The 71,865-nt window shown below is 39.7% G+C and overlaps 3 protein-coding genes across 8 annotated transcripts; 1 reads left to right on the plus strand and 2 right to left on the minus strand.

Annotated features, from left to right (window-relative positions):
* Positions 1-5,275: 5,275 nt before the first annotated feature.
* Positions 5,276-11,768, minus strand: LOC148854451 (protein Asterix-like). 2 transcript variants are annotated; one of them, XM_088941667.1, is made up of 3 exons: positions 11,366-11,768; positions 9,875-9,975; positions 5,276-5,588 (listed from the first exon to the last, which is right to left on the minus strand). In XM_088941667.1, exons 1-3 carry the CDS (start codon positions 11,516-11,518, stop codon positions 5,525-5,527), a joined length of 318 nt encoding a protein of 105 aa, XP_088797793.1. In that variant the 5' UTR covers positions 11,519-11,768; the 3' UTR covers positions 5,276-5,524. The 2 variants fall into 2 exon arrangements, with proteins under 2 accessions (XP_088797793.1, XP_088797794.1); XM_088941668.1 differs by having other exon boundaries at positions 5,276-7,950; positions 11,366-11,679.
* Positions 11,769-26,118: 14,350 nt separating this feature from the next.
* LOC148854452 (Tetratricopeptide repeat (TPR)-like superfamily protein) lies at positions 26,119-31,466 on the plus strand. 2 transcript variants are annotated; one of them, XM_088985605.1, is made up of 7 exons: positions 26,119-26,942; positions 28,096-28,318; positions 28,442-28,924; positions 29,607-29,813; positions 29,911-30,048; positions 30,145-30,333; positions 31,113-31,466. In XM_088985605.1, exons 1-6 carry the CDS (start codon positions 26,350-26,352, stop codon positions 30,328-30,330), a joined length of 1,830 nt encoding a protein of 609 aa, XP_088841731.1. In that variant the 5' UTR covers positions 26,119-26,349; the 3' UTR covers positions 30,331-30,333; positions 31,113-31,466. The 2 variants fall into 2 exon arrangements, with proteins under 2 accessions (XP_088841731.1, XP_088841732.1); XM_088985606.1 differs by lacking the exon at positions 31,113-31,466 and adding an exon at positions 30,575-30,796.
* A 16,013-nt stretch (positions 31,467-47,479) lies between these two features.
* On the minus strand, positions 47,480-60,166 carry LOC148854453 (uncharacterized). Of its 4 annotated transcripts, none has more exons than XM_088941828.1 (10): positions 59,996-60,166; positions 57,034-57,113; positions 56,694-56,870; positions 53,601-56,404; positions 53,356-53,501; positions 50,938-53,016; positions 50,736-50,784; positions 50,384-50,631; positions 49,630-49,761; positions 47,480-47,744 (listed from the first exon to the last, which is right to left on the minus strand). In XM_088941828.1, the coding sequence occupies exons 4-10, from the start codon at positions 56,274-56,276 to the stop codon at positions 47,510-47,512; spliced, it is 5,565 nt and encodes a 1,854-aa protein (XP_088797954.1). In that variant the 5' UTR covers positions 56,277-56,404; positions 56,694-56,870; positions 57,034-57,113; positions 59,996-60,166; the 3' UTR covers positions 47,480-47,509. The 4 variants fall into 4 exon arrangements, with proteins under 4 accessions (XP_088797954.1, XP_088797952.1, XP_088797953.1 ...); XM_088941826.1 differs by adding an exon at positions 57,570-57,638 and having other exon boundaries at positions 56,694-57,113; positions 59,996-60,160; XM_088941827.1 differs by having other exon boundaries at positions 49,630-49,737; positions 56,694-57,113.
* Between the last annotated feature and the right edge of the window lie 11,699 nt (positions 60,167-71,865).

Genomic DNA, 71,865 nt, shown 5'->3' on the forward strand with positions numbered 1-71,865 from the left:
ATTCTTTCATTTTTTCTGATGCCGAACTCTTTTTTGCAGGTGTGATGGACTCAGAGAGGACTCGCAGTGGGCACCTGTTCCAAGGCATGAAGAGGAGGAAGCGGGTCGCCAAGCAAACTCATGCCGAACTGCCCCAGGATGCAGAGCCTCATGTACCAGACTACACGTCGGAGGGTCCGCCCAGGGAGCCCGAGGTGGTTCCTTCAATGCAAGAAGCGGCAGGGGCCCCTTATGTTGAGACTACTCACACGAGTGCCCCCACCTACTCTAGGTCCGCTCATACACTTCTAGTCGCAGTGTAGGTATTTTGATTTCCTAAGATTACTGCTTCAGTGACGTAGGTGAGGTTAAAGGGGGTCTCTCCCATGGCAGTTTTTTCTGTAGTTTGGTGAGCCCATAGAACACTTGGTAGCTCGTCCGCCCACAACCCTTTAGCTCGGTCTAGTCGTGCTTTCAGTTCGTAGAGGATGGCTCTGTTCATTACTTCTGTCTGACCGTTTGCCTGCGGGTGTGCGACCGATGTGAAGTTTTGACGAATTCCCATATTTTGGCACCATTCTTGGAACTTGATATCCTCGAATTGTTTGCCGTTGTTGGAGATCAATACCCGAGGTAGCCCAAAGCGACATACTATGTTCTTCCAAAAGAAGTTCTGTATGTTTTGGGTTGTAACTGTTGTCAGAGGTTCAACTTCTATCCATTTTGTGAAGTAATCTACTGCCACCACCAGGAATTTTCTCCCACCTGTTGCTGGCGGGAATGGCCCCAGGAGGTCGATGCCCCATTGCGCAAAGGGCCATGGGCTGGTGAGGTATTTGAGGTCGAAAGCAGGCTGATGGTGGCAGTTCGACGACTTCATCGGCGCCTTCGTTGAGCGGGCCTGCTACTGGCACTGCTGGCCTCTGTGTTGCCGAGCTCGAAGGGCCCGGAATGTTGGTCTGCTGCTAGGGCACTGAACCGGTTCTCCGTGAGTGGGAACTCAGGCTTGGAGCGCCGAAGTGCTGACTTTGTGGGCGAGGTTCCCGACCCACCTGCGAGCTGCGAGGCGGGGGTAATTTTTCTTTGCTTTCGGCCTGGGGATGAGGCCTGGCTATTAGGGGGGTTCTGGAGTTGGGAAGCTTCTCCTCGGTGAGGGCGTCCACCTTGAAGGGAGGCCTTAGCTGGCTTCGGAATAGGGTGCCGAGGTGGAAGCAGTGACTGGTTCAGGGGTAGCTGAGGGAACTGCTACTGATAATGGTGTTGGGAGAGGTGGTGTAGTACCTGGTGCTGCTGGAATTGTTGCATTTGGGCTTGCATTGCCTGCATGCATTGCATTAGGTCGTCCAGCTGGTTCTGGCGGGTCGCCAGTGGGACAGTAGTTGGTTCAGCGAAGGTTGTTTCGATAGGGAGTGGAAGAGGGACGTTCAAGGCAGGAAAGGTAGGAAGGTTCAGGGGCGCCACTGCTGGTGGCGCATTCAAGCTGGGGATCCCATCCACTGAAATAGGGATGGTGAACTGCCCAATGCACACCATGGGAACTTGGAGTTGTTCCTCGATGGTGTTCGTTTCTGTGCCACGTCCAATATTGTTGGAAGAAGCCATGGGTGTTGGAGTTTTTGGAAGAAGAGGGGGTTAAGAGAGTTTTAGAGGGAGGTTTTTAGAAGCGATTCCCACAAACGACGCCAATTGATGGTTCGCAACCCGATCGATCCTAGCTGTCAACGATCTTGTCTCTGACTGGAGAAACGGGGAGCCTGAAACGGAGAAGATGAGGGAACTCCAAGGGGAACCTGGTGAGATAACTCCGAAGCTCAAGTTAGTATTCTCTCAAAGGAAAAATAAAGACCAGATGGCGCAAAGTTCACATACCTTGTTGTTGGGGGTAGGGGGCCTTTTATAACCACTTCGCGCACTCACTCCGAGGCTTCTGTCAGGTCGGATATGATCACTTTCGTGCTTCCGCCAGTTCGGATGTTATCCCTTCTGCTGGGACAGAACCGCCACTGCTCCTTGTCGGAGCCGTCTCTGTAACTGGGGATGGCGGTGGCAGGTGGCCGTTTGAAGTGCGGCTGTCAAGCGTCAGATACCGAGTCAGTCAAGTGTGCCGCCCCTGGACACGAACTTTCTCGGTGTCAGGCATGGTACGGTTTGTTCAGTTTGGTGTCCTAGAGGCGAAGTGCTAGAGTGGTGAGCGAGATGAAGTCTTGAGTTCGGAGGTGTCCCGAACTACCATAGGGTAGGCCAGTTCGGAGGTGTATGTCCCGAACTGCCATAGGGCAAGCCAATTCGGAGATGTGTGTCCCAAACTGTCATAGGGCAAGCCAGTTCGGGCTACTGCCCTTCAGGTTTGGCTCGGGGCCTAAGGGAGAGTTCGGGCTCCTAATTGAGAGTTCGAGCTCCTAGTAGGGAGTTCGGACTACTGGTAAGGAGTTCGGACCGCTGGTTCCTCCCTTTGGTGCTCACGTCTCAGACGTATTGTTGTGTCGAGCTGTTGCCTTTGCCACGTGTTGCATAATGACGAGGTCAGGCCAAATCTTCCTTCATCAATTAGCAAATTGAGTGAATGTATCATTCGGGGTTTCGCTCATTTGTGATTGTTAGTGGGGATATCTAATGGGCCTTTTGCTGAGTTAAAGCATAGGTCAATTTTGTATCCCTCTTCTTTCCCCTATTAGTAAATCTCACCTGATCTTGCTGTCCATAAAATAAGGCTTTTACATCGGGATCTCTCTTATCATGTCTTCCTTTCTCACTTGATCTTGCCGTAGAATGTTATTCCCCAGTGCTCTGAACAAAATCTTTCAGATTTTTAAAAGACCCAGATCCGTTCTCACCTTGAGTTCCAAACCCCCTCTAATCTCCGAGTAGCTTGGAAATTTGCATACTTTTTTCCCTATTTTTTAATTATTTTATCAATACATCATTTTTTTCTTTAATATCTTCCTTGGGAAAATTCCATTTTCATCTGAGTTCTTCAGACCCAAGCTCGCCTTCTGAATACTACATGTAGCTGTCGTTAAGGCAACTCGATTTTCTACCCACACTTACCACTTGATATTGCAGCCACACTGCACTTGTATGTTATTATTATGGATGGGAGAAGTTCCCAATGCATGGCTGTAGTGTTTTGTAGGTAGGTGTGGGTAGAATTCTTGTGGATAGGAGATCTGGAGTCTCGTTAAAGAACTGGCCAGCAAAATAAAGCCAGCACGAGGCCCATCCCTATTCAAAGGGGACTGCATTGAAGGGCTGATTGCTTTGTGTATTGGTGGATAAAATAAGCATAATCAACCTAACATGCCATTCAGCTAATAAGGAATCCAACCTACTTAATGACTTGCTTGATTCAACCACTTTGGTCATTATCAAATGTCCTCATTGAGCACTTGGGGACAGATTAACTTCCGGCACTGAGCAATGTTCCACTTCATTGATCCTTTTAAAAACAGTTCCTCCAGCTTCTCAAGCATCATTCAGAAAATCGTATGGGATAACTTCTCCAGGTCATTCTGATCTTTCTACTGGCGCCAACCCATTTGGGATAGACACCATCTACATCTGTCCTCCATTATTTTTCTTCTCTAAGTGCAGGGACAATGCGCAGCAGTAGAAAAGGAATTCTGATCCGCTGGCCACATCCACACGGACTCGTAGAAAAGCTCCATTTGGGGGTATGACATGGCCTTTGTGGGGAATGGCATGGCTAGCACGTGGCTTGCCCATGCGACCATGTCTATTCTTCCTTCTCTGTAATGCTTAGCTTCATGCACATTCTTCACCTGCACTGCAGTCTAGATTTGTTGGATGAAGCCGATGCTTGATGGTTTGTCTTAATGGGATTCATTATTTGGTGGAATCTCTCAATGTTCTTGTTCAGTTGAGGCCAATCTCTTTGTTATCGTTTTCTTTTAATTTCACCAGCTCTTTATATAGTTTATTATTGCCTTGTGTATGCTGGTAAGACAGGCTTGGAATATAAATCTTCCCCAGCCAATCTCATCCTGGTTCATTGTATTGGTTTTGTTGTTCGAACTGATCCCACAAACTTTAATACCAATGGGTTTCATCGGGTAAATTATAGATAGGTACCCTATATTTGGGGGTAGTGACAGATAGGTGAATTCACATATGCACCCCCACAATGCCCCACAGCACATCCCCACCTTGTATTGGGAACATCTCCCAATAGCAAGTACTGGAGATGATGAGACATCACTGGGAGATGTTCCCAATACAAGGTGGGGATGTGCTGTGGGGCATTGTGGGACACCCCCTTGTGGGGCACACGTGAACTCCCGATAGGTACCCTAAGCTTTGAATTGCAATACTTGAGTACTTTGAACTTTCAAAAATAGACACTTGGGTCCATCTGTTAGTATTCTGTCAATTAAACATTATATATTGCCAAAAATACCCCTCATGTATTTGTGAGATCATTCTCCAGTAACCAAATGTCTCCCCATGATGGAATTCTCTGGTGATGATTTTACTCCGTAGAATGATCGAAAAAATTCATGAGAAGAGCATTTTTTAGATTATGTAATGTTTTACTGACAGAGTACTAATGGATAGACCCAAATGTCTATTTTTGAGAGTTCACAGTACTCAAGTGTTGCAATTAAAAATTTAGGATACCTATCTGTCACTACCCCCAAAGTACAGGGTACAGTACCTATCTATAATTTACCCTTTTTATTTTGAGGGTTTCACTTAATGTCTTGTTTCTACCATACAATTGGTACAGATCATAGTTTATCCAACCAACTAGTAGATCTAGCGGCTGGTCAATTGATCATTGAGTAATGAGTACCAATTTGGTAAGTTCTATTAGTCGCCCATGGTGGGTACAGCTCTGAAGAAGAAAGGTCTCTCAGTATCCGGTACACTGTTTGTTTCTCGGTCAGCATAAGTTCCAGGTCAGGGCTTTCTGCCTAACATACTAAGCAGTTAGCAGTAACGATGCCAAACTTGCTGTGTGAAGTCTGTCCATGATCGTAGTCTTTACAAGTTTGGGATGCCATCCTACTCCAGTGAAGGTTTTGCATCCAAAAAGAGAGATTGGATGGTAGATGTTTAAGAGAGACACTCTTCTTGAATTAATTGAAAGAAAGTATTAGGAGTTAGCACACGTAACTTAGAAAAGCCTATTAATGCTTCCAAACAGGCTTAAGTTTGTTGCTACTTTCAAAACATGATTTAGGAGGTATCAGGTATCTTCCAAAAATGCAAGTGCATGCTAAGACCAAATTCTTCATACCTTGTGCTTCCTTGCAAAGTTTAGCTGCCATGCTCAAAATTGACCTCTCAGAAAGCTAAATAAAACAGATGAATGTTCATAAGGTATATACATATCAACAGATTGGGTAATTCAATTACCCAAAAATCCAACATGGTATGTACACTTTTACTTCTGTCAACGTTCAAAATGTACAATTTGTTGTTGATCCAAAGAAGCTGGTTATAGACTCAATATACTACTTAGAAGAATGTGGTCCTTGTTGACACTGATACAATTTGCTCAAAACATCACTGACCCAAGGAAATTTTAACCTTGTTTGGTAGGTCGAGTAGGTCCTAAGTAGTTTGTCACCAGCCCCATAATAGCAAACCTAGCAGAGTTCAATATTTACAAACAAAAATCAGCATGAACCTTAACAAGTAATAAGCACCAACCAACCAATAAAAATATGTTGCATAATGCAATCATGTTGTTGAACATTTAACCTTACAAGATAAAATGCTTACAAAAGAAAATTTTGAGATTCAAAAACTTTTTCAAGGGAACTTGCATGTGTGACAAGAGAATAATTTGAATATTGCCATTAACAAAATGAAACTGTTACTTTGCATGACAATAGGAAAATTTTGTTAAAAATGGAGAATTTTGAGGTTGCATACAAGCAGGGACACACATGTCTAGATTTTCCATGTGAAGCAAGAGTGCAATTACATCATTGGTGTCATTTGCAACTGAAATTTAAGTTGGCACCTAATACAAAATGTAGAACTTTGGTGAATTCTACTTTGTTTTCTCTGATAAACTATAAACCTAAAAAAGTGAGCCATATAACATTTCACACATGCAGTCAGTACTCAATAGCACCCCAAGTTTAATGGATCTCACCTATGAACCGTTGTATGCCATATGTAAGCATTTAAACTATTATTTATTTATTTATTTTTTATCAGCAACACAAAATCGATTCATTAGATTAAAAAATAGAGATACATCAAAGAGTTGTGGGCACAAAAACAAAGCCCACCCAGAAACTATTAACTATTTACAGAATTGCCCAGAACATTGATTGTCTTTGAGTTCCTTGTTTTGCCAGACCATCAGCAAAACTGTTTGCAGACTTCCTAATCCATCTTATTTGGATCATCGTATCTTTAGAAATCTGCTTGAATCTCCTGAATTCATTCCTTAACTTCCATATGATTCCTTCCCCTTTTTTCAACCAACCCACAACTACTTTTGAATCACCTTCAATAATCAGCTTAGTAATCCCTATTTCTTTAGCTTTCTCTACTCCATAGACTGCTGCCAATAATTCTGATCTCACCACATCTCCATGCTGAATAGGACCTGAGTACAAAGCTAGAATGTTTCCATTTTCTTCCCTAATTCCCTAATTATGACTAATCCAATATGAATACAAATTACATGGTTCTTAACAGAGAACAATGGAGGAGCAGAATTCATCTATCCAGCCTCTGCTGGTTGGGAGGGTTGAGTTGGGTTTACAGTTTCCTACAATTTATGCTTCCAGCAGAATTAAGCATAATACGTCTTTTCAGATCAACTCAGTTCCATGTCTAATTCTTACATAAATGTCTACATCAATTCACAGTTTGTTATGCAATAACAGTTTTCCTGGACGATATGAAGAACTGTGGTGAATTTTTTTACATACCAAAAGACTCATAGTTATCTCCTGAATGATAACAAGGTAAGCTATGAATAAGGCAACCATTAGAGAAACCAGTAAATGAAGCATAAACTTGCAAAGAAGAATCCTCTAGCATGTTTCATTCTTGTAACATGCCCTGATTTGAACTCCCTCTTGTTATTAAGACCAACCACTAGTGCCCAACAGATTTTCCTATACCTAAGAATAAAAACACAGGATACTTTTCTTGTTAAACACGCAAGTGACCAAGGAGGGCTGCTTTGGTAATTTAGCATTCTATATAATTCTATTACCTAGTTTATCTAGTGAGATTTTATATGACATATCAGTTTTGAAAAAATTAGGGCAAAAAAACCTTAAGTCCCTAAAATGAACAACCATATACTGTGTTAGAGGCAGTTAAATTTACAGTTGAAAACCCACCAAAAAGTCCCCCTGTATGGACAATTAGTATACTAAACTTCAAATGATGATTGGTGCACAAACAGAAGCCACTCAAACTGATGAGGGCGGATTTGGCCCTCCAATGACATTATGACACCTGGAACCTCATGAGAATTAAGTGCTAACTAACCAAGCAGCTCGCCACCATGCAGCACTTACAGGCACCAGGCAGCTCGCCATCATGTAGCCTAGCACCTTACAGAGCCTGGCACTCACAGGCAGCTCACCACCATGCTGCCTGGCACCTTACGGGCAGCTCGTTTCCTAGTCAGACCGACCACCGCATGAAAACCCCGAGGAGCTCACCCCCCAGAGGGGAAAGGAGGGAGGAAAAACAGAAGAAGAAATAGGAGGAAATGAAGGGAGGCGAGAAAAGGGATGGTAACCCCTACTCTCTAGCTCTCTAACTCTCTGATATCATCTTTAAGCTCTCTACTGTGTCTAACTTAGCCATCGGAGTGTCCCCGCCGGGTAAGCCACCTCGAGTTCTCTGATTCAGCTCTTGTAGGCAACCAGTTCCCGCCGTCTACAAAGATGAGCAGATGATCTTCTGCAGGGAGCATTCGGGTTGCACTACGCCAGGGATTTCCGCTTCAGCCCCTGAGTCATCGGCCACCTGGGAGCAGACGGGATGACGAAGTACTTAGCCACAAAAAAATGATACGTGACCAGAAACGATACATCACAAACAATGTTATCAAGGCATTGCCAAGATGGGTAGGAGTTTGTCCCTCTGTTATTTATTTATTTGTTTATTTGGATGGAAGAGGAGATGTAACTGGACTCAATTCAGCCTTAACCACAACTGTTTGGGATCAGCTACACAAATCCTGTTCCACCATTTGCTCTATCAAGAGCCATAAATTATACAATATGAAGATTCTTGTGCAATGCACTTGATCACATCTTATAAATACTATTAAGTAATGTCTATTAAGTGTTCCACTACTAAGACCCCGAGATTAAACAGGAGGAGAAAACGAATAATAGGGAGGAATGCGATCCTTTTCTTTCTTTCTTTCTTTTCGCAATATGCAGTAGTTTCCATCATCATAATCTTGCTCAGTGATCAGTGAGAACAGAGGCTCAATTGTCCATCCCCTCATTCACTAGTCGGGATCTGATGCTCACACCATACACATGAGGCCCATCCACTCATGATTGGTTATGTTGCCTGTTATACACTGCTGAGCAAGCAGCAGATCTAAGCTCCCCATTCACTTTCTCTTTTGATCTCCCACACTCTCGTACTTCACAGATTCACCCCAATAGAAGTCAACAATGATTCAAGGAGGATTTATCTAATGCTTCAGCACTTATCCTTTCATTAATAACAAATTCATTTGATTTATTGTTTGAATTGTTTAAATTGTCGATTTGTTTAGTTTCATCAATTAATTTATTAGCTTGCTTACTAATTCATTTTTTTAATTGTTGAATTTGTTGTCAATTTTTTGTTTACTGTACCAGTAATTTATTTGTTGCCAATGTGGTATAACAGAATACTTATGAAGTGATCAAGTGCAAAAAATGGAATTTGGTAATTACTTATGAACTATTATGGTTAACGTTAGCTTCTATTATTTTTTTAATATACAAATAATAATAAAGTAGACAAAGATGGTTTAGTCATGTGCAGAAGGCCATCTGCAGCACCCATAAGGAGAAGCAATCTGTTGCAAGAAGGGCTAGGGCAGACCAAAAAGGAAATAGGTTGAAGTAGCAAGAAATGATTTGAGCACTTAAAACTTAACAATGGATATGGCACTGAACAGAACAGAATGACAAAACAAGACTCAGGAAGCCAACTCCATATAGTTGGGATAAGGCTTAGATGATGGTGATACAAATAACAATCAACTGGAACTTGCTCCATTTCAACACGGAACATATCCTGTAAATTATATGTCTTATTTGCCTTAAGCATAGGTGACAAGGCACTACCTTATTGCCTTACCGTGCTCATCTCAGTTCTCAGGCTTCCCTAGGCTGCCCACTTACATTTATAACCATGTGCTATAACAACCAAGGTTCTAAATATCGATACAGGCCGATACACCGCGTATCAGCATGTATCGGTGCTTTTCTTATGTTTTATTTTTTTTTTCAAAACTGGTTCATAGGGGTCGATTTAAGCCCCAGCTACCCTCTGAACCATGGCCTGACTCGATACAATCCCTGTAGAGGCATATCAGGAAGGCCCCAATACAACTGGCCAATACAGGCCGATACGTAACGATATTTTGAACCTTAATAACAACAACAAGTGAAGAAATATAATCACTCAACCATTTTATAAACAACTAATGAAGAAACAAGGAAACTCTAAGCAAATAAGTAGAACATTTTCAAACTAATCTAGAATCAGAACGATTGTCCTAGTACATTTCCGGTTTCCAATCTATCAAAGAATATTTCTAAGTTCTAACAGAAAACTATATTTAAAAAAAAAAAAAAAACACTGGGAAACTAAAGATAAATGATAGCAATAAATATATAATTACAATCAACCATTCTCTAGGAAGAGTTCTTCTACTTACATCATGGCCATAGATATCTGTTTGAGATCATTTTCAATATTCTTCATGTTTGCAAGCGACTGGGCACAGAGTATTATGGCAAGCCACGAACTAAGCTTATACTGTCAAAAGGGAAAAAATAAGAAAAGAAAATGAAGTAAATCCTTTCAAAGGGATGTGTGTGTGTGGAGAGAGAGAGAGTCTTCTGAATCAATCATGTACAAGTAAAAGAATCATGCTAGGGAAGGGAATGAAAATAATAATTTAGGATCCATTTGGTTCACAGTTAGATGGAATGAAATTTCATTCCCAAGGGAGCAGGGAATGGCCATTCCCTCAAATGGGGGAATGCCATTCCAGCAGGTATGAGAATGGAATTCCAATTCCGCTCAACCAAACAATTGGAATTTGAATAGCCCATTCCGATTCTAATTTCGGACCTCTATTCCCGCAAACCAAACGGGGCCTTATTCACCATGCTTCACAAGTACATGCTTGCAAAAACCAGACACAATGAGCTACATTCAGCAACCAACCTACATAGATGCAAAAATGATTAAAAACTACAATTAAATTTAACCATGAACTTCTAAAGGCCATTTACCCAAAAAAAAAAAGAAAACGACTTCTAAAGGTCCAAACCAAGGTTTTTAAACCAAACCGGACAATAAACAGTTCAGGGGTTCGGTTCCCGGGTAGAACAGATGGCCCTTTCTGAAAAAAAAAAAAAGGCAAAAAATCATTGAACAGTTTGAACGATTTAACTGCCCGGGTCAACAATTTACTGACCAAATCAACTGTTTTTGGCCAAAAGACAGTTCTGGGGTAAAACAGAACCATTCAGGTGACCGGTTCCCAGTTTTCCGGTCCGACTGTCCGGTCCCGTCCGGTTTTGAAAACCATGGTCCAAACCAGTTCATATTCTAATTAGTCTGCCTTCTGTTCCCGTGCCTTTAGACACATGGATAGCCCCTAAACAAAACTGCAACCGTAGTCAAACATAATTGCCTCAAAAGTTAAAACATGGATAATGAAATCGCAGAAACGGCATAATCGCAATTTCATATAAATTGATAACAGCAGTTCTTGATTTTCTAAATTTATCAGTTCTACACAAAAAAAAAAATGGAATTTGTTAATTACTTATGAACTACTATCATCAGTAAAAGAAATTAAGTTAAGCTAGCGGTATAGAGCATAATCATAGATCCATCAAATATTGATAGAATCTAATTAAACAAATCCAGACATAGAAAACATTCTAAAAATAGGACACCCAAGAAGAATATCCTCAATTATTCACGAACTCAAAACAGGGTTCGTGATTCACCAGAAACGTAAATCTCACTCGTTCATGAAGTAAAAAAGAATATCGTCACGAATCCACTTGATATCAAAGGCTGAAGATATCAGGACAGATATCCGTTCAAATTCAGTTCTTTTTCAACAGAAGACGAAAAGGGAACTGTTAATATTCATAGAGAGGTGGGCAATTGGAAACAGAAAACAGACCCTGAATATAAGGCCTAAAACGCCGAAGACGACGGCAATGAAGCCCGAGTAATCGATGGGCATGTCTTCTGGAGATATAACCGGGGGTACATATGGCTTCGCCGTTGAGGGTTGCCGCGGATCGTTGGCAGACGAGTTATTGTGCGATGACATCTCTCTGTCCTCTTTCTCCCTCTCCCGCCCACGAACACCAAGGGAAAGCTGGTAAACGCGGTGGCTCTTTTACCTCCCTACAGGCTTATAAATCTCACTACACAAGCCGTGATGGATTTATTCCATATTAATACCCTAGTGATAGTGCCAAGTTGGTATCTGAACTTCAAATCGCGTTACTACACTTAAATATCATATAAAAAGACTAAAATGTCTTCGCTTATTATTTAATTTTCTTATGATTTGTATCGGATCTTTAACCACCTCCTTGATTTTATAGCAACTCTTAGTAGTGTGGAGGACTTTCTCCTTTCCATCCTACACCTATTTAAAATACTTCTAAGCTTCCTTAAGCCGAAATTTTAATATCGTGAAAACCATAAACGATTTTTCGTCGGATAACGCTAGAATTTGACTTCCGCCTTTAAGAGGTTGGGTGATTTGGCCTGACCTAGTAATAGGGGGACACGTGGACAGACCTAACTGATAGAATGACAGTTCACTCTGTCGCATCAAGTCTGCAACGGACCAAGTTCGGATAACCGAACCACCTCGGGGCAAGTCCATCTCGAGACAAGTTCATCTTGGAACACGATCGCATCAGGACCACCTCGGTTCCAAGGCACTTCAGCATTTGTACTAGGTCAGATCCAAAGAGCACTAGTTCGGGTAATATTGACCGACCTCTGCATGACAACCCCAAAGATCTTGCTACCAGATTCCACGCTTTACGGGATCACGCCTCGTAACAGCTAGTCTTATCTCCTCCGACCGATTTGGGCGACAGTTATAAGCCTTATCGGTTAGCAGCGTTATATCCTGTTAACACGGAAACGGACCTCATCATAGCAAAGATTCTCGAAACCACTCCGAAAAACCCGTGAGGACTCCAGTATATAAAGACCCCAGCCCTCTAGGGGTGAAGGTATGTGTAATATCTGCTCACTAGCTCTCTTGCTTTCTAAGCTACCATCAGCTCACAAGTTACTGACTTAAGCATCGGAGTGACCTCGCCGGATAAGCACCCCGGATTCTCTGATTCCCCTTTTGCAAATTAGTCAAGCCCATCGTCTACTGGAAGCCAAATCATCACCAGCTAGGAGCAATCGAGTTGCATCGCATCACAAATGAACAGTGACCGAAGCTCCCAAAAGGTTGCTAGAAAATTCGTTGACGGAAAATAGACGGGAAAAGTCTGAGAAAAAATCGGTGGATCGATTTTCCATATTTTTTGTTTTTGTTTTTTATTTTTCTCTTTATGGAATTCTAAATTGTCAATATTTCTATGACGAGTGTCTTCCAGGAACCACTGGACGACCGAGTAGGAACCAGTTCCAAGGTCACATATCCCATGTGCATTTCAATCGCCCAAACCGATTTATTGAAACTGTTGCTACTATGGGCCGAAGAGAGTGTATTATCATTGTTGGGAGGCGCTGAGTGGCTGGTTTTGGCGACGACCTCTATTTCAACTTCTACTTTGTCAGGAAGAGCCTTCTTTTTAAGTGCGGAGACGTGGGCCTCGGTTTTGGAGATAACCTGGCTCCGGAGTCGTCGGCCTTGGCTTCGGAGGGCTTCCCTTACTTGCCCTCCACCCAGGTGCCCATCCTAGGCAACAACAGTTCTGATGGAGCACAATCCGGTCGGTCTTAATTGTCAACAAACTCGCCTCTGAGCTGGAGCGTCGGGGAGCTTGAAACGAGAAAAATGAGAGAACTCCGAGGGGAACCCGGTGTGATAACTCCGAAGCTCAAGTCAGTAATCTCTCAAAGGCAAAGTGTAGACCAGATAGCGCAAAGTTTACATACCTTGTTCGCTGGGGGCAAGGGGCTCGGGTCGCCAAGCGAACTCGTACCGAGCTGCCCCCAGATGAGGAGCCTCAAGTTCTAGGCCGCACGCCAGAGGATCTGCCGAGGGAGCTCTAGGTGACTCCGCCGATGTATGAAACTACCGGGGGGCCTTACGCTGAGACTACTCATACGGGTGCTCCTGCATACTCCAGTGCTCTTGCTCACTCTGGGTCCGCTCATATGCGAGCTGGGCCCTCGGGCTCGGGAGATCAAGAGGAGTTCAGGAGCGTGTTGACGCCGAACTATGCTCTTCAGAAGAGTAGGGAGGCTACTCTCCGAGGAGATCGTAGCGTGGACCAATCTTCCTTTGAACCAGGTCGCCTGCCACGCCGTAACACATGCTATGGTGGTAAGTCTGATTTCGTTTGCCTTTTTCATTTTCTATCGCTTTTGCTGTCATTGCTCATTTGTTTCTTTTGGTAGGTGAATTCTTCAATTCATGCCTTAGCAGCCCAAGTGGAGAGGAGCTCGCGACAGGCGCGAGCTGCTGAGGCTGCCGCCCATGCTGCTGAAGAGGCTTTCCGTGTTGCAGAGGCGGCCACTTATGCTGCCGAAGAGGCTGCTCGCATCGCAATGGCCAGGCAGGCGAGGTCTCAGCGTGATGCCGAGGCCATGGGGGTCGTTGTCAAGCACATGGCGGACTTGAAGTTGGATTTGCAGCATCAAGTCGAATATCTTCAGGATGACATCAGGGAGAAAACGCAAATTTTTTCCTAAGGCATTGAAGATGCCAAGAAGAAGGTCGTTGAAGACTACATTGCCTCTCCGCGTTTTGACGATCTGATGGTGGATTCTTACAGAAGGGGGTTCAAGCTGAGCCGGTGGATGATCCGGAACACGTACCCTGACTTCGATGTTAGTGCCATATCCACTTTGCGTATAACTCAGGAGATGGCCAATGCTGCTGATGGCGAGCTGGACTCTGAAGGAGAGGCAGGGCATTCGGGTGTTGTTGAAGTGCCTTCTGATGGCGAAGAAGTAGCTCCGGGCATGTAAAGATAATCTTTTTTTTTTTTGAAGTGCCTTCTGATGGCCAATGTACTCCTGTTTCTTGCAACGGAATAGATAAATCTTTTTGCCCGTGTTCCTTTTTCCCGAACTGATTCTTTGTCGAACTGATAATATGCCACTTGTCCGGGTTATTGTACTTCCGCGACCTGCTTTGCCGCGAAGGCTTTTTCAACGAACTGATTTTTTGCCGAGCTGATAATATGCCCGACTTTTCTTTGCTTGTTTACGTCGAGGTTCCTCTTGGCTCTGCATCGTGGCCCATAGGACCTTATAGCGGTTTCGTCCACTTCGCTTGGCGGTTTATAGGTAGTATCGCCTCAAGTTCACGATGTTCCACGCTCGAGGTACTAGTTTGCCTTCCAAGGTTTCGAGCTCGTATACCCCCCCGAGCGCTCTCTTTACTTTATAGGGCCCTTCCCAGTTTGGTCCAAGTTTGCCCACGCCGGGTTCGGGCACCATAATCTTACGAAGGACCAGGTCGCCGACTCGGAAGCTTCGTCGCTTTACTCTAGCATTGTAGTAGCGAGCTACCTGTTGCTGGTAGGCCGCTGTCCAGATGTGTGCGAGGTCCCTTACCTCGTCTAGTAGGTCAAGGTTGGTACGTAACTCATCTCCGTTTGTCTGATCGCCGTATGTTTCTAGTCACAATGTTGGTACTTCGATTTCCGCCGGGATAACTGCTTTAGTGCCGTAGGTGAGGTTGAAGGGGGTTTCTCCCGTGGCAGTTTTTTCTGTAGTTTGGTGAGCCCACAAGACACTTGGTAGCTCTTCGGCCCACAGTCCCTTAGCATGATCAAAACGTGCTTTCAGTCCGTGCAGGATGGCTCTGTTCATTACTTCCGTCTGACCATTTGCCTGCGAGTGCGCGACTGATGTGAAGTTTTGCCGAATCCCTATGTTCTAGCACCACTCTTGGAACTTGATATCCTCGAACTGCTTGCCGTTGTCGGAAATTAGTATCTGAGGTAACCCGAAACGATATATTATGTTCTTCCAAAAGAAGTTTTGTATGTTTCGGGCCGTAACAGTTGCCAGAGGTTTGGTTTCTATCCACTTCGTGAAGTAATCTACTGCAACAACTAAGAATTTTCTTTCGTCTGTTGCTGGCGGAAATGGCCCCAGGAGGTCGATGCCCCATTGTGCAAAGGGCCACGGGCTGGCGAGGTATTTTAGGTCGAAAGTAGGCTGATGGTGGATATTGGCGTGTTTCTGTCACTTGTCACATTTTCTGACGAGTTCGACAGCTTCTGCCTTCATCGTTGGCTAGTAGTATCCTTGTCAAAGTGCTTTTTGGGCGAGTGCTCTGCCCCCCAAGTGTCCGCCGCACAGGCCTTCGTGAGTGTCGCGGAGTACGAACTCGGCTTCGGCAGGTCACAGGCAACGCAAGTAGGGGAGCGTGTAGGACCGTCGGTATAACCATTCGTCTATTATGACGTATTTGGCTGCTTGGCGCTGCACCCTCTTGGCCGCATTGCGTTATGCAGGGAGGGTTCCATCTATCAAGAAGCTCACAAGTGGGTCGATCCATCTCGGCTCTGCTTCGAGGACGGGAGCGACCTCCTCTACCCCCCCCCCCCCCGAGAATTCTAGGCCGAGGTAAATCCTCTATGTACACGGTTCTCATGTTGTTGTGACTTGTGCTGGCTAACCGGGACAGAGCGTCGGCCTCAGTGTTCTTTGACCTCGGGATTTTCCTGATGAAGTGTGACTGGAAGTTGAGCAGGGCCTCTTTTACTTTCGCCAAATATGTGATCATGGAGATCTTGCATGCTTCATACTCGCCCGTAACTTGGTTAACCACGAGCAGAGAATCGCTGCAGATGACCAAGTGCTTTGCCTTTACCTTTAGTGCTAGGTTCAGCCCGGCTAGCAGTGCTTCGTACTCTGCCTCATTGTTGGATGCCGCGAACTCAAAGCATAGTGCGTATTCTAATTTTGTGCCGCCCGGGCCGCATAAGACTATTCCAGCCCCGCTACCTTGCTGGTTCAAGGAACCATCCACGTGAAGGATCCAGGGCTCCTCATCCTAGTTCGCGTTTCGCCTAACCAGGAGAGGTGCCACACTGGATGCTACTTCACGGGGTTCAGACCTTATTGGCTCGGGAGCTCCGAGTTTGCCCGAACTGGGGACCTCAGGCTCGACCTGTAGGGCTTCGTGGCTGAAAGTGCACTCGACGATAAAATCTGCCAAAGCTTGGGCCTTAATTGCGGTCCGGGGTTTGTACTGGAGATCGTACTCGCTGAGTTCGATGGCCCATTTCGTCAGCCTACCGGAGACCTCGGGCTTCAGCAAAACTTGTCTTAGGGGTTTGTCGGTTAAGACAACGACGGTGTGAGCTTGGAAGTACGGGCGGAGTTTCCGAGTTGATACCACTAGTGCGAAGGCAATTTTTTCTATCTGCGGGTACCTTGTTTCTGCTCCCTACAGAATTTTACTAACATAATAGATGGGCCGCTGGACCCGATCTACTTGTTTTACTAATACCAAACTGACCACTTCGTCACTCGCCGAGAGGTACATTTCTAAGACCTTGCCCTCCTCGGGTTTGGCTAAGGTTGGTATGGTGGCGAGGTAAGTCTTTAGCTCGTCGAACGCAAGCTGGCAATCTCGGGTCCATTCAAACCCTTTGCCTTTGATTGCCTTGAAGAAAGGCAAGCAGCGGTCTGTCGACTTGGACATGAAGCGGCTCAGAGCGGCTATGCGGCCGTTTAGCCTTTGAACTTCTTTTACTTTCCGAGGTGGTCTCATATCAAGGATGACCTTTATTTTGTCCGGGTTGGCCTCAATGCCGCGCTGGTTGACAATGTACCCTAGGAACTTACCCGAGGTGACACCGAAGACACACTTGTTTGGGTTTAGTCTCATGTTATACTGACGCAGAATTTGGAAGACAGAATCCAAGTCTTTTATTAATTCTCGCGAAAACTGTGTTTTGACGACCATGTCGTCTACATAACATTCGATTTTCGTGCCAATTAAAGGCCGAAAAAGTTTATTTACAAGTCTTTGAAAGGTCACACCAGCATTCTTTAGCCCGAAGGGCATGACCTTGTAACAGTACAGGTCGAACTCGGTAATGAAGCTGGTTTTTTCTTGGTCGGACTTGTCCATCTTAATCTGGTTGTAGCCTGAGTAGGGGTCCAGGAAGCTAAGTAGCTCGTGTCCCGAGGTCGTGTCCACCAGAAGGTCAATTCAGGGTAGGAGAAGCAGTCTTTTGGGCAAGCTCGGTTCAGGTCGGTGTAGTCGACGCACATGCGCCACTTGCCGTTGGCTTTTTTCACCAGCACTGGGTTGGCTACCCAACTCGGGTAATGAACTTCCCTTATGAAGTCCGCTGCGAGGAGCTTTTCGACTTCTTCGTCGACCGCTTTCTAGCGCTCCGGGGCTAAGTTGCGTTTCTTCTGTCTAATGGGTCTGACTACAGGGTTAGTGTTAAGCTTGTGAGTTATAAGGCCGGGGTCAATATCGGGCATATCTGTCGTGGACCATGCAAAAATGTTTAAATTTTAGAGTAAGAAACTCACGAGTTCAGTTCACAATGGTTCATTGATGGAGGCACCGATCTGTAGTGTTCGCTCTAGTTCGAGATCGTCGGCTGCCTTGGTTTTTCCCTTCAGGGCGACAACATAGCATTTGCGGGACTCAAGTTGGTCGCCCCGCACTACCCCCACACCGAAGTCCGTGGGGAACTTCATTGCCAGATAATAGGTGGAGACCACTGCACGCAAAATATGCGTAATTGGTCACCCTATTATGGCGTTGTACGGGGAGGGGGTCGCGACCACCAGGAAATCGTGGTTGAGTCTTACCGCGCACGGCCATGTGCCGACTTCCACAAGTACTGTTATTTTTCCCAAGGGCCTGACTTCCTCTCCGCTGAAGCCTACCAGAGGAGTGTGAGCGGGTTTCAAATCGCTTTTCTGCAACTGCAACTGGTCGAATGCTGATTTGAATAGTATGTCCGCCGAACTGAGAGAATGGGGACGGTTTTTACCTCGCCCGAGCTCGTTTCTTCCTTGCCTCTGAACTCAGGTAGCACGCGGGTAGCAGTTCGGCGACTTCGCCGATGCCTTCTTTGATTGGGCCTGGTGCTGGCGCTGCTTGCCTCTGTGTTGCCGAGCTCGATGGGCCCGGATTGCTGGCCTACTACTAAGGCGCTGAAGCGATTCTCCGTGAGTGGGAACTTGGGCTTGGAGCACCAAGGTGACTTTGTTGGCAAGGTTCTTGACCCACCCGCGGGCTGCGAGGCTGGTGTGGTCTTTCTTGGCTTTCGGCCTAGGGAAAAGGCCTGACTGTTAGGAGGGTTCTGCGGTCGGAAAGCCTCTCCTTGGTGAGGTCGTCCACCTTGGGGGGAGGCCTTGACCGGCTTTGAAACAGGGTGCCGGGGGGGGGGGGGGGAGGAGCGGTTGGTTCAAGGGTAGCTGAGGGAATTGTTGTTGATAATGGTGTTGGGAGAGGTGGTGCAACACCTGGTGTTGCTGGAGTTGGTGCTGCTGGAATTGCTGCATTTGGGCCTGCATTGCCCGCATGCATTGCATCAGATCATCTATTTGGTTTTGGCGGGCTGCCAGTGGGACAACAGTTGGTTCCGCGAAGTTCGTTTTGATGGGGAGTGGGAGAGGTGCCACCGCGTGTGGCACATTCAAGCTTGGGATCCCATCCACTGAAAGGGGGATGGTGAACTGCCCAATGCACACCGCCGAAGCATGAAGTTGCTCTCTGGTAGTGGCTATTTCGGTTCCACGTCCGGCACTGCTGGAGGAGGCCATTTCAGTGTTGGAGTTTTTGAAAGAAGGGTAGGTAGAAGAGATTTAGAGGGAGGCTTTTAGAAGCTATCCCACAGACGGCGCCAATTGATGGAGCGCAATCCGGTCGGTCTTAGCTATCAACGAACTCGCCTCTGAGCTAGAGCGTCGGGGAGCCTGAAACGGGGAAAATGAGAGAACTCTGGGGGGAACCCGGTGTGATAACTCTGAAGCTCAAGTCAGTAATCTTTCAAAGGCAAAGTGTAGACCAGATGGCGCAAAGTTCACATACCTTGTTCGCTGGGGGCAAGGGGCTCTTATAATCACTTCGCGCACTCGCTCCGAGGCCCTTGTCAGGTCGGGTATGATTACCCTTACGTCTGTCAATTCGGCCGTCGTCCTTTCTACTGGGACAGAACCGTCACTGCCTAACCGTCTCTCTAACTGGAGATGGCGGTGTCAGGTGGCCGTTTAGAGTGCGGCTGTCAAGTGTCAGATCCCAAGCCAGTCAGGTGCGGCGTCCTTGGGAACGGACTTCCTCAGTGTCAGGCATAGTACGGTTTGTTTGGTTTTGGTGCCCTGAAGGTGTGGAGTGGTGAGCGAGGCAAAGTCTTGAGTTCGAAGTTATGTATAGGGCAGGTCAGTTCGGCGAGGTGTATCCCGAGCTGTTACCAGGTAGGTCGGTTTGGCGAGGTATGTCCCGAACTGTTGCAAGGCTGGTCAGTTCAGCAAGGTGTATCCCGAGCTGTTACCAGGTAGGTCAGTTCGACGAGGTATGTCCTGAACTGTGGCAAGGCAGGTCAGTTCGGCGAGGTATGTCCCGAACTGTGGCAAGGCAGGTCAGTTTGGCGAGGTATGTCCCGAACTGTTGCAAGGCAGGCCAGTGGATTTCTTTCCGGTTTGGGGCCAAGGGTGAGTTCGGGCCCCTAGTAGGGAGCTCGGTCCGCTAGTTTCTCCTCTTGGTGAAAACGCCTTAGGCTTGTTTTTGTGCCGAGTTGTTGCTTTTGCCACGTGTCGCATAACTATGAGGTCGGGCCAAATCATCCTTCATCAAGTTCCAATAAATCGGTTTGGGCGATTGGAATGTACCTGGGATATGTGACCTTGGAACTGGTTCCTACTCAGTTCGATAATCTCCGGTGGCTCCTGAAATACACCCATCAACAATGTCATGTTCTACGCCCCGTTGCTCTTTAAGACCATCGGGTTTGGATATGATGCATCTCTTATCTCGGCTGTCATTACTGGTTTGAATCTGTATAGTGAGACAGTATCATCATTATCATCGTAGCAATAACTCGTTCACTTTTAAGGTAGAAGAAAATGAATAGTATCTTCTTTCAAGGTAGAAGATAAATCTGTTCATGAGTCAGGTAACCCAACAGTCCGACTCGGCCCGCACCCCGGTCGGGCTTGGACATATAGTTAGGCCCACGGGCCTGACCTCTGGCCCAAAACACTAAGCCCGATTGTGTTTCGAGTCAGGCTCAGGATTTGTCAAATCCGATTAATTTATATAATATTTATTATAATATATATATATATTAATAATTTAATATATGCATTTTTTTATTTTTTCTTTATAATCTCTCTCTCTGTGTGTTCAGTTGCTTTAGCGATAGCAACAGCATGAGTTTTAGACTTCGGGCTCGGGCCCAAGCTTAGACTTCGACCTTTTTATGAGGGTCGCCCAAGTTGTAGGCCCAATGGTCGGGCCGAGCCCAAGCTCGAGCCTTAAAAAAATCTGTTAATAAAGAATGAAAGCCAGGCCTGGCCCATGAACAAGTCTAGTAGAAGATAATGAATAGTGTCTTCTTTTGAAGAATAATTTTGATATTTTCAAAAATTTTAAGTTGCACATGTTAAATAAATGCGATAGGGACTAAATTAATAGTATTTTGGAAGTTTAGGTATTATAGTAACACAATTTGAAGTTCAAGTACTAACTTGACACTACCACTAAAGTACAACGTACTAATATGGAATTTTCCCTCTTTTAAAAGAGTAAACTTTGTAATTAAATAGGGAAAATTCTCCATTATTACCCTATAATTTGAGCATAGTGTCATTTGAGCCATCAAACTTTAAAATGCAACAACTCAATACTGGAAATTTCAAAACATGCCAATGTAGTACTTGTTGTTAACCAACTATTAAGTGACATTTGAAAAAGACCCAAATGCCATTTGACTGTCATCTAATTCTCTTTATTAACAATCCAAATGTTGTAAAAATGAACAGTACCAAATCCTTATCTCTTCTATTCAAGAAAGTTGGGGTCACCAGAATACGTATGAGACATGACCCCAACTTTCTTGAATAGAAGAGGCAAGAATTTGGAACTATTCATTTTTTGTCAACATTTGGATGGTTGATAGAGAATTAAATGACACTTAAAAGGCAATTATGCATTTTCAAATGCCACTTAAGGGCTGGTTAATAAATTGGTTAACAATAAGTACTAGACTAACACATTTTGAAAGTTCGAGTATTGAATTGTTGCATTTTAAAGTTGAGGGACCAAAGTGGCACTACACCCAAAGTACAGGGTACTAATCATGAATTTTTCCTTGATTCAATTCATTGGATTGGATAATATAAAATTGAGATTTCTTTAGCACACGATATCATTTTAAAAATGATATAAAGATCATAAATTTTATGAATTTTTACTAATTTGATACTCATTTAAATTCCATTTAAAACAATTACATTTGAAAAAAATAAAAATTTTAAATTGAGGTGCCTTTAGCACTTCTCTTTGCAAAAAATAAGTATTAATCATATATTACATTCTTTTTGCATGAAAATCAAGGTATGTATGCGCTTTATATAGTATAAATAATACATTTCATTAATTTGAAATAATTAATTTTTTAAATTATTTAATAAAAATAAATCTAAGAATAATCATTGTTTGATTAAAACCGAAACTTTCAGTCTCAGTCTTTTCAGTTTAGTTATTTAACTTATTTTAGTTTTTGGATAATTCAATTTCGATATCATTTTTCAAGTTTAAATTTTTGGTTAACCAAAACAAACTGAATAATATGTAATATATATTAATTACATGGCCAGTCCCTAAACCTTAACAAAAGGATGAATGTTGCTTAATTTATGCTAGCAGTCAATCTAAAACTTTTTCCAAACTCTTACGAATGAGTAAATACGTTTTTTGCGACCTAGGTCGCATAACCCTCAATGAAATGTAAAACATGCCAATGCATTGTTTTCAAAACCAGACCGGACGATCTAATCAAAAAAATCGGGAACCGGTCAGGTGACTGGTTCTAGTTTTCCTTAAAATCGGATTTTTCATAAAAACCGTTGATTTTAGTTAATAAACCGCTGATTTGGGTGGTTAATTGTTCGAAAGATTTGACCGGTTTTCATTTTTTTATTTTCTTGTTAAAACGGACTAACCGTTCAAATCGAATGATTGAACTATTCGACTCGGTAACCAGACCCCTAACCTATTGGTTCTCGTAATTGGTTTTAAAAACCATGCGCCAATGTTCTAAATCAAACACCAATTAGTGTGATGTTTTTTTTTTTTTTTTCAAACACTGGCATGTTCACGTTTTACTGAGTGTCTACAGATTGTCCTGCACCTATAATTATAATTGTGTGTCTCCTCTAAACATGATCCTGATTTATACCTATAATTTAGCAATGGATATGGAACTGAATATAATGAAATATAAAAATGTTGCCCGTCAATGGCGTCAAATACATAAATGGTAATAATCAATTAAATAAAACTGAGCATTAAATGCAAGTACCCACACCCTCTCATTTTATTGAAATTATTTGTGATATATTTGAAACTTTATGTTTCGTTTAATTTATGATCAAAATTGGAATCAAAATTTTTCGGATTCTCATAATCTGTTTGGTTAAGACACGAATGGGAATGAAAATTGGAATAAGTAGGCAATGGAATTTCATTCCCAAAAGAGGAGTAAGGAATGGTCATTTCCTCATATGGGGGAATGTCATTCTAACAGAAATGGGAATGGGGTTTCGATTATGTTCAACCAAATAGTTGGAATCGAAATAGTCTATTCTGATTCTGATTTCAAACCTCTATTCCTATGAACCAAATGTAGTCTTAGCTCAGTTTAGAAGAGGAGTATAAATACGTAGAGTGCAAAACTTTATATTTTGTATGTATTTGCACTCTACCTATTTATATTTGTATTTGCATGGGTTCGTTTTTAAACAATTACATTTTTCAGGTAACGGCGAGGCATTTATTTTTTGTTTTAAAAAAGAAAACAAAATCTAAGGTTGCATTTGGATTAATTTTAGGATTTGAATTCCTTACCATACGGCCTCCAGGCCCTCTACCCTCCAAGCTGAAGCTTGTTGCTCTTGGATGTGGGTTCAATCGTGTGACTTTGGAAGTGCAACGGTGTAACGGGTAAACGTTAAGAGCATTTTTCTTCTCAAGGTATTTTGGACCTGGGATATACCTTTTTCTTTAGTTTGTAAATAGAAAGCTAAACTCCGGGGATGCTGGATAATATTGGTTGGTTTTGTTTTTTTTAATACAAAAAATTAACTGTTATGTCACCAAAAAATCAAAATACAAACTTTGTTTTTGTTTTCAAAAAACGAAGTTTGCTTTCAAAAACAAAACCATTCATGCATGTTATCGAACACTCCTGGCTTGCTTGATATGCCCAACCGTGCTTAATCATGAATCTGAATGAGTAATAAAATATTCCCTGATTATTTTTCCTATACAGTTTTTTATACATACCAGAAATACTTTGAATTCAACAAATAATTCACCAGGCTTCAAAAACAACCAACTCTCCATGTGTTATCTTTGTTGTATACCTCCAGAGATCTGTGTTGTTTTTGTTGTATACCTGTTTTGGATTGGACAGGCCCAACTAAGGGTGTCAATGGACCTGTTTTGAATTGGACTTCATCCAGATCAAAATCAATTTAGACGGGCCAACAAAACATATTGGATTGGACCAATTTAGTCAAGAATATTTATTAAATTGGATTAGACCTAGTCCGTTCATAACAAATTTTTATTAGATAGGGTTGGATTAAGCCAATATCTAGTCCATTGATATAAGATAAGAATATATGTGTCAATGAACCGGGTTTGAGTTGAAATCAATCTAAATCAAAATGAACTTGAACAGATTGGATGGTCCAGACATTGAATTGGACCGATCCAAATTGGTCCAAACCTTTTATTGGATCGGATTGGACATGGTCCATTTATAATGTATTCACATTGGATTGGATCAAATTGAACCAAATCCAGTCCAATTGACATCCCTAGGCCCAAACCAACCTAATTTGCAATTTTACAAGGGTTGGGCTTGGATTTTCAATCCTCAGGCTAGACCCAGGCCCAAAGTTTGGGCTCTTTTTTTTTTTCTTTTTTTTTTCAGGCTGGTAGCTAAATCCCAGCCCAACCTTATCCCAACCCAAGTCAGGCCTAACTATCTATATACACATATTTGTATACATACATGTATAATATATGCTTATTTTTTATTAAACCATATATACATGCATGGATATTTACATATATTTATATCGAAATTTAGTAAAGCCTGATTGACCAACCCAAGCCGAGCCCATCTTGAATGTATCAAATTTAGGAGTGAATTCAAATTGAGCCCAACTAAATATTAGACTATTTGAGCTTGACTCGACAGAAAATTATAGGGCTTGAACTTAATTTGAGTAGAAATGTTAGTTTAAGTTCAACTCAACTCAAAAATTCATATGTCTGAGCTTGAACCCAAGTTTTATTGGAATTTGGACTCGAATATCAGATTAACTCAGCACAAATCAAACTTTTGTTAAGCTGAGCTCAAATAGCTCAAAGAAAAAAAAAAAAAAAAAAAACTCGATTCATGTCTACCACTAATCAAATTTCAGTGCTGGCTAGGCTTGAATTGGGCAGTTTGGGCTTAATCTTGATTTTTCATAATATATCCTTATCTTAATAAAAGTGAGAGTACAACAATAAATTACTTATATATTAATAAATCAAGTGTTTTACTGTTTTAACTAAAATTATGTTACATATTATCTATCGAATTTGTTCATTTTACATATAAAATATAATAAAAATTAGGAAACCTTTATCTATCACAAAAAGTTAAATTTGATATCATGTTGGTAATTTGTATCTTTTATTTCAATTTACAACGCTCACCCTGGTATATTATTGATAAAATAAATAAATAATCGATTTAGATCTGAATTAATTGGAATTTGGAAACAAGAATATCCATAACAAATCCAGTTATCAATCGGGACAACCCATTGACAACACTACCCAACTCGCATGAATGCTAAAAAAAGAGAAGACTTAAGCAATCTTATTTTAATTCATATAATCAAAGGGTGGAGAATTTGTCAAATGTCCAATCGCAGATAATATCTATTAATAATGTTCAAATCAATCTCTCACTCATAATCCAATGAGACCCATTAAATGGAATTCAGATCTGCGCTCCACAACGTCTTACAGCACATTTCTACTGTGTATTAAAAAATATCTTTCGATGATAGTATAAAAAATGATGATATTATCATTGGAAGATGTTCCCAATACACGGTAAAGATGTGCTGTATAACCTAATGAGGCGCAGATGTAAACCTAATGGTGGTCCCTGGCTTTTGAATGTTGAACCATGGGATTTTATTTATTTATTTTGGTAATTGATGGCAGCAAATTATGGGCGCACAGTTCCGGACCCATATATGAGAGTTCTCATAAAGGTGATGCTAGAGTTGTTCGATTGGAATCGTTTGGAACAGAGTGGGGACCATTATTAAAACCCCAAGGCCAATCACCAAAGTCCAAAGATAACAGCGTGCATTTCCCATACCGGTCATGGGGAGATGTTTTCTCTACACGGTTGGGATGTTCTGTAGGGCGCGTGTGGGGCGCTGATGTGAATTCTTGCAAAATGACCAAGATATCCTTTCTTATGTAGACGGTAGACCGAGAGCACCTGACCATGAGATGAGATAGCACTGAAACTAACGAAGGCTGTCTGCCCGTGCCCGGAAACCCTAACCAGTTCAGAGTTCACCTCAACCAAAACAACAAGGACGATGAACTGAACCCTAATCTTGCAATACCATCCCTGTTTGATTGTCACGTCCAATTCTCATGAAAGCTCCGCATCAGACTCAGGGATAGATTGACAGACAAAGTTGAGCTTGTCGTCGACAATGGCGATGCTGTTTAGAAGCAGGACCTTCGTTAAAACCCTAATTCCTAACTCCTTCAGAACGATCTCCACCTTCACCTTCCTCTGCCAGGAACCTCAACTTGCAGAACCCTCAATCCCGGATTCGACTCCATTGCCTCCAAACCCCTCATCAGGCAGCCCCATGTACCAGCAGAACTGGAGGAACCCCATACAAACTCCTTTACCGGGTCAATCACTCGTCCCTCTTGGCTTCCTTCATCAAACACCGTCTGCGAAGATTCAATCTTTATCTCGGACGCTCGATGTTCAGAGCCTCATGAACGTTTTTGCTGATTGGATGACTTCACGGCGATGGGCTGACATGAAACAATTGTTTGAGTTCTGGATAAAGTCTCTCGACAAGAATGGAAAGCCGAACAGGCCCGACGTTAACTTGTACAATCACTACTTGAGGGCGAACTTGGAAAATGGTGCAACTGCAGGGGAGCTCCTTGATCTGGTGGCACAAATGGAAGATTATATGATTACACCGAACACAGCATCGTTTAATCTGGTATTGAAGGCTATGTATCAAGCGAAGGAGACTGAGGCAGCAGAGAAATTGCTTGAACGGTATGAACTATGCAATGAATCTTTTTCTGGTATTTTATTCTACTTGAACTTTTGTTATTTCTGTTCTCACTTCTCACCACTAAATGCATGTTGCGTATGTTATTTACTAAATACTACTAAAAATGGTGCTTTTTTAATGACATGATTAGCCTTCTGGCTTTTTACCAGATTCATTTTCTTCTCTAGACTGGACAACGGAATGCCCTGTTTAATTCCCTGTTGTTTTAAGCTATATTTCCTTTAAAATGTCTGATCTCGTTCAGAACTGATTAGTTATACTTGTCTTTAGGCTTGTTGGTCATATTGCGACCTTGAATTAATCTAGCATACGTTTGTCTTTGGTTCTTCCCACTTGTATTACTGAGGTCATCTATGTGAATCATTGTCAATGTTTCAGACTCGTCTAATAGGTCTATTGCCTACTTTCGAACATTGTCTGGTCATTATTTATCAAATTAAAAAAAAAAAAAAATTGTCTGGCCATTTGCCTAATTCCCACAGGCAATGCCTTGCCCTCTTTTCTTTGTGTTGGTCTTGGATAGTTATTCATTCATAATGTTGGGTTGGATTTAATTGCTGTATAGGGTTAATTGGAGATGCAAAAATTTTATTTGAAATGTTAGGTCCCTGTATTCCAGATTGAATATATATATTTTTATTGCACACTAAGGTCAGTAAACAGTAGTCATCTCTTTATTGGACAGTGGAGTTCAGAGAGATGGACCTTTTCTAGGCCTTCTAATTTGTTGCAGGCTTGCAGTGTACTTTCACACATCAACATATATAGAAAAGAGAAATTTCTATAGAACATTACCAATCAGACTTGTCTAATTGGTCTATTGCCTACCTTCGAACATTATCTGGTCATTTGTCTAATTCCCACAGGCAAGGCCTTGCAGAACAGTTAAGGTTGAAGGGCTTCTTCCTACCACTGCACTTGATTTGGTTATTATTATTTCATGTGTTTTTTCTTGCCTTTGCTTGTGTCCATTGTTTTTCTTCATTACAAGGACAGAGTTCTTTGTTGTTAACCCATACTAATATTGATTGCTTTTGTCACATTAATCTTGAAACAGTGAGACATTATTTTTAAGATCATATATGTTAGAATGTGCATTCTTGCCTTATGATGAATGGATTTTATTGATATCAGGATGCTGCAGACAGGAAAAGAGTCTCTGCCAGATGAAGAAACATACGAATTGGTTACTGGAATGTTGTTTTCAGAGAATCAGATAGATGCTGCCCTAAAATATATAGATATGACTCTAAAATCTGGCTACATGGTATCAATGAGGGTATTTACTGAATGTGTGCGGAGTTGTGGTAATGCAGGAAGGTTGGATACCCTCGCATCCATCATTGAGAGGTGCAAGGTACACTATAGAGTTGCTAATCATTATTATTATTTTTTATTTTATATGTCTGCTTGCTTTTGTATGTTCTTCTTTTTTGGGTTAGTTTCTCCCTTCCATTAATTATCAATTGTTAATGATCAGGCAATGGATCAAAATAAAGCTCTTTGTCCTAGCTGGAACATGTGTAATTACCTTGTGGATGTTGCAATGCAAGCAGATAACAGCAAATTGGCTTTTTATGCTTTGGAGTTTCTAGCTAAATGGATTGCTCGTGGAGAGAATGCAAGGCCACCTGTTCTTCTCTCTGTTGATGAAGGAGTGGTTGTTTCAGCGTTAGGAACTGCCAGTAGGACCTATGATGCTACTCTTCTAGATGCATCATGGGCTATCCTACGGCGCTCATTGCGTCAAAAGAAGGCACCCAACCCAGAATCTTACCTTGGGAAGATATATGCACATGCATCTTTGGGAAATTTGCAGAAGGCTTTCAGTACTCTGCATGAATTTGAATCTGCTTATGGAAATTCTACTAAAGCTGCAGATCAGGATCTATTCTCTCCATTTACCTCTTTACATCCATTAGTTGTGGCATGCACCAAGAATGGTTTTGAGACCCTGGACTCAGTATGTGCTTGTCTATACTTTCTTCCTCACCTTACCTATAATTCTTTTTTTTAAGTTAAAATTGATTACTATCTGTACAAAGTTTTTGTTGTTGTTGTTGTTGTTGTTGTTGTTGTTGTTGTTGTTGTGCATTTAATAAGGAACTTAGTGTACTTTTTTGAAATCTTTTTGAGAATTAGGTTTAAGAATGGGATGATTTAGGTGTACTGCATGTTCAAGGTAAATTGCAATCCATGCCTTTTTTTCTGGTTGCAATGCCTTGGGAATTGCGCTTTGATTTTGGTTTCAGTTTTTGTGTGTGTCACCACAGGTATTAGACAATTGCCATGCAGTCAATTAGTAGTTATCCTTTTTAAATCAGTATTTAATACTTATCTCTTTATATATGGTGTTATAGAAGAAGCAAAGACAGTCCAATACTATAACTTGTCTACTTTGAGAATGTGCAATTTTCTTTTTCTCCTGTTGATACGAGTTAATCCACCTATAAAATATTTACATAATGAGTTTATGTTGTTATCTTTAAAACAGTCTTAGTGATACTGTCCTCTCTCTCTCTCTCTCTCACACACACACACACACACACACAGACATAAAAAAAAAAAAAAGAAAAAGAAGAGTAGAAGGTTTTTTTTTTCTTCTTTCTTTTTTGCATATAGCTACTTACTGTTAAAATTGTCAGGTTTATTTCCAATTGGAGAATTTGAGCCGTGCAGATCCTCCTTACAAATCTGTTGCTGCTCTTAATTGTATAATATTGGGTTGTGCAAACATATGGGATATTGATCGAGCCTATCAGACTTTTGAGGCCATTGGCAGCATCTATGGCTTGACCCCTGATATCCATTCATATAATGCTTTGATGTATGCATTTGGAAAGCTCAAGAAGGTGGGAAATTTTTAATGCATTTTTGTTGTATTCAATACTCTCTCTCTCTCTCTCATACTTTTAGCTGAAACTGTAGAAGTGACCTTCATATTGGCAGACATTTGAAGCTTCAAGGGTGTTTGAGCACTTGACTAGCTTGGGTGTGAAATCAAATGCAACATCATATTCATTGCTGGTTGATGCTCATCTAATTAATCGGGATGCTAAGGCCGCTCTCTCTGTGATTGATGAGATGGTATTGTTCCTCTAGTTCATATGGAAGCTTGTGTATATATGGTTATATTGCACGGGTACTAACAAGCTAAAGTTTGGTGCTAAAATATCTGGGCAGGTGAATGCAGGTTTTGTACCATCCAAAGAGACATTGAAGAAGGTCAGAAGGCGATGTATGAGAGAATTTGATTATGAGAGTGATGACCAGGTGGAATCCCTGGCTAAGAAATTTAAGATTCGAATGGGTACAGAAAACCGCAGAGACATGCTGTTTAATCTTGAGTACAGCACTGACTACACCTAATAGGTAAATTCTTACATCAAAGAACATTTTCATCAGGACAGAAGTGTAACTATCCTTGTTAAAATATCTTGCATTGCATGAATGAAGATTCTTTTGACTTCTGAGGCAGCATTATTCAATTCTGCTTGGGCTGCAAATTATATTTCTGATGCTAAAGTGGCATTTTAACATTCTTTTTAACCCCTATATGGAAGTCTTCTGAATAGTTTTACAAGATAGTGATGCTTTGAGCAATGTTTATCAGACCAAGACCAGATCAGATGGACGAACTATTTGGATGTGAAACCAGCAGCAAAAATGTTTTTTTTGGATTACCTAGTTCTTAGAAATGTTAACTTGGTGGAACTTACCGGATACGTGTTAATTTGTTAATAGGTATTATAACCTATAGTATTTTATTGTTTCAAGTTTAGTTTGATGTAAAATGGCTTTAAAAGATAATCTGGAAGAGAGGAATCATTTGCTATTTTTTATGCTTTTGGATGATTGGACCATTAGACCCATGACCCAGTGACCAAAACAGTTTCACATCCAGTCTGAATGTGACAAAGTTGCTTAAATTGTTTCTCTGATCGCTGTTTTGGCTTTAGAGATCTTGCCTGTATTTTTTCACATCCTTGTGCTTGTCCCACATGTACGCACAAACTGGAGAACTGATTTCCTTCCTCTATGGATTCTTCTATATGGGATTCCTAACTTTGCTATTTCCAGTAATTGTTTGATCATCTGCAAAGATGCCAATTGCTTTCATTTACAAACTATGGTTGTCTATGCATTTGCAGTGGGTTATTTTGCCATGAGCTCGTCTTCTGTACTGGGACTTCTCAGACTGACGTTTCATTTGACCAATAAGTTTGCTGATCCTTCCTCCTGTTCTCCCGGAACTGCACATCCCTGCTTGTAAATTTTCGTTTGTACTTAATTTTGAGAGAGAGAGAGAGAGAGAGAGAGAGAGAGACCCAGAAGGAGGTATCCTAGGTTTGTAACCTCCTATTGCCATTATTTTCCGTCCTTTTGCTTCTCCATTCTTTTTAGGAATATTCGGAGGGAATTGGAGTGTTGGTTAGTTGTTATTGTCTACTGCCTAGAATTCCATAATCTCGAACTCCTAATGAAAGAAAAGGCCTTCGAAGAAATGCAGATAACTGTGTATGCATCTTTCATCTTACGAAGCTAGAATTGTAGAAAACAGCTTAATGTGGAACTAACTATTCCGGAGTGCCTTTCTTTGCGTAACAAGCACCGGACGGCCTACTATATGCCATGGGGATGGGCAATGGCATAGGAAAGCCAAGAAGGTAGTGCTTCAACAAGAGGAGATTCTGGTATGGGCTCTCACAGTTCAGAATCCAGATGAGATATAATATGTAGGATGAAGTTAACCAAATTCCATTGGCCTTTTGATCACCAGATTGAGAATTAAGCCATCTGGATTGATTCTAAAATAAACTACTCTGCCGGGAGCCTCCTGAAGCTATTAGCTATGGTTATTAGGAATTGGGATCTGCTCCTGACTGAGCGCGTCGCACACCGACCTCACAGCCATCTCCCCATGAATAATAAATACAAGATGTGCGGCCAGGACATGTTGTGAGAAGCGCTGTGTGAGGAGCAGATCCGGACTCGGTTATTGGGCATAGGTCCAGGTAGAGGTAGGTACGCGGTGGTGATAGATAGTTTTACAATAAGCCAACCGGCTAAGTAATAAGGAAGGACGCTTGTCATCCGAGAAGTGCCGCCTTGGATAGTCCACATATAAAACAAAAAAGCGTGATCAGAGAGTCGTGATAATCTCCCTTCTGCACTGTCTCAGCTTTATGGGTTTTAAACATTAGCTTCATTGGTTTTACACAAGCATCAAAAGTAATGATGTGCGTTAGGTTTATTGGTTAAGAAGAAAGTAAGAAGACTAAGTAGCAGCATCTTTACTCCATGCAAATGGACCAAATTGTGGTTTCTGACAATCGGCTAACACTTTAAACCAACACTTGCCCTCCTCAAACCCTGTACCCCATCTCACGGTTCTCACCTAAAATACCTTGGCCTTAAGTCGGCAGGGCAGGAGGAGCAAACCAACTTTGACGTTTTATCTCTGGATTATGTTCAAGCTTTAAATTTATTTCCCAATGTGCTGTTTTTCTTCACAGAACAGAGTCCTCCATTAGAAATCTCGATCAACTACCCACAAGACACACCAGCTTGTCTTTAGTCGGTAGCAGGTCTGGATTCTTCCACTAGCAGGTCTCCATCTTTTAGTTCAGAGGATGTTCTTTCAACAAAATTTCTCAGCCTAAAATCATATAAGAAGTGAAGTTCGTGCTATATATTGTCAATGCACCGACAAGAATCCATACTAATGGCAGGTTAAAAACCCACCTCCACTTTCTACCAAGCAGTGTTTTTGAATCATTGTTGACCCGTAGGTCTGGGAACCGTACAGGCAATTGGTTCCATTTCACCCTTTCAGTCTTTGGCCAAAAACTATTGATTTGGTCAGCGATCCATTCATCTGGGTGATCGAATCATCAATCTGTTCAACTTGGACAATGATTTTGGCCATTTTTTATTTCTAAGTTGGAACGGTCCATCTATTTGAACCAGATGGTTGAACCATTGTCCTAGAAGACGGTGGCCAAAACAGTGTCGGTTTTGGGTCGGTTTTTAAAAACTTGCTACCAAGTATGTCAGGTGATATACTAAACCCACCTCGGCCTAACCCAACCCTACCAATGTCCAGTTGGATCTAGGTTGGCTGAGTCTGGCCCATATTGGATTTGCATTGAGGTGAGTACATATCAAACACAACTAATTGGTATAATTGAGTTATAGCTTTTCCTTCTCTTTTATATTGTCAGTGTTTTGCATGGATGCTATTTTTTGAGAAAACAACGCCACATCGGTGGTGCTTCAGAAAACGACCTCTTATTTGGCATTGTTTTTCCCCCAAAAAAAATGTTGCTCTAGACTATGCCTTGAAAACTAGAATAGTGTGGTCTGAATAAACACCAAAATCAATATTTTCTCAGAAAACAGCCAGTTGCTGTCAGTGGTGCAATAATGTGGCATCATCTTGGGCATTGGATAATGTACACCAATGCTTAAAACGGTTATACAACACTAGTACCAAACAAAAACAGTGTTGTTTTCCCAGAAAATAGCCTATGTAGTAGCATTGATGCCAAACAAAAAAAAGGAGCAGTTTTCTCAACAGTGCAACAAACCCTCATGGATACATCGTTTTCTCATAAAATATCTTTGGAGTAAGGGCATCAATGCCCAACACCTACATTGTTAATGTTAACCTTGTTAAACAGTGTATGCCCTTAGCTCCAATCAGATTGATGTACAAATACATTTATTGTAAATGAATAAAAGTACATTATTATTTCATGTTGATATTGATATGTTTATGTTAAATCACCACTTAAATCGGACACTTATGAGACTCATGTTAGTTTAATATAAATAAACTTTGAGAGTTTATCTTGCCAAGGCTGACATTGATGTGCTGCCAAAGAAGTTAGGGTAACTTGTCTCAACTGCTATGGTTAAACCCAAAGCACGTGTAGTGTTTGTTTGGTTGAAACACTGAACCTTGACCATTTTCTAGTTATGCCTTGGACCTTGGAGATTAATGGGAAATTTTGAAAAGTTACACATAACCCGTAGACTTGATTATGGTACTGCACTAAGTGTCGCATTGGGTTATTTTTAATACACCAATCAATGAGATTCATTGAGGGTCAAAACCTAGGTATGTTGGGGCAGCCTGAGAATTTACTTAAGTGGGTGATCATAGTGATAGGATCGGCCCCTTTGTCAAACAAAGTAATCGATAGAATTTACATTCTCTCTAATGGAAACCTAAATTGCCGACAATGGATTTCAACTGTGTTTGTATATATATATATATATATATATATATGTTTTATGAAAAAATATTTGCAAAAAGTTTTAATTCCTGGGATCCATCCGAGTAGAGAGTGTGACATTGCACCTTGCAATCAAGGGAGAGATTATTTCCTGTCTGGTAGTGTTTAATAATTATGGGTTAAGATGTTAAGTGTAAGAGACCATTAAGGGCTAATTAACCGATGGGTTTTATCTTACTTAAGTTTGCTATCCTTGCGTCTTCATAGGATGGTTGAATTCAATGATCATTTAAGTATAAATATTTGGCCCATTTTGATCCCATAGTGATGTGCTCAGGAGTTTACTACATTTAGTAGTGAATTCAACTAAGCTTTATCACAAAGGCTGGGTCGAATCCATGTGGACTTATGTGAAGTCATTGTGGGGTCCCACGTCATACAAATCAGGCCTAAGTTGGCCATGCAACACCCTTAGGTCATGAGCCTTATAGCTAATGGGCCTAAAGTCCATAATTAATATGATTAATTAAGCTGTCACATGACAGTTTAAGTTGTCATGTGACATGGGGCGAATCTAGGTTTGGAAATGGGTATGCAACATACATCCTCTTAAAAGGATAAGGTTTATCTGTGTCCAAATCCAAATTAGATTTGTATAGTCTCCTAATTTGATGAGCAGTGCTCCAAAAAGAAATAAAAGAAGAAGAGGGCAAACTAGACTAGAACACCTCTCAATTCTGCTCTCTCTCTCTCTCTCTTCTTCTTCTTCTTTTATCTCCTAAGAAACCCTAGTTCGACCACTACTATTTTGGGACCGATATAAATCAGTTTTCTGATTTTTGCAAGAAAAGTTTAAAGGAAATTCGTGCTCACCTATCCAATTCAATCCAAGTAGTTGGATTGCAGTTTTGCTAAAAACTGCGTTGCTGAGCCGACTTCGAGGGTACAATGTGCCATCTTTATTAGATGATGGTTTTAGGTCTGATTTGGGTGTGAAATTTCACCTTGGGATCTGTGTTTGTGGCATCCATATCAGGTATACATCTCCCTCTTTGGTTTATTTCAAATCTAGTCCGGTTCAATGCAAGATCGATTATGAAAAATACAGTTTTTCGAAACATAGGGAATTCGATTCCCAGAAGGATTAGGAAATTTTTGAAATTTTGCCCAACCATCTAGCATGGTTTGGCCATCCATATGATGGGTCCTAACCCTTCCTTCAAATATGTGGTAAGTGTTGTTATGTTATTGGGTTAGATACTTTCGATGATAATATGTTACATCTCTCTCTCTCTCTCTCTCTCTCTCTCTCTCTCTCTCTCTAGTATTGTTCATGGGGTTGTTTAGGTTGGCTCAGAATTCATTGGTAGGTCATTTTCAGTAATTCTACATAATGTTTTCAAAACTGGACCAGACTGGATGGTTGGACCAAAATCTGATCGGTTCCATTTCAGCCCAGAACTGCTTTTTGGCCAAAAACCGTTGATTTGGTCAGTAAATTGCTGATCCGGGTGATTGAACCGTCGACTCGTCGATCCATACAATGGTTTTTGGCCTTCTTTTTAACTTTTTTATTTTCTTGTTAGAACGGATTATCCGTTTAGTTTGAATAGTCGAACCATTGGACCCAAAACGGTTCCTGTCCGATTCAATTTTAAAAACCTTGATTCTACATCATTTAAGTTTTGTTTAGCTACCTGACCCATTCAGACCTTGTTTATTATTGAAAAGAAAGGTAAGACCACGTACATGTAGGCTGTGTAGCACATGCATTATTCAATGTAGAAGGTTTAGATGATGTTATCCTCCTGCCTACAATTACAAAGTACAAACAATGTATGGACAATGCTAACATACCAAATAGTTGGGATTGAGTCTAAACCACTGAAGTTGGATTTAGTTGTATTGTATGCATGGTAATGTACCAACTGCCAACATTACACAGGCACAGGCAATTGTGTTAGATGGACTCCCACACCCCTCCAACTTTTTTTATTATTATTATCATAATTTTGAAAATCGGATTCGAAATGGAATTGTTTTAGCCACTGATTTTCGGGTCAAATGATTCAATCTAGTCCAAACCCACGTCAGATGGTTTTGTGATCCAAAACTAGACTTCGACCTATGACTTGTTCCTGGGTCAACCAGTCTAATGGTCCATTTCGGTCCAGTTTTTAAAACCATGTTTGTTATAGTTAAGTTGTTGCCCCTCCACCTATAATAAAGTTTGGGGTGGAGAGAGGGGACTTTGGGAGAAAGCCTACAGAAGTCAATATGTGTGATGGCATTCGAGGGGATTCCTCTCCTTATTGTGTGATATGTGGTAACAAAAATCGAGTCCAAATCTTCTGTCCACACAAACTTTGCCCACATCTACCCACACAACATCACAACCACACATGGAGAACATCTCATCCTCCTACATATTATTATGCAGTGGGAGATGTTCCCAATTCACAGGGATAGTGTGTTGTGGGTAGACGTGGGCAGGTGATCTGGAGTCACAAAAATCTGTAACTCTTAGGCTACAATTTCGGTATGAAGTTTCTAATACTTGTATACATATAGTTAATTATAAAGTTTTTTTTGGGGTAAAAATATTTATATTAAAAGGAACCGAGAAAAACACTAATGGTACATAGTGATCCCCGTTTTACAAGAAGCAAAAAGAATATTGGCAGCTTGTAGGGGATAAGAAGCAGAAACATAAGATCTGCGCAATCTTGCTAGTTTAGCTATGTCATGGGCCTTTGCGACTACAGTCCTATTTACATATACCAGTTTTATAGTAACAAAAAAAGATAGCAGGTGCTTGATATGTGCATGGATAGCTTGGGTGTTCCCACTAATTTTTCCTTTGGCTCCTTTTAGAGACAAAAGAGCAGCTTTAGCATCTGAAAAGAGAGTTGCTTTTGTGATGTCTTGCTTCAACAGGTATTTGAGACCTCAAGCAATCGCCCACATCTCTGTTACTATTGGGGAAGAGGCCAGGCATGGTTGTCCTTCTGCAAAAGACTGATTCAAAGCGTAAGAAATGGAGAATAGCCCTATAGTGGCGTCCATGGTGTGCGGATCCCAAGATCCATCTACCAAAATAATATCTTCATGTGCATCGATCAGGTTAGAGAGGTTCATGGGTTGGGGTTTACTGGTTGTTTGGGCAAGGAAGTTGCAGTTTGCAGTAGGAGTTAGCTCTTCTAAGGACAGCCAATGGGTCTGGGTTTTCATTTTTGAAAATTGTAGCATTTTTTGCATCCCAGATAGCACGGAAGATGGAGATGATGTGTGCCAGGAAAGCCTTACAGTCTTCTTTCATTACTGTTGTAACATTATAGGAACACCACCAGGTGAGGATGTCCCTAGATCTCGACAGTAGGAAGGCTTCCGGATTGAAGTCAACTTGGGCTTGCAACCAGACTGCTCGTGAGAACGGGCATTGCAGAAAGAGGTGGACTTGGGTTTCAGCTTCGTCACCACAGAAGGAGCAATTTACTTCGTTGTTTCTGATGGCACTCCATGTATTTGTTTTGTTTTTAACTGCATTATGGAGGAATTTCCACATGAATAATTGACACCTACAGGGGCCTTGTTTGGCCATATTTTTGTCCATTTAATTTCAGTTGCGTCCACCCACACTCTACCTTGTAAGAAGACTAAATAAGCTTATTTAACTGTGAAGTCTCCATTGCTCGAGGACAGCCAGAGAAGGGGATCCATGGAGGTGGGGCCACTGATGTGGATACTTTGAATGGCCTGTATTGCCTCTGGCTCGAACCACTCCAGTAGTTTATCATTGTTCCAGGCTATACCCTCTATTAAAAATTCTTTAACTTTCATGGTGTCTTGGGGGAGGGTTCCTACTTTGGGTCTCGGTGTGTTACCTGGTATTCCAGGGATCCAGGCGTCCTTGAAAGCATCTATTGTGATACCTATCCCTACTTTTTAGCAAGTGTGTGGTTTGAGTTCTGCTATTAACTTAAGGGAGCATTTCCAGACTGTGGAGCCTTGCATTCAAAAATGTTGTTCTTCTTCCAATACTTGCTTTTGAGCTGGAGGGCCCATAGGGTACCGGTAGTATTTATTAGTTTCCAGACCTGCTTGGAGAAGATAGCCTTATTAAATGGTTCCATAAGTTTTAGGCCAAGTCCCCCCTCTCTCTTGGAGCAACAGATTTGCTTCCAGCTAATATTGTGTCCCCCTTTGTTGTCATTGCTTCCGTGACACCGAAAATTCCTTTGGATTCTATCAAGTTCTTTACAGACCGCTTATCGGAGCAGGGTATTCAGCATTGTGTACGTGGGTATGCTCTGGGCTACTGCCTTGAGAAGAGTTAGGTACCCAGCTTGGGATAGGAGTTTGGCTTGCCAGGTTGCCATCTTCTTGCTCACCTTGTCTATGATTTCTCTATTAGCTAGTCTTGTTTTTCCCTTCAGTCAGCCTTGCTCCTAGGTATTTTGAGTGGACGGACATTATTTTCATGTTAATTAGTCTGCTTAGTAATTTTTTGTGGACTCTATGGGTGTTTTTACTGAACAAGATTCCAGATTTTCCTTTGTTGGAGAGCTGTCCTAACATTCTTTCAAAGGTAATGAGAGTGCTCTTTATGTTTGGGAGAGATTCAGGTGTGGCTCTACTGAGAATGAGATAGTCATCTTCAAACAGGAGGTGGGAGACTACTGGAGTCATGCCTTTTGCAATTTGGATGTCTTGAATGCTCCCATTTCACTCTTCTTTGAGGAGCAGAGCCGACAGAACCTATATTACTAAGATGAACAAATAAGGTAAGTGGGGGTTGTTGTAAAATGTTCAAAGAAGCTTCCATTGAGTTTGATGGAGAAGTTGTGGAGATACATTGCCATGTCATTTCGCACCACTCCTCAAGGAATCCCATTTTTCTCATTGCCTGGATCAGGAATCACCAACCCATCTTGTCAAAGGCTTTGGCCATGTCAATTTTTAGAGCAACCCATTTCTTTTTGCCTTTTTGGGTCTTCAATTTATGGATGACTTCCTTAGCCAAGATGATGTTGTCCACTATGCTACGGCCCTCAATAAAGGCAGTCTGATTATCTTGAATTAGGTATTTTAGGATGGGTTTTAATCTATTTGCCATCACTTTCACAACGATTTTATAGATAGTATTGCAAAGACTTATGGGTCTATAGTGTTCTACTACCTCTGGGTCAGCTCTTTTGGGGATAAAGACAAAGAGAGTATGGTTTATTTGCTTTAATAGCCTTCTACTATAGAAGAATCTCTACACCATTGCAGTAATGTCATCCCCTACAATATTCCAATAATGCTGAAAAAAGAAAGCTGTAAAGCCATCCGGACCTAGGGCTTTGTGAGGGTTCATTTGGAAGAGTGCTGATTTGATTTCTTCTTTCAAGGAGATGGTGATGAGGGAGCTTTTATCTTCTTCTGAGATTTCCTTGAGTGGAAGCCCATCAAGCCAGGTTGGGGTAAAGTTTTCATCCACTCCACTTACATCAAGAGCTTGACTTTTAAGGGTATCTGCAATCTGGTTAAGGTTTGAGATCCATTCTCCTTGCTTAGTATTTCTATCCCCTTCTTTCAGCCATAATTCTCTTGATTTTAACTTCCAAAGTTGCTCTTTATATTTCAGTCAGTTGTTGTACTAGGCTTTCAGTTCCTTGTATTTGTTGCCTGATTGCTTGCATTCCTCCAGCATGCTGGCTTCCAGCTTTTACAATGTACTTGTGATATTCCTAAAGACCATTTTGTTCCATTGGTTCAGCTCCTTTTGATTGCTCTTAACTTAACTGTTACTTTGTATGCCCTTGAACTATTCATCCTCCTCCTCCATTGTTTTTTGGATGATTTTACTGCACTCCTCATGTTCTGTCCACATTGGCGGGAAGTGAAAGGGTTTTTATCATTTTCTCGGACTCTTCTTTTCCCGGATTGGTTATTAGTCCATATGAAATAGGGGCCAGAACATCCAAGACCAAGGAGACCAAAGTGGTCTACAAAACTCTACAAAGGCTGAGAAATGTGGGTCTAACTACTTGAGCCCTCATAATTCGAGTTGGAGGTGATGTCATTAAAATCTCCAATCACTAGTCAGGGGGTGTTCAGAAGGTAGTTTTTTTATGCGATTAGGGAGTTCTAGAAAACCTCTTTGTCTCCTCTGCTAGGTTGGCCGTAGAGGAGCAGGATAGTCCAGTTTAGGTTATGAGAGTTTGATTCCACTCTCAATTCTATGTGTCTCGAGGAAGAGTCAATAATTTTGATTAAAAGACCATCCTTCCATCCACATAGGAGACCACCACTTAGACCTCTTGCTCCAATGATTTTGAAATTGTAATAGTGGAGTTTTTTGTAGAGAGTTTTGGAGACTTGTTCATTTAGCTTGGTTTTAGAGAGAAAGATTATGTCAGGGGCATGTTATGGTGGCAGGATAATACAGAATAAAATAATGAATTTTTTATATAATTAAAATGGACAATAATAATGCATAAAAAGTGTCGAGCACCTTGATTAATACAGTGGAAATGGCAGTTGCTGGCTGTTGTTGCTTGTTAGAGTCCCATTTTTCAATCCACGTGGCATCCTCCAGTAAGTTCAAAGGTTCAAGGACCGGTGAAGTTAGCTCCAAGTGGGGCTCTCCTGGGTTAATAGTGCTTTTAATGGGTTCACCCTTTGGTGGCAAATCATTATTCTTGAGAGCTGCTATCCAGATCTTGTATAAGAACCATAGTTTGATTCCCTCCCTTCCCTTCCCAAACCGATTCTTTCCCTTTCCCAAGAAGCTTTTCATCGCAAAACTCATAACCGGTTGAGAAATCCATCATTGACACTTTATATCGAAGAGGCCTACCTCTGCTTTTCTTCTTTTGGGTATTAATTATGACACTGCTATCCAATCTCGATTCTGGGTCTTAGATTTGCGCTGATTCAGCAGCTCCAATTTGCACAAGTTTTGAGGGTCAACTTCCCCTCTCTTTCTTCCGAGTTGAGTTCTGGGTTGACTCAGAGTGCTTCTGCTTGGACGATTCACCTCCCTCGACGGGTTCATGTTCTTTCATTTGAGAGTATGGACTCCTTTGGCGATTCATTGTCTGCTCCGGCACCTCTAAGAGTCTAGGTCTTTTCTCGGCGAGCTCGTCCTCTGAGTCTTCATCCGAGCTGTTATCCCTTAGGATCAATTGAGTTTGTCTACATGCAGTGGGTGCAATCTGGTGTGCCGGAATTTTTAGAGGTTTTTCTGGTTTGTAGTCGGCTGTCAACCATTCTCCCGGGGCTTCCAGAGAGCGGTTTTCCATTTCTATGATGATTTCATCATGCGGGACTCCAGGAGGGAGCTGCCTGCATTTCTTCCACCGGTGGCCAACCAGGCCACAGTAGAAGCACACCTTCGTCAATCCTTCATACACAAATCTTATCCAAGTCGGGTTCACTGAGTTTTTGAGAAAGAAGCCCCGAAACAGTGGTCTCCCCAAATCAATCTCCACGCGCATGCAGATTTTTCGTCCCCATGAGGGTTTGCCGGGGAGATTGAGTTTGGGGAGTTGAAAACTCTTCCGACTGCACTGGCGAGGAACTTGCAGTTCTTCTCCGGAATATGGCTGCGAGGTACATTGATGAGTTGAACCCATAGGTTTTGGTGCCATAGTTTGATTCTCTCTCCAGCTGATCCTTCACGCCATTTCGCTAACAACATCCAGCTTGAACGAATAAACCAGGGGCTACCGTTCAGAACTCGCTGCATGTCTTCCTCAGTGTCGAAGATGTAAACCCAACCTCCGCTGTCATCATAGTCAACTTCTACTCCTGACGTTTGGTTTCATGCATCCCTTACAAATAACTTTACGTTATCTTCGTCCACTTGGATTTGTGAGAAGATTCGCGTCAAGAGCTTCCGAAGCGGGTTCTAATATTTATTTCGTAGACTGAGCCTGAAGGGTTGTATGTTGTGCCAGTTCCTTACCAAGCTCAGTGATTTGCCTATCCATTAAAGTCATTGATGCTTCCGTCCTCTGGGTTTCTGCATGGCTTTGTGGTTCTGCCATTAAAACTGTGGGGGAAGGACAGACTGTTGGGGAATCCTAAAGAGCCTGTGGGTTTGAAACCCGATGCCTTTTCACAGCAACTACAGCAGCGTGCGAAGTTAGATCGATGCGAGCCTCATGAAAACAACTCTAATCCTACCCTTACCAGAGGCACACTTGCCACAAATACACTTATTACGATTTAAATGTACTAATAAAAATAAATTTCACAAAAGTCCCCGAATCCTATTTTATGGGCTGGGTGACGCTTCAAAAGCTGGAGCAGATCAGTCATCCAGAAATGAACAGAAAACCAGGGATTGATAGCTGACCCAAATCCCAAAGGACCCAAAAATCGTAGGGATTTATCATACCTCTTTTAGGACTATGATGACTCTTCTACTCTTTTATTGAAACCTGTATCCCTTTCCTTTCCAAAAAGCCAACAGAAAGGTCTCCCAACAGAAACCCTCACAGGAACCTACGGGCAACTGAATTGGTCGATCACTCGATCCCACTCCCAGCGTCCAATGGTCAATGGAACAAATCTGGCTTCAATAATCCCAACAAGTACGGTAGAGAAGAATCTGAAACCCTCAACCTCAAGAGAACGGCCTTTTCAAAAAGAGATGATGATGTAGGTTAAAGAACTGGGCAAGGCCAACCTGGAGGGTCCCCTGGCCCTGATATATAGATGGTTTAGACTGATTACTTCAAATATTAGATTATCCAAGATCAATTAGCCCAGCCCAACTGAAATTATGAAAAGAGTTTTGACCAATCAAAACCCATCAATGAATTTTGATAAATAACAGCTATCATATTTATTATTCCAATTTATTAATCAGTTGTTTTTCGGATATTATATCTTTTATATATCATAGTTCAATCCTATTCTAAAATGCAATTGTCCACATTAGATGGTTCATATAATATTCCAACAACCCTTTTAGAATTCTTCTGTTGTTTTGAATTTTTTAAAAACAAAAATAATTAAATATGAGACTATTTAAGCTTATCCACAACCGATTCAGTTAATAAACTGAATGTAATATAGACATCTTTTTAACACCAGCCCACGCATCGCAAAGGTCTCTTCTATTATCCATTTATAAAGATCAAGGTTCATAATACAAGAAAGTGTGAATATACCAATCGTACAATATATATTAGTATTTTAACCCACCGAAATGCCATTTAGAAGGATTTAGGGTTTTTTTTCTGTTTAGCCCCTAAAAAATGCTCTGGCTAGAGATAGAGGCCAAAACAATGAAAAAAAAAATTCATTATGCTTAATCTATCTATTACTTGAAATTAATAAAATAAGCTTTAGGGAAAAGTTATGAACATGGTTGCCTTTCGATTAGCCACATGCATCACAAGATGGATTATCCAGTATCGATATTGGAAAGGCCATTTTCATTTTAGAATAAGTATCAACAAAGATTGAGGAATACGTTAAGGAAACGCTCGGATACAAATCATACAATGAAATCATTAGAATACACTGGAAAACATATTTAAATCCCACAAATGCATTGACAAAACCAAGACTCAAATACCATAAATGTTTTGTCTTGGCCTCACGTCAAGATACCGTAAAAATTTTTCATTTTACCCATCTCTCCCCCATTCCACTTCTACTCTTCTCTCTTGCAAGTGCAAATGCACATGCTCTAATAAGGTGTAAAACACAAGGAACACATTTTAATAATTTATATGAAGATTGAATTAATGATATAAATCTAATAAATTTACCTGTGAAATGTTGGAAACTGTTGGAAGAATTGAGAATGGATAGTAGAGGTGTCCATCATATGGTCCAGACCACCAGACTGGACCGAAACAAACTGAAATTGGTGGTTTTATCTGGTCTGATCTGGTCCTAAAAAAAACAGTCTGGTTTCTAATTTCACAAACCAAACCACCATAAACCAAATTATTAATAACGTATATTAATATATATTTAAAACATATATAATATAATTGTTAGATAATTTGATATTTGAATTACATCTGTTATTTATACAAGTTTGTATGTCGTTTGGGCTTTCTAATTGGGTTAAGCCCAGTAGAATGACCCAAACTGTATTAGAGACCAGACCAGGCCATAATAAAACGCTCTTGTCTAATCTGGTTTCTATATAAAACAGCTTGATTAGAGATTTTTTTTTCTGGTTTAATACTTCAGTCTAAGATTTTCCCCAAACCACACTGGACTAGACCGTAAACACCCATAATGGATATGCTCAAAAAGCAAATATAAATCGCATTAATTTTTACGACCAATTAACGCTTTTTTCTTGTTCTACCAAAAAAACATTTTTTTTTCTTTTCTTTATTTTCCATTTTTTAGGATGATGTTCAAACTTTAAAAGGGTTGTATTAGACACTTAGCAAAGTCTTCTTGGCTGAAATTTTTTAATAATAAATAAGATAATATTAATAAAAAATGTTTAACTTATTAACATAAAAATAAATTAGTATTATTTTGACTATTGTTTTCAATATAATGAGGTCTATGATTTGATCCCAAATTAAATAATCAGTTCAAGACTGATTCTACGTGATTGTTTATTATTCATAATAATATAGTTATAATTATTTTATTTTAAAAAATATAACCTAATTTATTATTGTATCTCTAAATAGGCATAAAAAATTGTATCTCCAAATGGCATTTTTAAATTTTTCCCCTGCAAAGGAGGGGCTTCCCCACTAGTTAATTTTGACGATCAATTAATGTTTTTTTCTTGTTCTACCAAAAAACATTTTTTTTCTTTTCTTTATTTTCCATTTTTAGGTTGATGTTTAAATTTTAAAAGGCTCGTCTTAGACACTTAGCAAAGTCTTCTTGGCTGGAATTTACCCCATGAAGGTTCTTTTGGTTCCAAACCACATTGCTACATGGAAGACTCCTAAGCTGTTTAGACTTCTCTAGACAATTTAACTAGCACCTCTCTCCCCACATTTCACATGTCCTTGGCACACTTACAATATGCTTATTTAGTAATGCTCAGAGTGTGTCAGCCATATCCCAGCTCAGGAATTTTGGTGGGTATATACTAAATTGAGCTAACACTACTTTACTCAATATGCTTCCTTCCCTTAGAATAAGGTGCTAAATTTGCCCATGACCCAATGGTTGAGAATTGAGATGGTCAGTAACAAGGAAACACAGGTGAACTACAAAGCTCTCTGCAGTCTGCAGTATGGCCAGGGCCACTTGTGCACCTTGCTCTGTCCCCACCCCTTAGTCCCCTCTAATGTACGTAATACCTAAAACAGGACAAAGTGCTAAATGCAAGATTAGAACGCAGTTGGATTCAAAGTTAAAACTATATAAGAACTCGTTGGAAATTTGGAATAAAAAGAATGTAAAACAAAGACTAAAAATTATATTACACCTCATCATTAAAAAAAAAAAAAAAGCAAAAACAATAATAAAGGAGTACATAGTGCAAAATTAAAATTAGTGGCCAACAGATGCCAGAAAAGATTTTGCAATTCTGGAATTCGGAAGTGCAAAAGCTTGATATTCATTACAAGTGTGGTGATCCAATGAGCTCGCTTTGAAATGCTCACTTTTTTTAAACCCCGGGCACCCTATAGCATATTTATCACTCATGGTCTCATGCCAAAAGATAGAAAATGTTCACAATTTCTTTCTCTGAAAATTCGAGCCAACAGATGAGAGACACTAGGTACTAGATACGAGCTCAATCATGTGACTACTACTATAGATAATTCTTTTACTGTATAAGATTACAATTGACCACGTTGGATTGAAATAAACTGTAAACTCGGTAAATGACATGACCAATTTTTTCCAAGCCATTAATAGTCACATCTATCAAGCAACCCACCTGCAAAAGACCCCGTCTTCAGTACGAATGCATGGGGCAGGGGAAAGCAGAGGCTATAATATAATATACAAAATTCATTATAGTTGACTAGTTGTCTTATTCCCACGCACTTTTTCTGCATGATTTTTCTATCTTTTACTATTCCTCATTTGACAGGGAAAGGGAGCTGATGGTTAACATTTTATACGATTCATCAGATTCACATTCAGTTGGAGTTGGCCCACCAAGTCATCAATAAAACACTTTTTATATAATTGTGAGTGGGCTTCCTGTTGCATTATATACATTTGTTTGTTGTTAGAACTCCCATGAGTCTGGACTTCGGAGTCTGGACCACAGGCCTCAACACCAGCGCCCACGGCCATATATGTAGTACACACATGCTTTCTACTTTTCCTTTCTTAATTGTTTTATCTTTTAATGTCTCTTTCAGTTTCAGGTTATGATGAGTATTCTTTTAATATCACATTCCTCATGAATGAGATGACATGAGAGTCTCTGACACTGACATTGAGATCCACAGTACAGAAAAGAATGAGGAAAAAAAAAGAATAAATATCGGGAGTCAATCCTGGTACAATAAAAGCCGCTTGTTATTACTTGTCCCACGAAAGTGAAGCTGACAGATTGATTAAAAAAGGACTTCTGGTACTTTCCCACACACACAAGCAAAGGATCACGAATGACAGAAATCTCTATACATTTCTGACCACTTGCAGCCAAATAAATATGAAGTGAATTACACGTGATCCACCCATTTATGGTATTCTACCACAGTCCTTTTCTAGTGGGATGGATTCCCATGGAGAAGAAAAAGGGAGTTAAAAGAAAGTGGAAAAATACCGAGCTTTTAATTTTACCTGCACAAGGCTACTTTTTGTTGATTGATCAAAATTACCATATCCATTCTCCGTGGGACAATCAAGCGGTGGTCAGTTCTAGTTAAAAGCCCCGACCCCATGGATACAAGGAACCCCCCCCCCCTTCTTCCCTCTGGGAGGAGGGACAATGGACTAACAAATTTGACCTGAAAATTAAGCCACCCGTTTCCAGAAGACAACATGATCTGATCTGAAAATGGAGCCAATTACCATGATTTGTTTGGAGAAACAGATGGAGCAGCCGTTCAAACTTTTACTCTTTTGGAAAATGATGGCCAACCCCAAGCTTCAAATTTTCATGAGAATATACAAAGACCTATAATTATATCTTCTTCCCAAAAATGGCCTCTTGGTAAAAAGATCAGAGAGCCTTAGTTACTCAAGAGGAGCTGATCAAAAAACCCATTCTTGTCCTGCATCCTCTCTTCCATTCTTGTCACTTTCGTGTAAATTGGTGCCATCGTGCAAGTGAGAAGAAAGAGACCACAAGTGCATGCAGGAATGGTGATCAATGATGAAAGGGGAAAGAATCAATTAATTAATGATCAAAGTGAAAGACATTGTACCCCCTCCGGAAGATTTCTAGGCATTGGATGAGCAGTAACATATCTTTGGGGGAAAGTTTTCTGTGCAGTTGATGCTGCATCAGAGGATGATGAGGTCTCTGCCCCATCGGCATGGCTCCGGCCGTGGAACTTGGCAAAACGGTTGATGACAGAAAACCTCTCCAGATCCTGGCAGTCCACTCTTAGATCTAAGATTGATGCTCTCTTGTCCAATCTGCATAATCACAAGAATTAAATTAATAAATAGGAGAAAAAGGAACCTGAAGGAATACAAGAGAACCAACTTCACTTCCATGAATACTTGTTTAACCAATGCCTGATGCCTGATGAAAAATAAAAAATCTACTAAGGTTTAGCTTTAGGTTTCAGCCTTCTACAAAGCTTCTGCAGAACAAAAGTTAGAAACTTGAAATGTTGCTCCTACTCGTAACTGAAACTAATGACAGACCACCATAAACGGATAAAGTCAATTCAAAGTATTATTGCTTTGGAGGACATGCATAGGGTGAATACACACACAATGTCAATAAGAATTAAAGTTTCATAAGAATTGCAGTTGACATCCAGTCTCAGTAGGCAGACTTCTACTTAATGAAGTTTATTGAACTCGACCAGAAGAGTCCAAGAATATCAATAAGCCAGCACATCATTTTTTGACCTTTATATAGACCTCAAAGAAGTCCTAAAGTTCTCTTGAAAAAAAGGTTCACCAAGCCTGATTTAACAAGTAATTATGAAGTCCAAAAGCAACTAACTTCACTAAAAAATCTAATAATTTTTTCATTCTGATTAGTTAAAGAAAACACAAAAGAAATTCACAAGGGAATGCATTTCTTAGCACACATTATATGTTCTAATGTCCTCAAAGCCAACCAAAGGTACAGGTCTAAAGGATCAAGAAGGTAATCCCCAATTGACAGTTTGTCAATTAATTCCACAGAGATAGATTGCCCAACCATTAGGCTTTAAAAGCTACAGAAACTGTTGAACTAAAAATGGGGCTGCAAATTCAGCACCTACTAAGATGGGAAATTTGAGGCTTTAAAAGCTACATAATCTACTTTCATACGAAGATTGCATCCTCAATGAAGCAAGTGATCCAAGCTATAAAGTACCACCTAGTAAAATTATTACGATTCTAAACATACAGAATTGACAGGTCAATGAACCATAGCAAAACTCTCAACTTTCAAGCACGAGAAGGGATTACATGGCTAACCAACATCAACAATATGCAATCCCCAGAACTGACCTATTTTAAACCGTCTCATAACGGTATGTATGAGCAACCTTAGAACTAAATTTTGTCTGAAAAATATAAATGGCATAGACTACAGCCTTTTCCAGGTAGAAGCATGTTGTCGGGATTAAATTTGCCGATTTCTGGTGTTGTGAACAATAAAGGGACCTTTATGGCTACCACATCAGGTCTGTGCATGTAAGAATTAAGACCATGACCATCCAATCTCTTTGGCATGAGCCATCCAGAAAATTTGCTCCTAGTATAGATAAGAACAAAGTCCCATAAGACAATCTTACATAACACTTTTTCTCTTTATGGCATGATATATATTTCCATTTGCATCATGTTCAAATGCTACAAATGTTAGCATTTATGAGAACACCTTCTGTAGATAAACATTTAAAGGCAGATTCATATCTTAATCCATTGACCATCTGTTAACTTCTTATCAAGTTGGCAATTCAATGATGCTAGTTTATTTATCAACCAAAAGAAAATGTTTCAGTTTATTCACCTGCAAATTTATCAATATGCATATGAAGCTTGAGACAAAATCTAGAGAGTGCATACAGTGATGTACAAGTATAAATGTATAATACTAAAAAAAACTTAAAGAAGATGAATTGCAGTGTCACAGAAAATCATAAACACCAGCAATAACATCAAAACCGAAAAAGACTAGGAACAAAGAATATGGGACATAATGTGAACTAAAAATATGAAAATATAAGTAGATTATGGCATCATTAATAAGTTCCTTGAGGCACATTTGACATTCTGACCTAAAGAGTAACAAAACTGTTCCAGAAAGAAAAATAAGCATCCATAAATGCATAGTCTGGAACTTGAGTTTTACCTAAATAAGTCATTCTCTAGTTTCCTTGCTCTGCCGATGAAGCCCTCCACAGCTTTAGAAAAATACTGATCACCAATTCGCTCAGAATTCTTTACCTTTTCAGATATCCTGGATAAAAAGGGAAAAGAGAAACTATATTCAGATGTAAATGTTTCTTCAACAAAAACCCGCAACACATACAAGGAATGGATTTGCCAACTGGGAAGTGAGCTTTCCTGAATGACCAAGGAGTCTTACACATGGCAAATTAGTTTGGAGCTCAAAAGGAATCTTCAACTACCCTCCCCACCGAAACAACTTGCCATTTTTGCAAACTAAGCCCTACTTCACCTGACTAGTGAACCTTTTTTCCATATAGGGAACAGCTTTGCTATTAAAGTTGTTTCTTTTATTGTTAACAGTTGATTTATTAATATGAATAAAAGAGTAACATGAAAAATAGAATGCTTATGCCCCTTTTGTTACACTAGCCTTGGCTACTCAACCCCAATTTCTTTGCTAATCAGGTTGTTTAGTGAGCTTCCTTGAAAAACCAAGGAACCTTACATGTGACAAATTATTACGGATCTCAAAAGAGTCTCTGACTACTTGTGCCAACAACCCCACCCTATGATCATGTTGGACGATATGGACAGTGGGATTGAAATATGTAGCCCAGATTGTCCCCATTCTGATGAATGGCTGGACATGGCAGAAAGAGCAGGTATATTCACATCCTTATTGTTAATTATGAAGCTGCAGAAGTAGTTCTTACGTGTTCGCCTTGTCAGGGGGAGAACGTGAATCACTGCCTGAGGAAGAGATCAGGCTGCAAGCATCCCCTAGTGCCAACCGAGCAACATAGTATGTCACACTTTCATAGTTCAGAGTTACATCTGCAGAGAGAAGTGCTGCTGGTGCAGGGCGAAGAAGTTGTTGCAATAACTGTGTTGTCAATATAAGCCTTCTCCTTGGCCGAACCATTGGTTGTCCATCTTCAATCATTTCAGCTTCATCTTCCACCTACCATCAGGCATGCATCCATTGAAAACCATGCCAGATCTTGCAGATATTGAGGAGATATATTAAAAATAACTTAACTTACAGCCATTCAATTATGAACACACCTTTTCAATCAGCCGATTTGCAGCTCGTGCCCAGTCTAGTTCACATATGCTGTAAATAATGAAATAACTTGTACATTAAGAAACAGATATCGAAGAAATCAACCTCCTTAACAGGCCTTTATAAATAAGGTTAGAAATAAGATGATAAAGCACAATTAAAAAAAAAAAACTACTGAAATAAATTTCTAATTATTATAACCACCTGGTATTTTGAAGTCTATGGGAACCTTGGGTAACTTCTTTTTGCCACGATTGGAGCTCCAATGTTACACTCTTACGCTTCTTTGGTCTCACAACAGATAAACTTTGGTCACTGGCATCTGGAAGCACTATTTGAGGAGACAAGTGCTTGCTTGCAACCAAGGTGGTGGTTGTACTTTGCCAAACGCTACCAACCTGACTGGAATCAACCATACTCACTTGCTCTGTTGAAGCATGTGTAGGCAAACTCTCAGAAGGCTTTCCAAAAAAGAACTGCTGTGCAGCAGTCTTTGCAGTTTTCCATGCATCATACATTGGCAGCATCTGACCATTTTTTAAGGTTCCATATTGCTCAAACCAGGAGGGTGCCATCTGTGGGCTAATCTGGGAATGTTCCCGTTTAGTAGATGCTATATTGAGATTATTAGAATGACTTTGGGAATCATTTCTACCAAATGTGACAATATCATGAGAAGATGCAGACTGGGAAGATGTATTGTTATTCTGATCATCTCTTGCCTCTGATGAAAAACTAAGCATTTTAGTATCTCCTGAAAAAGAGCTACGCCGAGCTGCTGAATTCAGTTCATTGTCTACAGGATCCCTGAACACTGGATTGTATCCATATAATAATTGCTGCCCTGACTTAGAAGCTGCCTGTTGAGCATCCGCACCATAATCTGCTCCTTTCAATCTCTTCACACCCCTCATACTCGGGTCTGTCTCCACACCTTTCATGGCTTGCATTTGGTGCAGTAAGGAGTAGTTTTGATGCAGCATATGAGAGGCTTTCAGAGAACGACCAAAGGCTTCAATATCTTTGTTCAAAGCAGCAGGGTTCTGAAGGGGCGCATTGTCTGCCTGGGAAACCAAAACTGGATCTTTCCCATTCCTTCCTCTATCAACTTCTTGCTGATGTGGATGAGAGAACAATGGCCCAGAAGCAAGAGACTTTGCATCTGAGAATTGCTTAGCTTTGAACTCTGGCCCTTGAGACACAGGTGCTGTCTGTTGAGCCAGCCCAACCTTATCAGAGGTTATTTGTTTCCAGGGACTCTCTTTCCTTGGTTGATCTTCCACATGAGAAAAGCGTTGAGAAGTACTAGAACATGTACCAAATTCAGAAGACCTATATCCTCCTCTCTTAGTATCTTGTTGACCTGGCTTTTGTGAAGTCCATGAAGATGTCTCCAGATTACTATTTGATGGATTGGACTGGAACACGTTAGGAGAAACCTTGTGAGATTGGCCACCTGATGAACGTTGATTCCATGCATTATGCAACATTGTTGAAAAGGATCCCTGCTGAGACATGTTTGATGTAATAGAAGGCTGAGAGACAGGCACAGCCTCTGGAAATGGAACCTGTTGGCCTGAAACTCTTAGAGGCTGGGATGTATCTGCAGGAGGGGCAAGGTTGAAAGGTGACACCCTGCTACCTGCACCAGAACCTGATGATCGAGCAGATAGATCAGATACCATGCCATCATGAGAAGCATCTGCCTGTGTAAAATGGGAAGCAAGTCTATCAAAAGAGACATTAACAGACTGATCTTTGACTGCTTGCCCACTTGCACCAGACATCTGCTGATTCTGAAGATTTCTCGGATACGGCAAAGATGTAAAAGCTTTAGAGAAATTTTCTTGCATGTTCAAATGGGAGGTTTCATTGCTAGGTTGTCCTGAAACACTAGATTGGTTGTCCCAGTTTTCCTTCTGATTTATTTCATGAGAAAGAGGCAAAGACTGCACCGCAGTAGTTGGAGCCAACCGTGCCTGACCCTTCTCTCCCATCTCTGGATCAGCATGCTTTGAATTGAAATCATTAACTGTTTGTGAGGAATTCTGAGGGGAGAAAGCATGGTTTGCTACAGGCAGCCTTTGAGAAGGTGGGGCCAACTGCAAGCCAAATCCTTGAGAAGTAGAAGATTGATTGGACCGAAGATGAGAAATAGATTTGTCAGAAGCTTCTGCTTTAGGCATCTCAGCTGAGGGATTGCAGTCAGAAGAGTTTAGGGGCATCATGGCATTATGCTCCCTTGATTGGTCCACCTTATGGAGAAGCTCAAGCATATTTTGACTGCAATTGTCAAAATCATTTAAAAGTTAACAAAGTTGTCATATGCAATAATTGCAAGATGGTAAGATAAAATGCATCAGAGAGAAAAAGATAGAAAAATGACAGAAAAGTTGTTAAACATACAAAATAATAACCAAATCAGTAAATATAAATCTAAAGCCATTCATAAATTGTAGAAAAATAGACTGCCAAGGTCAGCATAGTTGAAACTTAGTCAGCTTAGAAGTTACACATAAATACCTCCAATGAAAGCTCTGACAACAGTTATTATGCCCAATTACTATAAGGAGTAAGTTACTAAAGTTCAACAAAGGAGACTAATCTCAGGTCCTTATTTACCTTGTCTGAGCATTCCTGTTTGGAGCATAAAAAACAGTTGATCTGTCGAAGGAAGAAGATGCATTAGCCGCATAGCCAGGAAGAATTCCTCTAGAAGGTACATCATCTGGCCTTTTTATGTTTCCTTGAAAATCAGGTAACTGGCCCTGCAAACAGAAGACCATTTAGATTTGCTAGCCAAATCAGAAAATTTAAGAAAAGATGGTTACCAGTTACCAGAGTTATCCTAATTTTGAAAGTCCAACCTTTTCAGTATCAATGGCATTGTTAGGAATGTGACTAGCAAACTTTGACTGCCCAAAATATCCTTGTTCATGGCTTTTTAGTCCTCGAGTTACTTGCTGGGACAGGACTTGTGAATGTGTGACATTTTTCATGCTGTCAGCAGGTTCCATATTAATCCCAAAATTTCCCATTGGATGATACTGAAACCTGCGAAGACTAGGTGCTTTTCGACCAGCTGGACCTGATAACTTTTGGTTCACTCCAGCTGAAGAATGAGAATCACTTGAACTTAACCACACATTCTCTCTGACAGAACCTCCTGCAACAGGATGTTGGGATTGGCTAGAATTATTAGAAATCTCCTTCTGGTGGCAATTCTCTCGATTCTTTTCATATGATTCACCTGACACCCTGTCAGAGTTATTCATCAATGGTTCTGAAACACAAGGAATCTTGTTAAGTGATTGCTGGTAGTTTCCACCAGTCTCGTTTCCTTTATATCTTGGAGAAGAATTAATGGTGGACTTCCCATAATCAAACTGATGACTATTTAGGACATGTTGATCAACCTCCCGATTGCTTTTTCCAATGGTTGAATTTGGTATAGCAGTAAAATTGTTTGTATGAGAATCTCCTTGGTTGACCTGTTGAATACATGCTCCAGATTTTGACTGCTCTGGTCCACCAGTCAAATTAGGAAAGGAAATTGCCACATGATTTCCATCAGCCTTCCAAATATCACCACTAGTATCTCTTTCAGACTGCATGGCTTTCTTACTGTCATTGCCCTGATAATTTTGTGCAATATTTTTGTTCTCACGAATTTTTAATGCCGTATCCCTACTGGTTGATAAGGATTCGTTTATATTCCATCCATTTGACTTGTTAAATGGATGGCCACCAATGTTATATGATGATATGCTCTGTTGATGGCTCCAAGAATCCTGCATGGTCTGACCATTTAATTCTGCACCTGCAGAATGTGCAGCACTCTCAGACTGACTGTAAAGATGACCAGCCCAAGCACCACCTGAAGAATTTTCCAAATGCATAAGCGGTTGAATTTGCTGACTACCTTCAGAAAGTGGTCTTTGATGAGGACTTCGATCTAACCACTTGCTACCTTCTTTAGGAGACTGCTGAATTGATTCACGAGAGGAATCAAGTCGCATCCTTTCAGTCTGTTCAAAAGGAAATTTGATGCTTGATTGCTGAAAAACAGAAATATTACGACTACTAGGACTCACATTGGCATCATCAAACAACGGGAAAGGTCTTGAAGTTAAAGAAGATGCAGCCTGCAAGTTGTTATCAACCCAACTCTGCTGCTTCTCACTGTTATTAAATACTCCTGGCTGATTTCCAGCTGACAGTTCAGTCTTTTGAAAATTCAAGCCACTCCATTCATCTTGCATCCCTGTGTCACCACTAGAAGTTTCTGCTACAGCGGACTGCATAAGGGCACTCCAGCTTCCGCTTTGAATGGAAGGAAAAACATTGACACAATTTGAACCTTCCATTGGACTCCCAAAGCCTACTGTGACCCTGCCAAAAGAACCATCACAAATATTGTCATCTGTACTGAACAAAATCTTCTCTTCTGTGGGATCTAAAGCAACAAAACCCTGAGAAGGGCCAGCTTGTGTTGTTGCTTTTTCCTGCAAGTTTCCTGAACAACCAGCTTGCTCCTGTCTCCCTTGGAATTCCTGCATTGGTGCAACCCTTGGCAGGGAATGCAACTGTTGGAAATTACCTGATACACCTTCACTACTCCCATGAATAGGAAAGTTCCCAAACAAATTCTTCCCTTGGAATCCCTGTTTTGAAACTCTAATGCCATCCTGCATGGAACCCTGGTCTGTAAATAAATCGCCCTGAAAGGAGCTACTAAAGGTTGATGTCTGCACTCCAGTCTTCTCTACTTGGTTACCACCTGCCTTGGTCAAAATATCAGCTGAATCATGAGAAATCCCTTGGAGATTAGAATACTGACTAAAATTTCCTCTTGAGCTAGCAATGGGAGTTCCATACAGAGACTGGTCAAGCTGTTGAGGAATGAACCCCATTGAACGCAGCCCCTGACCTTGCTCATTTGTGAACATGAGCCCATTAGAAAACCCTTGCAGAGGAGGTCCTGTGCGCTGCACAATGTTCATGGTACCAGCCATAAACATTTGAGAAGTACTTGGTGCTACTTTGGTTTCACCCCCAGTAAGTTCATTCGTCCACAAATAGTTAGATGGATCATGAATTTGAGTTCCATTGACCATAGTTGGTAGCTGATCAGCAGAAGTCTGTTTTGCAGAGAGATGATTCATCGAATTTTGTTGTCTTGCTTCATTAAGTTGCTGCTGCCTTTGAAGTTCTTGTAGTTGCTTCAACATGATCTGTTGTTGCCATAACTGCATGTCATTAAAACCAGGCTGCTGCCTCGGTTGAGGTTGCGGCATGCCTGGTTGTTGTCCCCTCATGAGCTGCAGTTGACCACCAAGCAAGTCAAAATTAATAGGAGCTTTAGCAGTTCCTGCCCTTTCTGAAATTCTGGTTATAGCAGAACTTTGTGCAGGAGCATTACTTTCTTGTGATTCAAGGAGAGATACACCTCTTGATGCTAAACCATGCCAACCTGAGACAGTATCCTCTCCTTGAAACTGTTCCTGATTCTGCCTTGTATGGAAACCCTGATTTCCATGCATAACGCCATTCAGACTCAGCTGCTGGCTTCTAGATTGGGCTTTGGCAAAATCATGCCTGAGAGTTAATTGTGTAAGATTTGTGCCAAGTGGCACATGCAAAGACTGACTGTTGTTTCCACTCTCAGGATCTGCAAACACCAAAGCAACAAAAATAATAAAAATTGTGGACCAGGAAACATGTGAATTTCCACATAGGTGTTGCAAACTTATTTAGATATATTTTTCCTTTGTTGGAGTTAGAAAATGAACAAATGAAAAACAAAACAAAGAGGACCAGAATAGTCTAATGAAGACAACTAAATCATTAACTGTAAAAAAAAAACAAAAAGAAAAGGAAAAGGAAAAGAAAAAATATGTGATGGAGAATCCAACCAAGCAAGAGATACCATCCACTAACATGATCAAAAGCATTGGTACCTGACTGTTGTATGTTGTAGTTCTTTGAATTGGAACTTGGAGGTGACCCTATCTGCCTTTGATGTCCAGCCCAGAGGTTGCTATTCAGAACCGTCCAATTCCCACCTCCAACCTGGAATTGCTGCTGCCCCTGTGACAAATTGTCTTGCTCAAAGAAATTATGTACCTTGTCTCTGGCTTCATTTCCGGGCATAGATAATCCAGATTACAAACTTCCAGCAGTCAATATTTGTCTCAGGTAAAAACCTACCTTAGAAGGTAGATGATGTGAAGCTCAAAACCTTTTTGTTCTTATAAGTCTAGCAAAGAGCAAATATCCAGGCAGTCAGACCAGTAGTACCTAATTTATGTGGCTTAGTACTTCTTTGTACATATCAATGGGACTGCAAATGCTGTGCTCCGGACCCTCAAAACCTCATCCTGAATAACATAGGGGCAGATAATTAATGTCAAACAAATACTACATGCCAACTAGCATATTCCATGAAAAGTCGTATCGAGACAAATTGGTAAATTGTGAGACAAATGCAATTATCATATATCATATTATTCTAAGCACTTTCTTGAAATCTGGTGACTCAACTTCCTGAAGAAAAAAAAAAAAAGGATTGATGGTATTTTCGTAACAATAGTGATGCATTTTAGAAGTTATCCAAATATCCAATAATTTTGCATATCTTTAATATTTTACAAGTACGAATCCGTTTTGCAACAAGATTTATATGCAACTAAGAAAATTGGTTAAAGGTCAAGTTTAAGGTCACCGTGTCATGACAAATTTTCTTCTATGCAACTTACAGAATTCTGTAGGTGCAGAAGATGTGTGCCAACTCCCAATACTAATAATAGGACGATTAAGTATAGAACTAAACCTACCAATGAGGGTTGTGTGCACATGTTTTTTCTTCATGAAGCAATCTCCCATCAAAAGATCAAAGAACAATCCTGCATGTAATGGGAAGAAAACCTCTCAACAAAAGATAGGAGTTGCTTTCATATTAAATTACCAAATCCAATATGTATTTGTAAAAAGGGAAAGGGAAAGAGGAGTAGGGGGAAAAAAAGAAAAAGAAACATAGAAACCATGTCCCCACCATGGTTGTTAAGGGGTCAACTAGGTGACTGAGCAGCTAAGCACCCTTTTTTGGAGGGGGCTGAGTTCTCTTAAAAAGGTGCCTGTCTGTGTAACAAAGTAACTGCCTAGATGACAAAAATTACAAGACAGGCACCTTATTTTAACTATATTACTATGGGGTGCACATTATTTTTTTTTTATCAGATGGGGTGCACATTATTAGCATGTCCTTTGACGCATTTTATCATGTATTTATAATGTATGATTTTATTTTATGGTTCTACTGTTGAAAACCATAAATGCCAAAGGTTAGGTCTGTATCCAGCCCACCCTCCCAAGGCCCCAGGTAGCTGGGACCAATATTAGGTAATGGCCTTTTATTGAGAGAGAGAGAGTGAGAGAGAGAGAGAGAGAGAGAGAGCAAAACAAAATTTGAGGAGAGAGAATAAAGAAGAAAAGGAAAAAGGAGTTCTTTTTATTTTTCTTACTTTTTCCTGCAAACTCTCTTTCTCTCTCCCACATTAAACAGATGAAAGCACTGCAGTCTGCTCTGCTTTGTTTCATGTTTTTCTTACATGGTTCTTAATTTTTTTCTATTAAAAAGTCATAGCCCTCTTTAGTTGCTAATAGTTTTTTTTACATGCAATTCTTCTATAAATACTTAGCATAGCACTTTTTGTATGGTGAAGGTGGGATATGACCCTGACTCAATGGGAATTACATCAACAGACTTTACCAGCTAAGGTAGTTGGCACCTATTATATTGCAATGTTGCATTTGAAATATCAAAATTAATATACTTAAAATGCTATTGTCTTTGGGTATGATGGTTTATCATTTTTATATGAAATTCATTGTTATTAACAAAGAAATTGATATTTTTTCAATTTGTTTGTTGGTCGGTATACAAAAATAGGAAATAACTTAGAATTTGGGTTTTCTCTTTGTCAAATTCCATTGCCTAGGCAATTAGGTGCTTTGATGTTATCTTGAATTACTAACTATGATCCCCACCTCCCTCTCATGCCCCATTTATCAAAGTGGCAGCTACTAAAACCTAGATATCTAAAAAGAGTTTTCAATTTCTCAAGCCTCAAATCATCATAACTAGCAGTTACAAGAATGGACCATAAAACCAGAAAAAATGCCATGATTAAACAATGAAAATGGGTAAAAGACATAAACACATCTCTGCAACAATGAAATGCTTTTTCAGAAGCACACAGAAACATATGAGAGAATAGAAACATCTGAACCATGCAAGGAAAGCACAAAGTATGAATTTTAGGAAGTAGGATTCTATCTTGGCATAGTAGAGACACATCTTCAAGTTGGAAATATCAACCTTGATGCAATTTATGAAATATATATATATATATATATATCAACCTTGATGGAGGAAAACTGGAAGATGGTTTATTGACAAAGTTGAAAGCTCCATTATCATAACAGAACTTTGGATTATGGACCTGAGCCTTGCTTGTTTCTGCAATTTCTGGTTTTTATAGTGAGCATGTTAAGCGTTTCCATACGTACATACTGACTAACGAAATTATGTAACAGTACATTAATTTCCTATAGTTGAACGAAACGATTAAGGCATGAGACATTCGTACAGAGAAATGATGATCTTAACAGGTAAAATAATCCCATAAAAATGGCGGCATCCACATAAACAGAAAAAAGTGAACTCTAAGCTACTCAAAGGTGTCTTAATTAATGTACAAAATTAACAAAAAAGTGTTTCATTGGTGAAATTCAGGCACAAAAACAATAATCAAGTACAGAGAATATTCTTTCTATCTATCTCTCGTCCAAGTAAGTTCGTGTAAAAGCAAGAAAGCCATACACTTCCTGCATTTATAACTCCTAATACGGCCCAATTCCCACGACCCAAATACAGATTCCACTCACAAAGTAGCTAAAATTTAAAATAACCCCGAGAATGCTAAAAGGAACATCAGAAAACTAAAACCTTCAAGGAACATACTTAATTACTAAGCCCCTGCAGCTCCAAAACCAATTGCAGCGGGATCGAAGAGGACATACACAATTCAGACTCCAATTCGAGATTGAGAAGAGAAAAGAGACAAAACAAGAAAACGAGCTGGAATATAGATTCCACCCAGCTCAGAAACCAAAATCTCAGAGAACGAAGGTCCTAGGTCTAGAAATGGTGATCTGACGGGGATAATTAGGGTTTCTGTGAGGTTAGATGTGTACTTACTTGGTTGTTGAAGGTCTTCTAATGGATCGAAGTTCAACCTCTGTAATTTTGTTCGATTATACTGTAGTTAGGGTTTCCGTCAATGAAGAAGAAATGGCCCTCCCCTTTTTCGAGCTCTGCGAGAACGAGGTTTTTCAGACCAGGGCAAAGATAAAGTGATCGAAATAGTGCGAAAAATTCAACGAACTGAGAAACAATACATAGGTTTGGATCGAGCCTTAGGTTCGTACCTCGAGGCTAACTGGTTTGGAATCCGAACCTCGGCGTATTATTTAAATAAAAATAAAAATAAATAAAAAATTACCGAAGTGGGTGCTAATTCGGTTCAATATTTCAATTTTCCGCAATTTGGGTTTGAAACAAAGATTAAAAAAAAAGAAAAACCTCCCTACTTTTTAGGCTTCCCTCTTCCCGCCGCCCAGTTTGGCAAATAGTGTGATTCGATGCAATTGAGGGACGAGAATAAAGAGACGACGGGCGGATGAACGCTCGCTATAATAGAAGGGGAGCGGAGAGGACAGACGACAGAAGAATTAATTGAACAACTAATCTGTGCAACTCTCGGATTCTTCGCCCCACAGATATAATAGTAGGACCCATGAGCCATGAATGGAAATAACTAATAAGCATTACGTGACGAAGGTGAACGTGTCTTTTCCATGGACTCCTCTCAATTTCTCATCTCAGGCAGGAAAATTCAAAATAGCATTGGGCGTGACGATCGTTACATGTTTGAAGAAATGATGGCAAACAGCAACATCATGCAACTCGTGGGGTCTTTAAATGCATCCCATATTGCTGTTCGTGCAACGAGGGTTTTTTGTTAACTAAGAGCTTGTGCAACTCTTCGCTTTCTTGGAAGTAAGGTGGAACCCACGTAAAAAGCATGTGCAATTTTCACATTTTTTGGTTTGTAGTGTGTATTTTCATGAATATTGTATTATTTGGGGGAAGAATCGAAGGATACAAAATATTTTCTTATAATTACTTGGCTTAGGCTCGATCTTGCAGGAGAGTGTCTTTCGTATGTATTGGAAGATGAAGTCTATTCAGGATGGCTGTATGGTTGTGATTACGTCGGAAAATTTGTCAGAATCGGTCACTTTGGGAATGATTGAGTGAACACGGTGTCAATTCAGGCAATCCCCTAAACTTGGATTGTGACGAGCTGGTCAGCTTGGACATGCTTCTAGGTAGCTGGACATGCTTGATTGTCGAACTTTAAACCTGTCGTTGACTTGATTCACCATGAATTGGGAGTCGCTTAAAACCTTAACATGCCTCACAATGACCTCCTTCTAACAAGGCATAGTCTAACTATAAGGACTTCATAATCAACTTCAATCTCTTATGAATTTAACATACATATGCAAAAATATTCTCAAAGTGTAGTTGAATGTTATGTAAGAAAAATTGTTGATTGCAAGAGATCCGGGCTCATTTATATCAAGCTACATTAATTGTATAGTGTTTCATCAATGTAGTTGAATGAAATTGACTCGGACAATTTTCAAATTAATTAAAAAAGAAAAAAGAAAATGATGCCATGTTGCATTATAAGAGTTGCACAAATATAAAAATTTAGAGGTGCAAATCGAGCCAAACCAGGGCCTGGCACGACAGTCCGTGGGTCGTGCCAGGCTCGGTACCTGTAGTTTTAGGTCTACAAGTCGGGCTAAGCCAACCCGACCCACAAACCTAATATAATATATATTATATATCTTATATATTATATATTATATAATATATTATATTATATTATATATTAATAAAATTAGGGATGTAAACGGATTGCATTCGAATTGGATCAAGTAATATCCAAATTCAAATCTAATTAGAAAATTTGATATTCGAATTCCATTCGATATCTAATGGACATTAAAAATTAATATTTGAATCCGATTAAATATTTGAATATTCGATTCGATCCAAATTCGATTAAATAATTATTTTAGGTAATTAATAAATATTTTATTTATATAAAGTATATAAATATATACACTATTTATATAATTTAACTATTCTATATAAAAATTATATAAGACATTTAAATATTTTATATATTATATATAAGAATTAAATAATTGATCAAATCCATTTATTTATCGAATCAAATCAGGCCATATCTGAATTCAAATCCAAATAACTATTCGGTATGAATAGGATATCCGAATTCGACCGATTAGATATTCAAATTATTCGAATTCAATACGATTATATTGAATCTCGAATTTGAAATCGATATACTAACTTGTTTAATTATTGTATATATAAGCAATTGTATAATCAAAATTCATATAAAATTTAAATTTTAATTTTTTTTAAATAAATAGCTTTGGCCCGGTCCACGTCCTGACTTGGCCCAAGGACCAACCCAGCCTACAGCACGACACGACACAGTATGGGCCCACATAGGCTTGGACCATGGGTCGTGCTGAGCCAATCCCCCAAGTTACCATAGGGAAGGGCAGCACAGACCAAGACAGCCCACAAGCTGGCCTAGCACAGCCCACACCTTGAACAAGCTGCCTGCAGCACTGTTTTACATGATTACATCTCTAGAAAAATTGGACTAACTAATAACAAAACAATGTTAGGTGAATTTACATCTACGCCCCACATCATATCCCAACCATGTATTGAGAACATCTCCCACTGACAACTTCGGGAGATGTTCCCGGTGCATGCTGACATGTGCATGTGAGACGCCCTCAGTGGGGCGCAGATGTGATCTCATGTGAGACACAATGTTATTTTGTGTCATTTATCATTAACACATGAAAAATGGGTTTGCACATGTTACTTCATTAAGCACATTTATTGATAATCCACTAGCAACAAAACAATGTTAGGGGATCTCTTGTTTTCACATTCTCTATTATTTATTCAGAATCATATATGAAAAAGAGTTCAATTATGATATTAGAAAGACATAATAGTAAAAAGAACTTACAATCAATCAATCAGTATCACAAAAGAGATGACCAATCAAGTATTATTCATCAAATTTCAAAAGGGGTGCTTTGATTGGACAACCTCTTTCAATACCATATATTGTTTTCTTGTATCATAGATTTTTCCGTGGAAAAAGTATAAGATTTCTTTTAGATTTATATGTAGGAAGTGGCACACAACTAAATTAATGTTATTGCACAATGCAGTATTTAGAGGTGAGGAAATATTACACATTGAAAGTTATATTTTTGCACCCCCCTCTCTCTCAATCTGAATTACTATTATCTTAGGGGCTTTTTTTTTTTCAAAAATTAATCAACTTTGCTAAATTTTTAGGGATAAGTAGACTGTACTCCCCTCAGAAATCTGAAAATACAGCTACCTCTTAATCTACTAGTAGCCCCCCTATAAATTGTATCTTGCCCATGGATTTGGCATCAATCCACCCCTAGGGTGGAGCTAAGATTTCTAAGGATGGACTGAACAGTTAAAACCCCAAATTTTTATAAAAGGTTTCATTGTATCCCGAAAAATGAATTTGCCTAAGTGAGGGCAAAATACATTTTAAATGCAATGTCTTTACATACTCTTTAAGGCTTCAATATCTCTTGCTAAAACTAATTTCCTAATAAATTTTGTAATGTGCCCATAAGAGATTCAAAGCACTGTTACATATTGTATTACATACCAATTTTCGAAATGGGCAATATGTGTAGTATCGATTTTCAGTGAAATAAATGGAAACTTGTTACTAATAGATTCAAGATTTATAAATCTATCATTTATTAGAATATTCTTATACTTTCACTCTTTTTTTCTTACTTGATTGGCCTATGATTTATTGCTTTTACACTTAGGATTTTTTTTTCATAATTTGTTTTTCCTATTTGGGGGCTTGGTTTATTTTATTTGTGAAAAAAAATGGTATAACTTTATTATAATTTCTAAGGTTATTTATGAAACTTAGAGGAGGCATTAAGTTTTTTTTTAGTTGTACTATTTTTCATTAAACTTATAATACAAAGCCTTAATAAAGATTTTCCAATATACAGCTCCAACTACTTCATTATCGTCGTCAATTCGTCATCGCTTTCTCCATTGTCTATTTTCCGTCAATGTAATGACTACACTTTTCTGTTTGCTTGAAGCCATTGTCAATGACTTCATCCACCTTATTTTTTTCACACTCTTTCTCAACTACAGATAACACCACTCTCCTGGTGCCAATTTGGGGATTGGGTCCCACCTTACCACTGGCCATGTCATGTGATGTAATGGACTAATGGTCGTTAGATCAGTAATACCAATGAGGGAACTATTATTCAAGACAACTCAAGGTCGAGTTTGTTCCTACTTTCAATTAGGGCTACAATTTGGATGGGCTGAGGTTAAGCATTTGCTAAAAATTAAATAGGCCTAGCCTGAGAGAGGATGAAAGCCTGATTCAATGCATGGTTTTGAAAACTGGACCAGACCGGAAAAAAAAAAATTGTCAGTTAGGTAGTCGATTCTGTTTCATCATAAAATTGCTTTTTAGTTAAAACCATTAATTTGGTCAGCGATTCGTTGACTTGAACAACAATTTTTTGCCTTTTTTTTTTCAAGTCAGAACATGCTATCCACTTGAACCAGTCGGTTTGACTATTCAACCCAGGAATGGAAATAAATAAGTAAAAATGGTGACCAGATGGACCGGAGATAAAATCATGCACAGTGAGCTGGGCAACTTATCAAGAATGAATATACCAGTGTTCTGTACACATGGGACCAACACCTTATGTATATAACAGGTTGCCCAACCCGCTGTGTATGTTCTAGTCTCTATTTAATCCAAATTTGTAAGAATCATGTGCATTATTTTTGCTCTAACTAACAAAATGACAAATAAAATATGGTGAAATCAACAGTACTCTCCTCCATGTTTCTCAAGAGAATCACAAATCCCAGTCTTATAATCAATCAACCAGCATTATAAAAGTAGTAGCCAATTATGCATTCATGTGGGCTTTCATGGGTTTTTTATGCCAGTCTTTTCCGTATAATGTCTTTTGAACATCATAGATTTTTCCATTTCTAGAAAGCATGTTTAAACAAATGGAAAAGAAGAGTTGTATTAGTGCACGTCTGTTTCGCAGAGCACCCTTTCGATTTAATGACATTGTAGGCATGACGACAATGGAAACAAAAATCCAATTTATGCTATATTGAATTTATTTACATTGATGATATGATCATGTTTTATTGGAATTCAGTGTTGCAGCTATGCGCCCAAGGTTTTTAAGATCTTGGGTGGAACAGTTCAACAGTTCGAATTGAATGAATGGCCTATTTTAACAAAAGATAAAAAATTAAAAAATTAAAAACAATCAAACTGTTAGACGGTTCGACCACCCAGGTCAATAATTTAGTTAGCATATTAACCAAATCAATGATCTTTGATAAAATAACAATTTTGAGATAAAATAGAACCGATCGATTTTTAATTTTTCCAGTCCAACCATCTGGTCCAGTCCGATTTTATAAACCATGATCACAACAAATGCGAGCGGGAGGTGTGTTAATAAACTTGTCATTTCCAATTAACAAAGAATGCATATAGGGCGACATTATTTTAATCATACTAAGATTGATGACTATTGGACAAAATTCTACTTCTTGATGATGGAGGTGAAGTGCATTTTATAGCTCGTTCACATTTTGAGCATATCAAAGCAGCTTTGATACTCTGAGACAGAAAAGGTTTTAGGTGTCATTAGCCCTAATTATTTGCATTTAATGTGTTAAAAACATTAATAAACAATAAAGATCATATTATACAATGTGAGTTCAGTTTTGCTCCTCACACCGAACTTATAACACTCCCGGCTGTGCATTGGAAACATCTATGCACCCTTTATGTTTCAATTCATGGAAAATGTTTCCAATGCAAGGATGGGAATGCTGTGAGGTCTGTATGAGGAGTAATTTTGTGAGGAGTAAATCCGGATTTGTACAATGCAATAGAAATCATTAGTTTAAACCATGTTTGAAAATGTATCAATACAAATATGATATTTTTAAATATAATTATAAATGCAAATACTTTACTTTTTTAATAAGAACTTGTAACTTTACAAATAGTATCAACACCTTTGTATGATGCGATACGTATAATATTTTAAAGATTATTGGTCATAATTTGCCTTGTACATATTTGTATTTACACTCTTCTCAAATTATACCTAGGCTCAGTTTGGAAGGAGTACAAGTACAAATATATACACTATAAAACCTTGCATTTTGTATCTATTTCACTATTTGTATTGTTCATATTTGTATTTATACTCTTTCCAAACTGAGCCAAGGGTTTGAGAGGAATACAAATACAAATATATGCAAAACAATGCAAAAATACAAGGTTTTGTAATCACATGAGTTTTGTAATGTATTTATTGTCCATGTTATTTGTGTTCCTTGTGTATGGTGATTATCTTGACCAAATGTAAACAAACAAAGGAATTGAAAGCCACACTGATGAACTTTCCTTTCTACAAACAAGCAAATAAAGAAACACAATTATGGTAATGCTGCTTGCCGTTTGGCTTCAAATGTTGATAAAGAAATTCACTACCATTTAAAAATAATCTTAATATAAAGTAAGGATATTGGGCTAGTTTTAATGGGCAATATTTGCTTCAAGAAGGAATAATAGCTTTAAGAAGGATAGCATTTTCTTTGTCTTGTTCCCGAGGTGAGGGGATTTCTTGCAAGCAAAAACCTTGCACACACTTTACAAGTAGGGGCATCCAACCATACATTGGGGACATCTTCCTACAAATTTAATATACATGTATGGGAGATATTCCTAATGTGCAGCTGAGTATAGTGTGTGTGTGGAGTTTTTGCTTGCAATAAAAAACCTAATCCAACTTATTTCATATACTTTTTTTTCATGTGGTCTCCACATTAACATGATTGTAACCCTAATATGGTAGAAAAATATATATTTGGAGTCTAGATCATCTCCCGCTGACCTCACAACATGTCTTGGTCGCACATCGGAAACATATCCCGTACATGTATTTATTGCTAGGGGGGACACGTGCGATGCACAGGATTTGTTAAATTAAAGATAAACAATAGAAACATGCAAGAGTATACAATTGTTTTATATAATAATTAATAATCATTTATATTTTATATACTAGTTTTAATGATTTTTTTAAAATACAAAAATAACAATAATTAATTTTAGATAGGGTTGTTTATCAAACTTAGGGATGGCAATTTTCCCCATTTCCCCGATCCCCGTGGGGATCTGCCTCGAATGGGGTAGGGATGGAGATGGTTTTCCCATTGTGAAGACAGATATGGAGAAATTTTCATCCCCGTTGCCGGGGATGGGGAGAGCACTCCCTACCCCGCGGGGACCCAAATCCCACCCCATGGGATCCCCGCTAATATATGTATATATACACATACGTTTATATATGTATATATGTACACATATGTATATGTTAATATTTTTTAAAATATGGTTGAATATGTTTGAATCTTTTCTAATAGGATTGTAAATTTTAATTATTTTATTTTTATTTTTTAAATGAAATAAAAAATAAAAACATAACGGTTGACATTAGAAAGAATCATGGGAGTGTGGATCCTCGCGGGAATGGGGATAACTTTGTCCCCGTTAGTGGGGATGGGGACATGGACGTGGATGGGGATTTTTGTTGGGACGGGGATAGGGAAAGGCTCCTCATCCCTGCTCCACCCCGTTGCCATTCCTAATCAAACTAATGAAATTGACCAACCTGATTTCTAGTATTTCTAGTCAACTTTGGTTCAACAATTTCCCAACCCGGCTAGGTTGGATCTGTTTCCCTTTGGCCATTTATAGAACAACCCGACCATAAATATATATACATATATATATATATATATATATATATATATATATATATATATATATATATATATATATATATATTAAATAAATTTTTTAATACGGGAAGTGGGAAAATTCTAATATTTCTTAGGCTAAAATATTTTATATCATATATTTAATTTTTTAAGTTTAAATCTTTTGAATCAACCAACCAAACTGAAAAGTAACCTAAACCAATATAACCTGAGTGACTAACTTCCCAACCTAACCAGGTTGATTTGGTTGGCTAAATAACCTACAACTGAACTGAACCAACCCATGAACAATAGTTTAATCTCCAATAATTATTAAAAATTTATAGCAAAAATATATAATAAATTAATTTTAAAAAGCTAAATAACAATAGTTTAAACTCCAATAATTATTGGAAATTTTCTATTAAATAAGAAAACAAAAATAGATTTATGCATAATTATTGAAAATATATTTATCATAAAAAATAATTAATAATTGTTGAAACACAATAAATATTAATTTTAGCATATATACATTAAGTTTTTAAAATTATTATTAATAAACAATAATTTTATGAAAGTTATTTTCTAGAATTATTAATTGGTATAAATGAAATTAGTTATTTACAATATTATTTATTTATTGAAATAATATTATTATTTAAATTTTAAAATGTTAATTACTTATTGAATTTAATAATCAATAAAACTATACTAATATACATAATTTTGTTATTTTAACTAATTGAAATCTAGTTTTGTTAAATATTTAATTATTTAAAATATGTAGTTATTTAACTAAATATTTAAAATCTTAATCTATTTATTATAATTGAACATTATTTAGTAACTATTTAAAATATATTATTAATTTATTTAGAATATTAATTTTAATATTTTGTTATTTAAGATATTTAGTTATTGAAATATTTAAATAATAAGAGAGAGAAACATACCTAATTTAGCAAGACCTAGCCTGTAGAGCTCAGGTGAGCTCCTTCTAGTTGGGCCTACAGGGCCTCTATGCTTGCCTACATTTCATGCTTAGATAGGGTGACCTGATTTAGCAAGACTTGGCTCATCGAATTTAGGGCTATTAAGGAAAGATAAGCAAACATCCAAAATAGAGATCACACACCTGAAGGATGCACCAAGTCATCATTGTGCCGACATCAGCAGTAGGATCGAGCCCACTATAGTACTGCAAGTCATCAGGGAGAAGCATTCCCCTCCCCATTTGCAGAGCAACTAGAGGATCGGTGGACGACCAGCAATTGGAACGTCGATCACAGTGAGAGGGGCTCGTAGTGTGCTCTTCCGGGACGACCTTAAGGGATGGAAAGGCTGGACCTATGGTGACTTGAGTGGGCTCTATGGACATGGGGTTGCCGCCCCCTTCAAGGTCAACGACCTCAGACATGTGCACGGCATGCCTCTCCTCGACACCGACCGATGAACCCTCCATTGACGAGCGAACCAAGGAGTTAGCCACCCTTCTTTTCTTCTTTGAGGGCCTCTTGGTCACAATCAGGAAGCAGTACTTGCCATCTCTGAGAAGACACACAAAAGAAAAAGTAAGTTAGCCGAGTTAGAAGGTAACCTCCAATATAAAGATAAATTACGATTAGGATTACCTACTTATAGGATTTAAGCCAGCCCGAGCGAGCATAGGCTTGACCAAGAACTGTTCTATCATTAACTACTAATGTATAAGGCGTTGGACCTCAACACTCAACTCTTCATCGAAATCAACCTTGGAGATCTTTCTCACCTTACGTCACTAAATGGTGTCCATAGGCTAGCCAACCTCGGTGGAAAGACAAGTAAAAACAGTAGGGCTCATTGTGAACCTTCATTATACTGCACAACCCCGATAAGACATCTATGCCCAAAGGAAAGTCAAAATGGTAGCTAAGAGAAATTGTTCCCATAAGGGTCTGGATGGCATTCGGGTGGTGCTTCCCTAAAGAAATGTTATAGAGAGAGAGCACCTCAACAATGAATGGATGCACAGGAAATCGGAGGCTGATGATCAACACCTCCTTAAAGATTAGGATGTGGAATGCAGATACTAAACCAATGATTTCTTCCCTACTTAGCTCGTTGGGGCTGAATTGGGAGTTTGCCTCCGGCTCCTACCAAGAAGTTGAGGCCCCAATATGGGAACCTCGCCGATCTCGTGCCAAAGTCCCTTCCTCGGCCCAAGCAGAATAAGAGGACCCCCCCCCCCCTTGACTCACTCAAGGACATGACTAATAAAGGGAAAAAATACTCATTAGCTTTTTGGAAAATAGAAATTGACATCGCCCAACCGAATTTCACCTACCGAATTGACAACAATCTCCCAGTAGAATTCTAATCCAAATTCTTGTCCCACTCTCTTGCCAAAAATCTCAAAACTGTGCGAATGGAACCCCTACAGGGACCCCCTATTTACAACCGTGGGTGCAAAAAATCAACGAATGAGGCGATGCGACGATAGATCGACAGTCGAGAAGGTCACACTGCTCGCAGGCGAATTTGAATTTTAAAATTTGCACGCCCAATTTGAAATTTGATATTCGAATCTTGCTGTACACTAGTCCTCCTTTGAGTTGATTTGGGCGGATAGGTTAGGCGATTTGTGAGCTGGTCGAATGAATCACCACAAGCCAAAGATTGACAGCAAAGTGACTCCCTTTGCCAAACCGACATCGACTCAGGAGTGGGGGCAATTGATGAAGGGTGATTTCACCCTCTAGTGATGTGATGACATGTGGTACCTCAAAATAGTCGGTTGACAACTCAACACCACATAAGTAAACCTTGGGAATGCCTTGAACACCTCGCACCCACCCTGGCGACCTTGGCACCACCTCGGATAACCGAACTACAAACTGCCAAGCAAGACATCACGTCAACATAAGAGGCAACTTGCTTCCGCAGACCTAACCCAAGTTCAGATAGCTACCTGCCTGACGTGCCAAGCGACCTCCACGAGTAGGATATTGTCTCCGACTTCCCCGATATCACGACGCTATGTTAGAGGAGTCGGTTATCACCCTGCCCGTTTCGGATGTGACTAGATGGACATTACCCGCTTATGCAAAGTCCATCTTTGGGCGTGAAACCACATTTAAACTAGATAGACCGGAGATCTTGGATGCGGTTCATGAGCCTCACAACAACTAGCTTATATAAGGGCATCCTCATTCACATAAAAGGTACACGAGTAATTTAGCTCTCTAAGCACTCTAGCTTTATTGTGTTCTTACAAACAATTACTAGTTCGCTGACTTAAACATTGGAGTGCCCACCCCAGGTCAAGCAACTTAGACACTCTAATCAACTATTTCTTGTAGCATGGCAAGGTGACCTACCCAGTTCCGCATATGGGCTGTCTACCAGCAGTGAGTGTCAGATCGTGCACCATATCTATTGCCCATCCCTATTTAAAATTCAAGAAAACTTGCCCCGTTCGAAGTGGGGTAGGGTAGGGCCCTAGTTTTATAGGAAAAATTGTCATCCATACAATTCTAATAATTTTCTATAACTAATTAACTAACAATAAATAATAATATTTTATGATAATTTCCAAAAATTATTGAAATTATTGTTGATTAGAAAAATGTATATATAGTAAATTAGTTATTTACAATAACAATAAATTAATGTAAATGATTTACTTTTAAGCCTAAATTATTTACTATTAATCAAAGTGGTGTAATTATAGTAAATTAATGTAATTTTGGTAAATTACATTAATTTTAATTAAAAGTAAATAATTTGTTGTTAATTAATGTAAAAACAAGTATGGTTAAAGCCAACCAAGTGGTTTAGACTGGTGTGGATAGATTTAATAATTTTCCTAAATTATTTTGTAATTATTCATAATAATAATAATAATAATAATAATAATAATAATAATAATAATGGATTGTTATTTAAATAAACATGAAAATTTTCTGATAGATTAATTTCCTAATTTAATTTTCCTAAAATTTTTAATAATTATTTAGTTGAATAATGGGTTATTATTTAAATAGTTCTTGAGA

Source organism: Nelumbo lutea, chromosome 4 (genome assembly GCF_056320005.1).
Source record: "Nelumbo lutea isolate HS-2025 chromosome 4, American lotus-T2T, whole genome shotgun sequence".
NCBI classification, from domain to species: Eukaryota; Viridiplantae; Streptophyta; class Magnoliopsida; order Proteales; family Nelumbonaceae; genus Nelumbo; species Nelumbo lutea.

Bases quoted from the DNA above. Each gene is read 5' to 3' on its own strand.
- LOC148854451 (XM_088941667.1), bottom strand. From the start codon at position 11,518: ATGTCATCGCACAATAACTCGTCTGCCAACGATCCGCGGCAACCCTCA. The intron at 9,976-11,365 runs GTCTGTTTTCTG...CCCTTTTGACAG, and splicing joins TTTTAGGCCTTATATTCAGG to TATAAGCTTAGTTCGTGGCT. The intron at 5,589-9,874 runs GTAAGTAGAAGA...GAACTCTGCTAG, and splicing joins CAGATATCTATGGCCATGAT to GTTTGCTATTATGGGGCTGG.
- LOC148854453 (XM_088941825.1), bottom strand. From the start codon at position 56,886: ATGCCCGGAAATGAAGCCAGAGACAAGGTACATAATTTCTTTGAGCAA. The intron at 50,632-50,735 runs GTGTGTTCATAA...GCCTGATGGTAG, and splicing joins CAAATCGGCTGATTGAAAAG to GTGGAAGATGAAGCTGAAAT. The intron at 47,745-49,629 runs GTAAAACTCAAG...GTGATTATGCAG, and splicing joins CTAGAGAATGACTTATTTAG to ATTGGACAAGAGAGCATCAA.
- LOC148854452 (XM_088985605.1), top strand. From the start codon at position 26,350: ATGGCGATGCTGTTTAGAAGCAGGACCTTCGTTAAAACCCTAATTCCT. The intron at 28,925-29,606 runs GTATGTGCTTGT...TAAAATTGTCAG, and splicing joins GTTTTGAGACCCTGGACTCA to GTTTATTTCCAATTGGAGAA. The intron at 30,049-30,144 runs GTATTGTTCCTC...ATATCTGGGCAG, and splicing joins TCTCTGTGATTGATGAGATG to GTGAATGCAGGTTTTGTACC.